Raw genomic sequence first — 72089 nt, forward strand, 5'->3', positions numbered from 1 at the left:
CACGGGTATCAATCCCCGATTTCTAGCATTGTAAGTCCGCAGACATATTGTGAAACGAAAACCTATGTATTATATAAGGCTTAGTGACTTAGGTAAAGCCTAGCTACTATTACTAGTGCTGAAAGATTATCTTGTTGTTGTTCAGAGTTCTTCAGAGGTAAAATATTATCTTGTGGTTGTTGTACAGAGACCATCAGAGATGAAAGAAACGTGGGTTGTCAGAGAAAAAAATAAATACTGGTGCTTCAACACTGCATCACAGACTGAAAAAATACTTTTGAAAAGTGTTATAAAGAAAACCTGTGAGTCGTGTTCCCCGCTGGTACAACGGTAAGTGTGAGGATTTACAACGCTAATATCAGCGATTCGATTCCATTCGGAGGAGGAGATATCTCGATGTGGCTTCGCTACAAGAAGACCCATCCACCCGCCCTCTACATTTTAACAGAAAAAGTAATAAAATAAATTGATAAAAATGTCTTTTCTTGGCACAGGCTTGTTTTTTAAAAGTACGGTGCTTTTAATTGACATGAGTGCTACATACATTTTTTCATTCTATTGTTACAGCGAACAACGTTTCTTGCGTTACAATGCTTTCTAGATGTCACTGAAGACATTTTGTTCATTGTCTGTTTAGAGAATCAACAACGTTTAATAAACAGATTTGGTTAAGTTGCACACGGTAGGGACGTACCCACTCCTCGCAGCGATCAAATTCTACTCTCAAAAAATACGAAAATGTGTCCATATGTTTGTCGTTATAACGGACATGAACCATTTTTTGTAAAACAATGAGATATAATATTCTGCATAGGTCCACCAAATTTCATCAACATCTAATTATTTTTGACTGAGTTATAGAGTAAAAATAGTGTAAAAAATAGGTCCCTGTATTAACATACATAGGAATTTTTTGTGACCTTGTTCTTCGACCTTAATTCCCCAAAACTAACCACTTCTAAGGTGGTACATAGTTCAGATGTACACCAATCTTCGTCCAAATCCATTTAACCGTTTTAAAGAAATCTTGGTAGAAAACACACAGACACACAGAGATGAACACGCCCTCTGTCCACCTACGAGTTACTCTTGAATGTTTACAGATTGAAGATTATTTCAAACGAAATCATAATTGAAATATATATCATGCCTAACAGGAAACGTCAGCTTACAATTAAAGCAGAAGCTGTTTCATTTAACCTTCCAGAAAATTGAGATATTGACAGACTCCATAAAGTTAAATAAGGTGAATACATACCTGTCGTTTATTGACTTGTAAAAGTATTTCTCATTACATTTCGGCCCGGCATGGCCAAGCGTGTTAAGGCGTTCGACTCGTAATCCGAGGGTTGCGGGTTCGAAACCCGGTCGCACCAAACATGCTTGCCCTTTTAGCCGTGGGGCGTTATAATGTGACGGTCAATCCCACTATTCGTTAGGAAAAGAGTAGCCCAAGAGTTGGCGGTGGGTGGTGATGACTAAATGCCTTCCCTCTAGTCTTACACGAAATTAAAAAAAAAACAATCTCATTAGGTTTCCTATACGGAAATCTGGCAGATACTCTTAAATATGTGACGTCAAATAATTTTATTTTTCAAACGTTTATATTTTAACAAATATTGCCATGCATCATGAGGTTTATCGAGCACACAAAATGAAAACGAGGCAGAATTGAGCTAAAATAAAAAAAACCTGAAGAGAAAGGAATGGTAGATTAAGCGGACAATATCTTCCAGCTAAGCCTAAGGCGTTAGGGACGAGATATGAATTTCAAAGCTATTTTCCATGTTTATCCTGGTGAGATGAAGAATAATGTACAACAAATACAGAAACAAAAAAAAAATTCTTTATAACGTATTAATTTAAGGTTAATGTTTAAACAGCTCACAGAGAAAACGAATAATTATTTCAACATTTCTTTGCATTCGCAAAAATGCTTAAAAATAAGTTCGTATAAAAACTAGACACAACCTTGTCCTCAAAACTATTTATAAATAAGCAATCTATAAATTTATTTCGAAATAAACTTTATTTCCACTAATTTATACTGGTGTTCTTATGTTTTTGTAAAATTTGAAATTGAAATCCTGACAGATATTCGTTTGAATAACAAATCGGTTCATAATTTCATGGAAAAAATTAAGTTCACCCTTAAAATATAACTCTCCTTGATTCGGTTTGTTGTGTGTCCAGCCAGCGAGGATAGTAAATACAAGGGTAGAATAGAGATAATTGAAAAAACGACAAGGAAAAATATGAAGAAAAAGCCTATCGAAAAAAATAGACAAAAGTAAAAATTATACAAACAGGTCAGAAAGGTCAGAAAATACGTCTTATATTTAAGAATGGCATAATTTCCGAGATATACTCTTTACGCTCCTGTTGTCACATGCATGCATAAACCTTGTTATGAAGTAATAATTAGTAGATATGCTATAGTTGCGAGGCTTAGCTGTTAAGATTTTCTTTGTCTTTTTTTTAAAAATTTTATTACCCAGATTTGTGTCCAACAATTTGAAGGTCCATTGTCCATGTTGAATAAGTGATTCTAAAAACGTTTTAATTAAAAACCAAGCTGAATTACTATACACATGAAACAACACACCCATAAGTGGAATTCAAATACACATACTATTTAGATGTGACAGACTAGGGGAAGGGCAACTAGTCAGCATCACCCACCGCCAACCCTTGTGCTGCTCTTTTACTAATGAAAATTGGAGGTTGGCTGGCACATGTAAATCCGCCAGGGCTGAAAGTGCGAGCATTTCCATTGAATGGCTTCGAATTCGCGACCCGCAGATTGCGAGTTTAGCGCTCTATCCGTTCATGTTCTTCCACAGTGCATCAATGTTTACATAGCAGCTGTCATCTAGAGGTAGAACAAATGAATTGCCTTAGACCCAGAACGGGTTAACCATAAGGTTTTAGAATAACAACCAACAGCCTGGAAGGGCAGAGAGCTTAGAACAGTTGTTGGGAGAGTGGTGATCCAGTTTTCTCTAGGAAGGGTATCTGAATAGAACAAGAAAAGTAGAAAAGGGAACGGATTACTTTGTTCAAACCTAACGATATAACTAAAAGTAAACTGAACGTGAATATTGAATTTCCAAAACAACGTAGGATAGTTCCAGCTAATCAAAATATATATTACAGATGTTTTTGTTTTTATTCTTTCCAGTATCTCCTTTAGGAATACGTTTAATTCCGTATAAAAGCGTTTCTTTCATTTTTGTCATCCATTTTCCTTCTTTAATAAATATGGTTTCTTGCGAGCCCCATTTCTTGTTTCAACTCGGACCCACATTAAATTACTACATGTTTGGACAAGCTTGCAAGTAATGCAATTTCCTGAATGTTTGATCAAGCTTACAAGTAATGCCATCTCTCAATGTTTGATTAAAGCTTACAAGTAATGCCAACCCATGATTGTTTGGTCAAGCTTACAAGTAATGCCATCCTTGAATGTTTGGCCAACTTACAAGTAATGCCATCCCTGAATGTTTGAAAAAAGCTTACAAGTAACACCATCCCTGAATGTTTGGTCAAGCTTACAAGTAATGCCATGCACGAGAATCAAAGATAGCGATCTAAAACTTTGTTCGACTGCTTCTCAGAATGTTTAATGTAAAAGACTTTAACCTTTTCTTCACTGCACCTATCCTACTAATAATGTGAAATTATATTTCGTCATTTAACCATGTAATTACCATATCATATGGTCTTTCTCCATTAATGGCAAAATAGTTAAGCCATAGTTTCTTAACATCGGGTGACTGAGTTTGGCATTTATTTATGTCAAAACTTTCCACATCTTAAACTGGAAAACTTTCCAATCAATATTTGGCCATTATTATCATTCAGTTCTCGACTTTCTTGTTTTAAATATTTTTCTTCCATATTTATTTGAACTTTGTTATATAGTCAACATTTTAAGTGAAATCTTACTCAAAAATAGTTTTTCTAGTTACTCTTGCTAACCACAATAAACCTGCTGCTTTCAGTGCCTTTTTATTCAACAACACGACTTGTAAAATGGACAAGGATGCGATAGTACAATTAGTGACTGATATGCTATTTGTTTTATCAAATTGCACCAATAGCAACTGTTATACGATGAACTAGATTAATTTGGAGAAGTGTAATTATGACCAGCTTTATATGAGCCATTTATAAATCAGAATTTGAGTAAGAACTAAGAAAGCGATGATACTGAGTTATTTTAACACCATAATGTAATAAACACTGAACACCATAATATAATAAACACTGAATATAATTCAGTCATCTAAGCTTCCATAAAACTACCAATACATCAAATATGAATAGAACCCACTTGTACATATAGCCAATACACGTTGTATATTCATGAACAAGGCCGAAACTTGATCTGTACTTTATTTTAATTAAAGTTTTAATACCCGTACCAGCCTTCAAATGAATACACTTTTACTTCATGTGGGTTTCTCATCTTCAAATAATACGCATTATACTATGTCACCATACGTTACTAGCATTAAGATATTTCTTTATCTTATGCGTAAATTCATTCTACTTAATCAAACATATTACTAGAAATATATACATATACGTTGTTTTGATTGACTAAACTGAGTCAATATGTACATAACTAATACACTTGAGTCATATACGTTGTTTTGATTAACTAAACTGAGTCAATATGTACATAACTAATACACTTGAGTCATATACGTTGTTTTGATTAACTAAACTGAGTCAATATGTACATAACTATATACGTTGTTTTGATTAACTAAACTGAGTCAATATGTACATAACTAATACACTTGAGTCATATACGTTGTTTTGATTAACTAAACTGAGTCAATATGTACATAACTAATACACTTGAGTCATATACGTTGTTTTGATTAACTAAACTGAGTCAATATGTACATAACTATATACGTTGTTTTGATTAACTAAACTGAGTCAATATGTACATAACTATATACGTTGTTTTGATTAACTAAACTGAGTCAATATGTACATAACTAATACACTTGAGTCATATACGTTGTTTTGATTAACTAAACTGAGTCAATATGCACATAACTAATACACTTGCGTTTGTCTGTCCAGAAATTTTCTTGATCCAACGCCACAAATCTTATTTAGCTAGAATAGCCTTTGTCCGAGCCGTTAGGATATCATATTGGTTTTTCAATTGAGAATCATTTTATCTCTTTTTACTTAGTCTGTTACGTAGTACAGTTTATCCTGGCTGAGTGTCAGATTTATTGTGTTACAACTTGGAATAGTCTGAGTTAAACTGGAATTTGGTTTGTTTTGTTTTTTGTTTTTTTGGAATTTCGCACAAAGCTACTCGAGGGCTATCTGTGCTAGCCGTCCCTAATTTAGCAGTGTAAGACTAGAGGGAAGGCAGCTAGTCATCACCTCTAGTCATCACCACCCACCGCCAACTCTTGGGCTACTCTTTTACCAACGAAAAGTGGGATTGACCGTCACATTATACGCCTCCACGGCTGGGAGGGCGAGCATGTTTAGCGCGACGCGGGCGCGAACCCGCGACCCTCGGATTACGAATCGCACGCCTTACGCGCGATTGTAACACGCAGTTGTCTTTCTTGACACAAATATGTTTTATTATACAAACAACAATACAATTTGTAATAATGGTTATTACAAATACAGTATGTGAAAAAGTCAGGACACCCTATGAAACCTTTGCATTTTGTAACATTTTTGGATATGTAGATACTTAATCTCAATTTTAACAATACTGAGAGATTATAGGAACATAACAAAACAATTAAAACTGATCAAGATCTTCTGCAAATGTAATTTACACAGGCTTTCATAGAGCGTCCTAACTTTTTCACATGACTTTAGTTATGACAGCTGAGTTTGTTCTCATTATAACTGTGTCCGCCATGACCAAGTGGTTAGGGCACTCTACTCTCAATCTGAGGGTCGCGAACTCGAATCCCCTACATCACTAAACATGCTCGTCCTTTCAGCAGTGGGAACGTTATAATCTAACGGTCAATCCCACTATTCATTGTCAAAAGAGTAGCTCAAGGGTTGGCGGTGGGTGGTTATGGCTAGCTGCCTTCCTTCTAGTCTCACACTGCTAAAATGGGGACGACTAATGCAGATAGCCCTCGTGTGGCTTTGCGTGAAATTACAAAAAACAAACAAATTTCAAATTAACTTTACTTTGTAATAATTTAGTTTAGTTTGTTTTATAAACTGCTATGAACATCTTTTAGCTACTTTTGCTTTATCATGAGTTTTAGTTTTGTTCTTCTGAGTTTCAACTCGAAAGACCATGACATATACTGAAAGCTCGTAACTGTTTCATATTTTGTGCACTATTATAAACACCATTGTTTGATGGTGTACTTCACGTATAGTTTTATTCAATAAAGGTACGTCTACGTGGGTTTGTTCGGTGGAGTGCGTGAAACTTATAGAATAAGTAAAATGTAAGCGAATGGTATGAAAAGTACCTCAAATGTTTTCGCGTTGCGACTAATACATATTATATATGCGCTTTTATCGTTTTATTCGTAATTTTAGTGTTGGGAACATCTTTCTCACTCAAAAATCGCACGTGACCTTACATAAGAAACCTGAACGCGACAGTAAAGTCAGTTTATACCTAATAATTTATTAATAAATATATTCGTAATATACGGGTTGCGAGTTCGAGTCCTGTCACCAAGTAATACAATCTACGAGTGTTTGGTCAAAGCTTACAAGTAATGCCATCCTGAGTGTTTGGTCAAAGCTTACAAGTAATGTTGGAAGGACGGATGTGACAGGTATTCGAATCCGTGACGTTCAGATTGTCATACTGATGTATAAATCTGATAAATTAATTCCCAAATACAACAATTAAAAATAGCTAATTAAAAAGGTCTATCCATCTATGGCTTAAAATATGCTAAAGGTACAGTTAATTAAATAAGTAAAAAGTTAATTTTCTTCAGTATGGTTGTCTTGGTAATAAACTGAGTTTCTGTTTTGAAGACCAAATACCAGCTAATAGAAATCGATCCATTCTTTTGCGTTATAATTATAGAAAGGATTAAAATTATTATTGAATACATATGACCATATTTTAAATTCCTATATCTAATTAAAGTCTCGATAGTTTTGAATTGGTATAATTAGATATATTTAAAATAATAAGTACATCAACAGCTATGCGGCCTTCATTGGGGATATAATTGTGACAGTTTTGGCATTTCTTTGTAATTATAACTGTGTAATGTAACGTGTGATAAGTTCATCCATCAGATGTTGTTCAAATATATTATTTAGATGTTACACCAGTTATTTTTGTACACCAAATTGCATCTACAGATTAATAGGTCTTCCGTAGTTTAATAAGTTAGTTTAGCTTTCACAACGTATTCAGCTGAACAACCCAGATCATGTGAAAGTTTGATTGTGAAGATATTATTAATTTGTTTGTTGAATTTCGCGCAAAGCTCCACGAGAGCTACAGGCGCTGGTCATCTTTAGTCTTGACGTGATACACCATAACACCGCCAAGTTTTGAGCTACTCTTTTAGCAACGAATAGTTGGTCTGCCTCTTTCACTGATAAATTAGAGACGTCTAGCACAAGTGTCCATTGTGTAGCTTTGCGCGAAATTCAAAACAAAGAAACAAGTAAATACATCAATAAATACCGAAAGCAACTGAAAATAGTGTACATTTTCGTGATTGAATCTCTCAATCGCATGTTTGTTAGCCATAAACACGTAATGACACCTCTGCCATCTAGGAATAAACGTATCAACTAAAAATCGTATAGGCAACTAACCTTGTCAATCTATGTGAAGTGATATTTTACAGGCAAAAATGTAGGTGTAATGGTTGGTTGATTGGGTGTTTTATGGCGAAAAGCTACCGGGCTATCTGCGCCTAGGTGTAGTGAATATTATTTTATCTTAAAATAATTTACAAAAAATACTGTGGAAAATTTTCAACTTGTTATTATTAATTTTTCCTGCTAGTCCCCTTTGAAAATAATTGTATTTAAGAATATTGTCTTTAAGATTCAAGCTTCATACTTTTGATTGGTGAATTAAAAACTATGTAGCCTTTCATCAAAATACTAAGTATTACTCACGACAATCCATGTGATGATCTGTAAAATAATTTTAAATTAATAATATCTATATCTATAATTCGTTTTGATGAAAAGTAGGCATTTTCGTACTTAGCGACCAATTCCATCTGCTACGCAATATAGAATGCAAAATACGATATTCACCCTTCTGCTCTACATAAATGTTAAATAAACCTATGAAAATATTACATGGGAAATTATATTTTACGAAAACTATCAGTGTATAAATCGAACTATAATCAGTTCGATTACAGTTTTTTATTTAGATATTATTATCTAAATTTATTATTAGATAAACAAAGTTTTTATTTAAAACTAAATAAAATAAAAACTAAGTTTTTATTTAAAAAGATATACCTTCCCATGCCGGGAATCGAACCCGGGCCTCCTGGGTGAGAGCCAGGTATCCTAACCACTAGACCACATGGGATATAATACAAATTGTACTGACAATGATATAATTTTAATATAATTTTGTGTTAATAGATTTGTGATTCAATTTGTTTATAAACTTTAGCTTGGATAATACTTACAAATACAAAATATATTATCGTACTAGTATTTGTATCTAAGGCTTCTCACAATTTACTACTTCGAAAATAGCGTTAAGCCTGAAGGATTTCTGTCGAAAGTTTTTCTCTCCAATAGTGTTTTGTAAAAGTTTATATTTGGGAGATAATTTCAAATTTTTTTTTATTCCTTTCTTTGTTTATTATACTTCATAACATTTTCGGTATTTTTTGTTTTGTAAATATAGTATTTAATTATAGATTCTCATATCAAAATAATGAATATTACATACATGTATGTATAAAGAAATACACATTAAGAGCTGCAAAATACCTCATCGCACTATATCAGACAATTTATTTTAGTGATCGTGAGTTTTTCTTCTTACAATGAAAATCAGTTTTTGTTTATTTATAGCTATGCACAAAGTTATACAAAGGGCTATAAGTACCTTGCACAGCATGATTGTCGAAACCCGGTTTCTAGCGCTGTGGGGCAGTAGACATATCGCTAGACTCCCGAGGTAGAGGAAATGGCAATCACATAATTAGTTGAACGTGTTTATTTTTATTTTCAGAATTGACGTCAAACATGATAAATAATTTAAAACAGCGTCAAACTGACAACAACTATTTAACTATTAGAGTGTCGACAACTGTTAACTTCCTTAGGTCAAATGAAATGACTCTTAGAGTTAGCAAAATTTCATTGGTACATAATTTTAATGTTAGTTTAATCTTTGAGCACTAGATAGCAGTACAATCGCAAATTCAATGAAAAATGAAACTATCGCCACAACATATCGAATGTTTGTTATCGTTTACAATTTATTCAGCCACTCGTTTTGTTATTCAAATAAAATATAAAAAGGTTCTTAAAGCATTTCATTTGTAACACAAGTAAATTAATCACAATATTTAGTTGCATCTAAAAATGAAAATCAGTTGTCAGGTATATTTTGAGGAAATAAGCAAGCAGCAGACAGATATGATAAGATGCTGTAATATACTGTCATCAAACTCCCTGTACTTTGTCTTATTTTCTCTAGTTATGTTTGCATTGGTTTTGTTTGTTTTTAAATTTCGCGCAAAGCTACACGAGGGCTATCTGCGCTAGTCGTCCCTAATTTAGCAGTGTAAAACTGAAGGGAAGTCAGCTAGTCATCACCACAACCGCTAATTCTTGAACTACTCTTTTCCTATGAATATTGGGATTGACCGTCAGATTATAATGCCCCATGGCTGTTTGGTGTGACAGGTATTCGAACCCGCGTCCCTCGGATTACGAGTCGTTTGCATCTCTTTTGTAGTTCGAATAAAACGTTAGACGAAGAAAAATATTTTAAAAGTGTACAGTTCATTTTCTTCAACCGAACTATCACTTTGTATAAAATCCGTTCTTAGTGGCACAACGGGTATTTCTGCGGATTTACAACGCTAAAAATCTGGTTTCGATACCCGTGGTGAGCAGAATACAGGTAGCTCATTAAGTATTTGGTGTCTAACTGTAAACAAACAAGTAATAACTTGTTACTTTCACTCAACATACTCGTAGTTTTATTTTCCAAGCATGCTGATAATAATTCTGGTTGATATGACACACTTTTCCATGTGCATTTGAAACGAAGAGCCGTTTCTAGATACATACATTCTTCCCAAAATCCTTATTTTGATTATACGTATTTACTTACCAAACTTCTACCCTTTTCTTTAAAATGAATTTAGTTCACATGTAAATTTAGATTAATTAGCGCAAAAATTATTTGAGAAAAAAAAAAGCAAAAACAAAACTGACAAGCCATGAAAGTTGCACTATAAAACATTTTAAACTAGTAACATTAAACATGTCTCAGAAGATAAAAAATTATTGAAGACAGAACCTTTTATCCATGGGACTTCTCTCCTCTCCTAACTTTGATCTCCGTCTTCTCTTTAGTTTAATTTCCTTTTTCTCCTCAGTTTGACCTCCATCTTCTCCTCAGTTTGACTTCCATCCTCTCCTCAGTTAGACCTCCATCTTCTCCTCAGTTCGACCTCCATCTTCTTCTCAGTTTAATTTCCCTTCTCTCCTCAGTTTGACCTCCATCTTCTCCTCAGTTTACTTTCCCTTCTCTCTTCAGTTCGACCTCCATCTTCACCTCAGTTTGACTTCCATCCTCTCCTCAGTTCGACCTCCATCTTCTCCTCAGTTTAATTTCCTTTCTCTCCTCAGTTCGACCTCCGTCTTCTCCTCAGTTTGATTTCCATCCTCTCCTCAGTTAGACCTCCATCTTCTCCTCAGTTTTATCTCCTTCCTCTCCTGAGTTTGATCCCCTTCCTTTCTCATTGGATCTCTTTCTCTTTGGTTAAACCAACTCTCCCATTTACTAATCCCTGATAAAGTCAACATAAATAGGATAATTAAGTCGTGTTGATTGTGAGAAGTTATATTTTCAATGTGCATCTAACCAAGAGATGAAGACATTATCTTACTTTATACGAAATGTAGATCAAATTTTTGTTCAATGTTTTCTGAAAAAAATTAGAAGTGGAAAGAAGTTAGAAGCAGTTGCTATTTTCACCCTCACTGCAATGTTGGTGTTTGATGTTTTGTTGTTTTAATCTCTGACGTAAGATTTTTTTCCCTTGACCCCAGTTTCAGTGGGTCAAGACTATCTCATGATTATTATTCATTTTCTTTCTTAAATGATTAAAAAAAACGTTTAAATTATGGCATGTAGAAGCCATTAATGAAGATTAGGTAATGGTAGCTTATAACGTTAGATTAAATTATTCATGGCTAATACTGTATTTATCAAACCGATTAGAGTAAAAACTGCCACTAGGGGTGGTTAACTTGACTGAATATTGCTCAACAAAAAAGAAAAACTACTGAAAGTAAAAACTACTTTAACGGTATGTTAAAAGTAATTTACGTATTTCAGTTAACACTAATTTTTAATTAACTCTTTGTATATGTAATCCGTTCGAAACAATGAATAAGAAAAAATTTACGATTTGAATAACACCGGCTTGAACAATAAAATCTAGAAATAGAAACGCTTTACTTATGCATAAATATGCTGAGCATCACATACATATTAATAAATGCTATATTGTTTTAAAAGTGATTATCTGTAGTGATTGTAAGCCTATATTTTACGGCTTCTCAAGAACAACAAGCGCATTGATTCATTAGGATTGTTTCCATATATCTAGGAATGATTCGATAATAGTCTGATATGAGAGAAACGAGTTTAATATGCTATCTGCGTACTTAGTATTAAGGAATTGTCCTAGTTTAAAAAAAAATAGAATCTGAAACCAAAATTAACGACAAGAAAACCTTGACGGTATTTCGGTCATAAAAAGACAACATAAATAGATGAAGTCTTAAGCCTCAATTAGTAATAACTTGTGATATTTAGGATATCGTTGCTAAATGAGATGAGGTCACATATTTTAAGTATTACAAAACCACGTGAACATTTAATCGCACGATCAAACGTTTTCCTTCTTTCTAATACAATATATTAATTACTGGGTCCGGCATGGCCAGGTGGATTGAGACGTTCGACTCCTAATCTGAAGGTCGAGGGTTGGAGTCCCCGTCGCACCAAACATGCTCGCCCTTTCAGCCGTTGGGGCGTTATAATGTAATGTGCAATCCCACTATTCGTTGGTAAAAGAGTAGCCCAAGAGTTGGCGGTGAGTGGTGATGACTAGCTGCCTTCCCTCTCGTCTTACACTGCTAAATTAGGGACGGCTAGCGCAGATAGCCTTCGAGTAGCTTTGCGCGAAATTCAGAAATAAACAAACAAACAATTAATTACTGTTTCGCATTTACCTCGTGATTTTTATAGTACAATGCAATAATATAATATGACACTTATAGGATGACCCCTTAGCTTAATGCTGTTTTTATTCTTTGTAATACCATTTGAATGACTCTGATAGTCAATGTATATATATGAAGATTTATAATTTTCATGCTTTTATATATGTATATCAAGATTCAATCTTAATGAAGGAGCTATTAACACCACGAATCGGTAATGAAAATTTATATAAGAGCCGAATGTTTGTCTGCCACGCCCTCCTGAACGGTTATGGTAGACAAAATATTATATATCAAAATGCTTCTTTTGCATTTTGAATTAAATATTAATGTGTATGCAAATTGCAAAATTGCATATCGCCTGTATTTGTATGTGGTTTGGTTTTAATTTCGTGCAAAACTACACGAGAGCTATCTTTGCTAGCCGTCCCTAATTTAGCAGTGTAAGACCAGAGGGAAGGCAGCTAGTCATCACCACCCACCACCAACTCTTGGGCTACTCTTTTACCAATGAATAGTGGGATTGACCATAACATTATAACGCCCCCACGGCTGGGAGGGCGAGCATGTTTGGCGCGACGGGGATGCGAACCCGCGACCCTCAGATTACGAGGTCGCACGCCTTAACACGCTTGGCCATGCCGGGCCGCCTATGTATAAGACCTTTAAAAATGTCTTTTTAACTTGACCGAAATACAGTGGAGTAATTGTAAAAAAAACCACAAAAAACACACCCGTAAAATAATTTAAAAATTATGTGTGGGGCTTGAAAAAAATAAGTAAATTTGTAATAATTCCATGTAAATTAAGCGAAATAAGCCAAGTAATTGACACAAAACCCCAATATTATGCCTTTTTTGTGAAATCTGACCCTCCCATTCTTAAAAAAAATATCGAAATGGATTTTGTGAACATTTTTTTATTATGCGTCAATTTGTTGAGTGGATGAAAAGTTATATTTGTGTCAGGTTTTATATTGATTACTCTAAATATGAACACACAGGAGCCCAAAATATACATTTTTGGGTTTTATAACATTTGACCCCATAAAATCCTTTAAAAACCTAAATTAGATAAAAGTAAAATAAAAAAAAAGAAGTGTCTGAGCATATTCAACTATTCTATAATTCCACCAAGTTTCAAGTCAATCCGCAGAGAAATGCAGTAATGACGGTTGGTTAAAAATATTTATTTATTAATTAGACAGAAGACGAAACAATAAAAAAAAAACACGTTTCTCTAGAGAAACATAATCTATCATGCGATTCAACTGTTTTCACATATCTGCTAAATAATTTCGAGGAATAAATTATATTCATATAAGGTTTTATCATCATTACTGTAAATATGACCACACAGGAGCCCAAAATATACATTTTTGAGTTATTTGACATTTGACTTCATAAAATCCTTTGAAAGCCTAAATTAGAAGAAAAAAAAAGTGTCTGGGCGTATTAAATTACTGTATAACTCCACCAGGTTTCAAGTCAGTCAGCAGAGAAATGGAAAAAATGGTGGTTAATTAAAAAATTATTTATTTAGCAGAAGACGAAGCAATTAAAAAAAACTTGTTTCTCTAGAGGAACATAATCTATCATGCGATTAAACTCTTTTCATATGTCTGCTAAATAATTTCGAAGAATAAATTAGTAACATAGACGATATATATTCTTAAACTTATGTATAAACTTAGGTTCACTACGGTGAGAAAAATACAACTAAACACATCGTGCATGTAATGTGTAGAAGTTACAGAGCAGATGCAAACAATGGAAAAATTGAGAATGGTTACATTGGAAATTGTACCCCAGAGATGTTGAGGATGTCCGGTTTATTCAGATTAGTTCGAAGTTGCAAGTGCAAAACTAGGGCTTGCAACTTAATAACGTGTTCACAGTCTGAAAGTAATTATGAGTATGGTTGTAATCCAACTATACCTTTGAAAATTCTCAATTTGATGACGGTCTTAAATCTCACTCGTCCATAATGGTTATTAAACCCTACCGTCGGCCAGAAACAATATATAAATATTCTAATAATAAAATGAAACTATACGACCCGTTATATGGTTAGATAAATATATTATCCCCTTCTAACCTTTATACACAGAATCGAAAGTCAATAACATGCTTGTAAAATAGAAAAGTAGAGTTAGGCTGTCCTATCTGTACAGTTCAATAATTCCACCCAATCTCTCCATCGCCACCAGTGAATACAGGCGTGGCTGATGGACCAGCATACTTACCTGGTTGATTCGGATCTTCACATATCGCTAACAGTTCGTAATTTCCAGCTGCTCACATTAATCATCTCTTGGACTTCTCTAACAGAATTGTGGAATATAACAGTCAATCTCGATACGCACCCATGGCATCAAAGTTTCAAGTAACGAGATGAATACCGCAAACTCTCAGATTCACAGTCCAACTTACTAGCCTCCAGACCACTTCTGGTAAATCTATTCAATGAACGCTTTGTCTTTCGAGGGTCGATTACTTTTAGCAGCGTTATTAAACCAACATTACCAATATACGTATCTAAGAAACCTTGTTCTTGAAATTATATTATAATTTTTGTTAGTAATTCAACATTCGTTCTGAGTCTTCCCTTAAATTTACACCTACAAATTAGTTACATAACACACAATTAACACTGAACTTGTTACGCTCTAGTGGACCTGGATTTTATTTGAGTTTTGTAGTGATGTCTCCCAAGCTCCAATATTTAATAAAATACGTTAATTTAGCTTTAGTTGTTGTTGTTTTTTTTCTCTCTTAATAGTTTAGTCCTTTCTTAATAGACAGAATGTGGCATAATGGTCAATGTATTGGGATGTGATTTGTTGTGCCCATAGCTTAAGCCATTGATATTACTGAATACGTCCTACACTTTCAGCTGAAGGCATGCTATAACCTGCCCAGCAATCCATTTATTCCGTGGGTACTGTTGACTGACCATCTTTCTTCTGGCCAGTAGTTCAAAATTAGGCAAAACCTGAACTTCAGAAATCAGACTTGACCGTTTAGCTTATGTGTTGAATAACAGGTTCACAATGTCTACAGTTTGTCCTCAGGTTCACAGGTTCACAGAAATCACTGACCTGACCGTTTAGCTCATGTGTTGAATAATAGGTTTACAGTGTCAACAGTTTGTCCACAGGTTTACATTGTTTTCAGTTTGTCCATCTTTTCTTTCTTGCATGAGAGAGCTTTATCTTTTTAGCTACTGTTTATTTACTGGCAGTTGGCCCGACATGACCAGGTGGATTAAGGCGTTCGACTCGTAAGCTGAGATTCGAATCCCCATTGCACTAAACATGCTCGCCCTTTCAGCCGTGGGGGCGTTACAATGTTTAGATCAATCCCACTATTCGTTGGTAAAAGAGCAGCCCAAGAGTTGGCGGTGGGTGATGATCACCAGATACCTTTCCTCTAATTTCTTTGGAGAAGAATTAAAAGTTTGTACAATTTAACTGCTTGGAAATGAACAATATCTGTAGTATTTTGACTAGTTGCTATCATTGTTTACTAAAGTCACATCTGTAAACATCTTTGTTCTTCAGTGTTAAAAATATTGGTTCACATTTGTGGCTGATGTTTAATAAAATACTTTAGATAGCAAGATCGTGTTTATATATCTATATACTAAAATCATTAAACAATTAGGGTTAAATGAAACAGTCGAGTCCCAAGTTTAATTTAACTTTTAAACAGCGGTGGCGGTTAAGATGATGTAGAAACAGAGTAACATAAATCTTATTTTTTATTTATAAACATGCTTGTTGAATCTTTCTAAATTATGGATAAAGAGACTGGGAGGTTGTATTGATTGTTATAATTCTATATGTGAGTATGGATTATATTATTTCTTTAGTTTTATACTGTTTTCATGTTAAGTTTGATTAGGTGTATCATGTGACTTAGGTTACCATGGTGAGTAATATGAAAGATATAATGTAATTTAGGTAAGATTGTAATGGTGGGTGATATTAATGGTTTATAGCATAAATTAGGTAAGACTACATGTAACAGTATATGATATTAAAGGCTTATAACATAATTTAGGTAAGACTATAATACTGAGTTATATTAGAGGTTTATAACATAATTTAAGTAAGATTGTAATACTGAGTTACATTAAAGTTTATAATATAATTTGGGTAAGATTATAATACTGAGTTACATTAGAAGTTTATAACATAATTTGGGTAAGACTACGTATGACATAGCTGATATTAAAGGTTGATAACATGGCTATATACATATGATTTGAATAAGTTTGTAGTTAATTGTACCATATGTCTGTGTGTGTGCGTGTATATATATACCCAAATTTATAATTACATATATTTGAAAATTACGTTACTTAACTTTGGTTATGATTAAAACTACTTAAAACTTTATTTACTCTATAGAATTATTATTTCAAAATAATCTCACATTAATGGTTTTTACAAAGAATACTTGAAATAAAATTAATTATTCTTACAGAGTTATTAAAAATCATATTTTAGATATTATTAAATAGCAAATATTAGGTTCGTTGTTGTTAGGCACAAAGCTACACAATAGATTATGAATCGTCTGCCGACTACCAGATTTTTAGCGTCGTAAGCCTGAAGACCTACAGTTGAGCAACTTAGACGAATTAATATTCTAAAACAGAAAGCAAAATATTTTAAAATGTTATTCTTAAATAAATAAAGTTCAAAGTATTTTGTTACACTCGTCAAATGTTTTACTATGTCATCTAAGATTGGAGTAGGCTTGACTTGATGTTAGTTTCCAAGATACAGCAACGATAGTTCAAAGTTCGAGCCGCTATTTACCCCATGAAAACTATGAGGACTTCATCAGTTCTGCTATTAAATTAAGCGCTAATGACTAATCAGGAATACCTGAAGTTTTGAATGAACTGTTTACACACAAAAATTTGGATTTAAAATGTCAAATACAAAGCACTTTCTAAGCCTAAGGTCATAAGTGCACGTTGTTTAGACCTCAGGTCTATACACAAATTAAATGCAATATAATGGAAAACAGATCTTATGATCTAAGCCTCGTTGTTGGATGTTTGCTTTGTGGCCGCATTTAACTTATTTGTCTCTCTTTTAATTACAGTTAATTATAGTTCATCTAAGGTTTGGATACACTGTTTGAACTTTACGCTGTCCTTTCGGTTGGTCCACACTAAGAATGGTGGATCACTCGTAACCATAGGTTGACCTGTACTAAAGGATGTTGGGTCACTAGCAACCACGGGTTGGTCTGCGCATTTTTTAGGTTAAAACAGACAAGTAAGGCTCTTTAGTGGCGGCGGGTGTTGCTAGATATTGTCTCTTCAGTCTCTACTTTAAAATTATGGACAACTGTCCATGAGCCTCAGTTTCTTTGACCTCGTTGTTTGGCGCTGTTCAGTTTCAAAATATCGATTTCATTTGATTTCGTTGTTTCAAATCGATGTCTTGTATAACTTAACTGCACTCAAGCAAAGTAAGGTGCTGACAGTTTATGATTACTTGACACTCAGTACAATGCCTACAAAAGACAAATGTTAAATCACACCCAGTATTATGACTTAAGTCAGAACGCCTAGGGCCGAAATAATACACGTAAAACATGGTATAATTGAAACTTTGGTTTGTCAAGGTTACTACATGCGAAACATTGCAACAAGACTCCAAGTTTAAACTGTTCACAAGACTCTGAAAGTGGTACATCAAGCAGAAACTGTGGCTTGAATAGTCCCCTAATGGCAAGAGCTTACAGCGTTAGAAACCAGGTTTCGATACCCACGGTGGAAAGAACACAGAAGCTCATTATGTTGCCTCATGCTTAACTTCAAACAACATCGTGTTACTCGCAGAAGTAGCCGATATAGAAAGCTGATATTCTGCAAAAGGGGTTAAAGATATGTAAAGGGGTTAAAGATATGTCTGTGCAACCTTTCTGTAAATACACGTTTTAGTGCTTTCCAGAGAAGATCACACACCTAGCACGAAGAAACCGTAACGGAAATGTAGCTGCTCGAAGAACTCTGTTGAAAATAGGTTTGTTTGTTTGGTTGGTTTGAATTTCACGCAAAGCTACACGAGGGCTATCTGTGCTAGCCGTTCCTAATTTAGCAGTGTAAGACAAGAGGAATGGCAGTTAGTCATCACCACCCACCGCCAACTCTTGGGCTACTCTTTTACCAACGAATAATGGGATTGACCGTAACATTATAATGCCTTCACTGCTGATAGGGCGAACATATTTGGCGAGACGGGGATTCAAACCCGCGACCCTCGGATTATGAGTCGAGTGCCTTAATCACCTGGTTATGCCGTGTCTTGAAAATAGGTATTCAAACCAAAAGGTTGAAGTAAACACAGATGGTAGAAGGAGGAAAGATGAAATTCTAATTTTACAACAGTCAACGATAGAGAAGAGATCGGTTTCCATACACAGCATCTACAGGAGTTATCATGGAGAGAAGAGATTGGTTTCCATACACAGCGTCTACAGGAGTTATCATGGAGAGATCGGTACTAGATTAGGACTGCATCTCATTCTATAGTGTCAGTGATCCACATCAACTTGATTGCACCCTGACAGTACAGACAAGTTCTCATCCATTTTAACCCTGACAGTACAGACAAGTTCTCATCCATCTTAACCCTGACAGTACAGACAAGTTCTCATCCATCTTAATCCTTACAGTACAGACAAGTTGTCATCCATCTTATGTTTCTCTGAGGAATACTACTCATCAGTTGAGAAGTCATCTTTCAGCAAGAGAGTGATCCAGACATATAGAAAGTGTGATTAAACAATATCTTGATGGTAGAAAAGAGTCACTGTGTCATTCACAACCATGATTTGGTGTCTACTATGGTCAATTTATCACTCACAACCATGGCTTGGTCTGTACTTAGAACATTATATCACTCACAACCATGTCTTGGTCTGTACTTAGAACATTATATCACTCACAACCATGGCTTGGTCTGTACTAAGAACATTATATCACTCACAACCATGGTTTGATTTGTGTATAGACGATATATCACTCACAACCGTAGCTTGGCTTGCATTAGGTCATGATATGTACATTTTTGAGATTGAATAGGTTTATGCAAAAACTAGTGAGGTGAAAAGGTGGTTGAGCAAGTAGTTTAAAATTACTAATGACATCTTGAAGACAAGGTGGATTCATATATAAAACACTACTGGATTGCACAACGTATTTCGTTTTTTATTTTGTGGTTTCTGAGCAATGTTTTGTACGTTAACAATTATTCACTGTCTATTCGCAGTTATTCCTTATTTGTAAACTTTGCATGAATATGATTGCGTGAGCTGTATATAGTTTCTGATATTTCTTTGAAACTAAATATTGACTTCTTCCTATATATGAGTAGTAAAAACACAATATAAAACTCGTGACAAAAATTGACACCAACGTGTCATAGTTTTAGCCTTAATATCGGGAGTACGTTTCAGGTTTGTATTTTTATAATGAGTGAACACAATAGTGTAACCATCAATGTGTTTCTATTCTGAAAGTTTAGTGTATTCTGTCTGCCGATCTTACTGTATTCATATAATAGATGCAGATGTATTTTAAGCTTGTTTTAAGCTCCACTTAAACCTATAAGTACGACAAAAAATAAGAGATATAATATCCAGATTAAATGTTTATATCAATAGTGATAATTATCACCAATAACTTTCAAAATATCCTTTAACACGTTTATATCTCCCTGTTTAATGTTCGATGTAAAACTATTATTACAATAAGGAAATTATCTGACGTTTAACAGTAAACATGATTTCCTCTTATCTGAATAAATTATACATTCTTAACTTGGTACAACACATTCACTGCCACTCAGGTTGGACCTCGTGATATGTACATCACAAAGTCGTTTTAATATACTCGTTATGAATCCCAATGTTTTCAGTTGGATTTGGTTTGTTTTGAATCTCGCGCAAAGCTACCTGCTAGCCGTCCCTAATTTTGTAGTGTAAGACTAGGTGAAAGGCAGCTAGTCATCACCACTCACAGCCACCTCTTGGGCTATTCTTTTACCAACGAATAGTAATATAACACCCGGTTGAAAAGTTTCGTGGGAAGGGTATTCGAACCCGCGATTCTCGGATTACGAGTCCAGTACCTTAACCACCTGGCCTTAAGTGCAAATAACGCTAAACTACGATGATACTGTGCGTAATGCATCATGAAAATTTGATGGGATGTTTACATTCGGTTCATATCAATGTTTTATTGTTATTGGCTACAGCTGATCTTTCTATCTCATTTGGACCACCCAATGTGAGAGAATTATTATTTGTCTTACTACAACCTGTGTTCGCCAGAGATTTCGTTTGGAGGTGGATAGATATAATTTACAAACTAATCTCACTCTTTGCACCTGTACATGCGAGACTCGACCATTTTCAGTGAAGATTACCTTTATGATACACAGTAGTTCCCTTGACTACAACAAGTTTTCCACTTCCTTCGGACAAGCAGTGAGGCGAGACCTGTAATAATGCGACTTCTGGGTAGACATTCGGCTCCATTAAGACTCACGCCATCCACTCTGATACCCCTGAGCGCCAAGAAACACGCGACACACTTGTAACTTGTCTTCCCATCAACGTCCATTATAAAGCTCCCGTGTAACGACAATAGTTACTATCTGAAGCGCATTGTTCTTTCGCCTCGTGTCGCCTTTTTCTCGTGACCTCGAGAATACATACTTCAGTGATTTTGCTATTTTGAATTTTTAATCATGGCCTGTCTGTAATAAGCCGATTAGATACGTTGTGAATCGAGATAATAATATTCCAAAGTGGGGGAATTTGCCTCTCTGAGTGAATATTAATCTGATTAGACGTGTGACATATTGAAGCAATAATAATCTAAACTGTAGTGTCACCTCTCAACGGATTTCACTAATACCAATTTAATAAATGTGATCCAACTATTTTTTTCCTTCTGATGTCAAGAGTGATTACCTTTACCAAGTAATTAATTTTAGCACTGTCTTTGTCAGTCGATAAAGTGTTGTGATTTAAGCCTTCGTAATGAATATGAAGGCATAACACTGATATCACTAAACAAGTGAGGTATACGCTTGAAAATCTGGGTTCGTTTTCTTAAGGTAAGTAAAACTAGCAGTGTACATTTAAATATGATCCGATCTGTTAATTATGATAAACAACATAATAGTTCAGAGTTTCGTGTTTTGCACAGTAGTTATCTAGTTATAAAAAAAATGTATAACATAATTCAGAAAGCAAATACTTTCTCTAGTTATCTTGACTACATGGAACATACAATGGTGTGGATTGGTTTATGACAGAGTTTACCAACAACAATGTTATAATAATGACCACTTTCTTTCTACTCCTCCCACGGCCTGGCGTGGCCAGGTGAGTTAAGGCTTTCGACTTGTAATCCGAGGGTCGCGGGTTCGAATCCCCGTCACACCAAACATGCTCGCCCTTTCAGCCGTGAGGGCGTTATAATGTTATGGACAATCCCACTATTCGTTGGTAATAAGAGTAGCCAAGAGTTGGCGGTGGGTGGTGATGATCCTCCAGTCTTACACTTCTAAATCATGGACGGCTAGCGCAGATAGCCCTTGTGTAACTTTGCGGGAAATTCAAAACAAGCAAACAAATCCGCTTTCCCCCTCTAATACATAGACGAATACCAAATATACATGAAAATAAACACGGAAGGAATTGTCTTAGAAAATTATTATTCGTCAGTATGTTTTAATTATTTTAAACTAATTTTTTTTATTAGGCTTGTAGTCAAGTAAGGCAAAAAATTGATTACTTTTGTATTGTAAACAATAACAATGAAACTTTTTTGTTGTGTATTAGGCAATATATATTAAACAAAGCTCAACACAAGTTTTACTATAAAAGTGTCACCATTAATCATTGGTTTAACAGGTCAACCTTGACTTTTAAACGGCAGTTGTGTTTATATTTATTGAGTTGTTTAAGATTAAATAAAAACTAGGGTTAGACAATTTCATTTTCTGTAGACTCTGCACTTCTGACAACTCTTGTATTTGTTTTATATGGAAACCTTTAAATTTACCACTCCCATTACATTTCTCTGTGTTTTGTTATGGCAAAGCCACATCGGGCTATCTGCGGAGCCCACCGAGGGGAATCGAACGCCTGATTTTAGCGTTGTAAATTCGGAGACATACCGCTGTACTAGCGGGGGGCCATTACATTTCTAATCACTACCTACGTCAAGCCATTTTTGCTATGATTTATTTTGCATGCATATATACGTACTTTGGTTATTAAGACATATCTGCTTTTCCAGGAACGAAACGAAAGTAAGAAAACAAAATGTTCGTTTGTTTGTTTTTGGTACTTCGTAAACAATAATGTGAGGGCTCTCTGCGCTACCCATCCTTAATTTAGCTGTGTAAGACTATAAAAAAGGCAGTCAGTCATCACCATCGATCGCCAACTCTTAGGCTGCTCTTTCACCAACGAAGAGTGGGATTCACCGTCACATCATAACGCTCCTATTGCTGAAAGGGCGAGCGTGTTTCATGGGACGGGGATTCGAACCCGCGACCCTCAGATTGCGAGTATTCTGAGCACTTATAAAAACAAAATCTGTCTTGTTTTGCTTGCTCATCACAATACTTAGATAGGTTAATACTTAGATAGGTTAATTTGCAGGTTAATCGATGAGTCCCTACAGCTTCCCAATAAAATATGTAAGAATGAAATGGCGCTAACGCCATTTTGCTTGTCATTAATAATATGGCGTCTTAAGATTTTCACTGGACCCCATTTGTTTACACGCATACATATATAGACGTTGCCCCGTATGGTCAGGTGGGTTAAAGCAGGCGACTCGTAATCTGAGGGTCGCGGTTCGTATCCCGGTCGCACCAAACATGCTCGCCCTTTCAGCCGTGGGGGCGTTATAAAGTGACGGTCAATCCCACTATTTATTGGTAATAAGAGTAGCCCAAGAGTCGGCAATGGGTGGTGATGACTAGCTGTCTTCCCTGTAGTCTTACACTGCTAAATTCGGGACGGCTAGCGCAGATAGCCCTCGAGTAGCTTTGCGCGAAATTAAAAAAAAACAACAAAACAAGCAAACATATATAGACGTTTATATAAAAGTCGTATTTTTATGATTTGCCACACAGCTACCATAGAAACAGTGCTATTTTAAGCATAAAGCACACAAAGTGTTTGATCATTTAATATTGTGCTTAAAAGTTCATATAATTTAAAATACTTATAATTTGATCATAAGTATCCGTATTAAAATACAAAGTCAATACGACTGTATATTATGAGTTTTTAGTCCAAGTGGACAAAAAATTCTAATGTCTAGAATTTACCAAAAAAAAACAATTTATTTAAATAAAATAATATACATAAACGATACGGTTGTAGAAAATACTCAAAGTCTTGAAATTGTAGCGCGTAATAATTCAAAGTCGAGTGTTTGGTCCACCTTTAATTGAAATAATTCATAGTAGAGTTGTCTGGTTCTCTCTTTATTCAAATAATTTACAGTAGGTTGCTTGATCCCTTCTTTATTCAACAATTCAAAGTAGTATTATTTGGTTCCCTCTTTATTCAAATAATTCAAAGTAAGTTTGTCTGGTCCCCTCTTTATTCAAATAATTCAAAGTAGGGTTGTCTGGTTACCTCTTAATTCAAATAATTCAAAGTAGGGTTGTCTGATTAACTCTTTATTCAAATAATTTACAGTAGGTTTGTCTGGTTCACTCTTTATTCATATGATTTATAGTAGGGTTGCCTGATCCCCTGTTTGTTTAAATAATTCAAAGTAGGGTTGTCTGGTCCACTCTTTATTCAAATAATTCAAAGTTGGGTTGTCTGGTTGACTCAGTATTCATAGTCAATGATGTCTCTCGTGTCAAATCTCGACTTTGACTCAAACGTGATAAACAATAGCAACGGTGAGTGTTGCAAATTTTAATCTGACCTTACTGGATTTCCGAGCAAATATGGAGGTTAGGGCACTCGATTCCCAGCCAGTGGGTTGCAGGTTCGAACCCCTTCATCGAACACGCCCGCTTTTTCAGCATTATGTGATGGACAATACCTGTATTCTTTTATAAAAAGTAGCCCAGCAATTGGTGTTTTGTCTATCTGCCTTTCATCCAGCTTGTTACTTCAATTCTTTTAGTACCAACCAGCGCAAAATAGCCCTCGAGTGACTTTGCAAAGAATTCAAGAAAAAACAACAACAATCGAATAAATATGCTACTGGGAAAATAATGCCGACAGCAAGATTCTCAGACTACAGTCTTTGACTATTTAAATATCTGAATCCAAAACAAAGAGAAAAGAAAAACAAAGTTTTCGAGTACTCATGAAGAACAATCTGTCCTTTAATAAGATTAAACAATTTGATATAAATCTAAATTACACAAACACGATTCAACGTTTGAGATTTCCATCAACAGATTGTAAATGTTCTAAAGTTTTTCTGATACTTGCGTGTTTAGATGAAAATCATCGATCAAAATTATTTCTAGGAATATTACTAAGTTAGAAGATGGTGTTGTTTTTTTTCAGACAGTATCCGAGATCGCATCATGTCTGCTAGACTTTAACTAGAAAGTATGAGTGAGGAACAAGATACACATGATTTCGAGTATTGGTAAGTTTTACATTTTTTAAAGTTAATATCGAATGTTTATAAATTCTACATTTTTTCAAAAGTTTATTTCGACTTTTTTTGTAAATTCATCATCTCCTTCTTAATTGGAGGGCCCGGCATGACCAGGTGGGTTAAGGCGTGCGACTTGTAATCTGAGGGTCGCGGGTTCGAATCCCCGTCGCACCAAACATGCTCGACCTTTCAGCCGTGGGGACGTTATAATGTTACGGTCAATCGCACTATTCGTTGGTAAAAGAGTAGTCCAACAGTTGGCGATGGGCGGTGATCACTAGCTGCCTTCCTTCTAGTCTTACACTGCTAATTTAGGGACGGCTAGCGCAGATAGCCCTCGAGTAGCTTTGCGCGAAATTCAAAAACAAGAAACAAAACAACCTCTTCATTGGAGATGATTATTATTTAAAAGGAGTGCGTGTGTGTTTTTTCTTTTATCAAAGCCACATCGGGCTACCTGCTTGCCCACCGAGGGGAATCGAACCCGTAATTTTAGAGTTGTAAAACCGTAGACTTACCACTATACTAGCGGGAGGCGTTATTTAAAAGAAAAAAAATTTCATAATAAAATTATGACAAATTTATTCTCTCGTTGTCAAAGCTCTGACACAAGAAAATCGAAAACATTTTAATTAATCTGATAATTGTTTATTTATTAAGAATCTGTCTTTGTTTCAACTGAAAAATATTTGTATCTCGTTACAAGAGTTTAAAATATTATTTTAAATTGTTTTTACTATTTTTAAAATCGTGTAGTGTATTCATGTTAGGTAACCTTTGTGAGATGGGGCTGTTCTTATAATAGGTACCATGAAAAGTTCAGTCTTATACCAAATTTTAAAAATGTGGCTTACTTTTACTGAATAATTTATAAACTTATAGATTTAAATTGCATATGGAAGTTCATTACTGCGTTAACAAATACTTCAGAAATTTCAAAATGCATCATATTTTATCTCAATAAGGTTCTTATTTAAAAAAAAACATGCTATTTTAGATCGCCGTACGATAGTCCATTACTTCAAAAATTTCAAACATACAACCTATTTTAACGCAAGAAATTAAAAAAAGAGTCGAAACCCGTCGCTACATTTAAACTTTTAGACAACGAGAATCTAACGTCTGACTCTGACGTTTGAGAAAGGAATATTTGGTTTACTAAATAGGAAATGTACACTTGAATATGGATAAATTTTTATTCAAGTAAATCGTTAAGTGCAATGACCTAAAAGAGAAATAAATACAAAAAAAGAGGTAAACTTAAATACAGTTATTACCTGGTTACAGACAGATTCCTCCAGACATGATGATTAAGGTGGCATTCAAATAAATAATGATAATAAATATCAAATCTGTTTCAGAGAACACAGAATAACTATACTAATAAATAATAGGGCCCGGCATGGCCAAGCGTGTTAAGGGCGTTCGACTCGTAATCCGCGGGTCGCGGGTTCGAATCCCGGCCGCGCCAAACATGCTCGCCCTTTCAGTCGTGGGGGCGTTATAATGTGACGACCAATCCCACTATTCATTGGTAAAAGAGTAGCCCAAGAGTTGGCGGTGGGTTGTGATGACTAGCTGCCTTCCCTCTAGTCTTACACTGCTAAATTAGGGACGGTTAGCGCAGATAGCCCTCGAGTAGCTTTGTGTGAAATTCAAAAAAGCAAAGCTGCACGAGGGCTATCTGAGCTTTCTGTCCCTAATTTGGGAGTGCAAAATTAGTTATCACTACCCACCTCTAATTCTTGAGCTACTGTTTTACCACCTAATAGTAAGATCGGCTGTAACTTGGAACGGCCGAACAGCTGAAAGGGCGAGCATGTTTGGTGTGACGAGTATTCGAACCCGCGACCGTCAGAGTACGAGTCGATCGTCCCAACCACGTGGCTATGCCGGGGGCTAGTAAAGAATAGTGAGGTGATCGTCATATTACAACGCCTCAACAGCTAAAATAGGTGACCATGTTTGGTGTAACGAGGACCCTCAGAGTACGAGTCGAGAGACCTAACCATCTGACGATGTCAGGACCAGTAAAGAAAAATATCTGTAACACTGATATTTAGCTGGACGATTATTATAACAAATGGAACTATTTTTTATTGGAAGCTTTTTAAAGCCCAAATTACTCCAATTATCACAATAATTTCCTGCGCATTAATTAAGGCATCACTCTTTTTTCACTGTTAACTGTTATTGAATTTCGCGCAAAGCTACACGAGGGCTATCTGCGCTAGCCGTCCGTAATTTAACATTGTAAGACTAGAAGGAAGGCAGCTAGTCATCATCACCCACCGCCAACTCTTGGGCTACTCTTTTACCAACGAATAATGGGATTGATCGTAACTTTATAACGCCCACACGGCTGAAAGGGCGAGCATGTTTGGTGTGACGGGGATTTGAACCTGTGACCCTCGGATTACGAGTCAAGTGCCTTTACCACCTGGCGATGCCGAGCCATAAAAACGCACATGTGCCTCCCAGGGCAAGACATCAGAAACCCGTCCTTTACGTGTTGTCAGTACAATGAAACAAAGGCTAATTATTTAATTGTGAAGTTTTATAGGTAATATATGGTTAAGTTCCTGTAACGTTGTCCTTTCATTGCACTACTCATAACTACAATATTATTTTATGTATGTTTGAAAATCTCGTGTAGATGTACACAGAAAGACTATCCGCACATAAACATCACTAATTTTGAAGTGATATACTGGAGAGAAAACTAGCCTATGGCACCCACTGCCGACTCTCGAGCTATAATCTGACAGAATAGGGGTAACTAGCTAACATGACAGTAATTTAGGGTTTTAAGTCTCACAAAAAATGACCGTTTTTGCAAAAGGCAGGCAAACATTCGCTCCTAACGTTTAGCTTTAACTGCTTCTTTGTGTGTTTGAAAATGTCACGTAGATATAAACAGAAAGACTATCCGCACATAAACATCACTAATTTTGAAGTGATATACTGGAGAGAAAACTAGCCTGTGGCACCCACTGCCGACTCCCGAGTTCTTTCTTCTGATAGAACAGTGGTAACTAGCTAATTAAAATGTAATAATTTAGGTTTTTAAGTCTCACGAGTCCCGAAGGGGCTTGAGAGACAACCGGGGACGCTCAGAAACTGTCGGTTTTCTTCAACTCCAATTAAGTGTAATTAGGATATTAAAAAGAGCGAGGTTTCTTAAGAGCAGCGTGGAAGATATGATACGCATTGAAAAGTAATTTAATGTCTGGAAAATTATATTTTAAATTCATTTTCAGTCATGGATAGGTGTCACTGTCTGTCACTGTTATATAGCGCATCCTACCTCCCCAGGCCCCAAAGTGTAGTGTGTCATTTAACAACGACGGGCAGAGAGCTATAATCCCTCAGATTCATGGTTTGAGCCAGCTAACCGCTAGGTCATGAAATGGTCCTGGAAAAAGAGTGAAAAAAAAAACCCAACTGAGTTTAATGTCTTAGTGAATACAATTTTATACATTGGAAGCCATTGTTTTGATAGAAGCTATTTCAGCGAATGTACCACATTTTATAATTTACGTTATCCATAGCATACACCTTACGTATAGATGTGTATTATGGAATGAAGCTTAATTATACGTTTACTACATAGAATGATTTTTACCAAAACTAATGTTTCATACAGCTCATCTTTTCAACACGTGTACTTCATAGGATGCATCTTAACTATACGTAAACTTTGAGATTAACTCTGTAACATATCATCTAAGCGCCATATCAGTATTAACACTGGACACTGTAATAAATGTATTTATTTAGGGCTTTAAGTTCTCGATATGACAATTTTGCTGAAGCCAGAACCAAGACAGAAGACACAATAATACTGGGATTATTTTGATTTTATTACACGTTTTTAGTGATTCTGATTAACAAACATCTGATATCAATAAAATATCCATAAAACAAAATTTGAAATTCACTTTGTGCAGTTAAGGTGCCCCTTGTTCGAAACAACGCATAGTCTATTGTCTGTAGGCTACAAGTAGGCCCAAGACCCACGTTACAAACAGTTCTTTGTTTTACTTTTAGATAAATAAAACTTAGTAATAAAAATCTAACTTTCGTTCTGTTCACAAGCACAAATAATATCATTTCTTTACATTTGAATTTAAGGAACGTAGTTGGACAAGAAGGAAAAAAGCTAACATAAACGTTATCTATTAAAGCCCCTGGATAAACTCTTTCAACTGAATGTCGTAGTTCATTAATAATTACGCCTTATTCCTTTCTCTTCCTAACACTTTGTATAATTCTGTTCTTCACATAATAAATACTGCTGTTTTTGATGCGACAGAGTATATAGGTTATAGTCTAAGTAATTTTGGGGATCAGTCGTTTTATGAATTAGTCCGTTTTTACTTTAACCAAAATATACGAAAAAGGTGTTGTTTTTCCCGTTTTTTTAACAGCAGAATTCAATTTTCAATTTAGTTTTTATAAGATGTTAATATTAATTGAGGGCGCGTAGCTACGCACCGCAACTACAGTCTGTCAACCGCGGGAAATGAGTCTCCGTGCTAAAGCATTTAAAGTCCGTAAACTAATCGCTAATCCATCCGGGATACTCAAGAACGTTATTACTAGTTTCTCAGATAAACGTGTCATAGAGGAATATTGGATATATTGTTAATATACAGCCCCAACTGTTCATAACAGAAAATCGTAGATTAAAACTGATCTGGGTGTAGTCAAGTGGTGGTGTCGCCTAGAGTGTGATTTTGAGGGATTTTGGTTCTCGTCCATTGCCGGTAAAACGGTTTCCGTACTTTACGATTGAGGTTGGCGGCCAAATCTCACTAGTTTGCCGTGAGCGCCTTTGAGTAACCGACTTTACTCTAACTCGAAATTATTTTCAGTTTTGTACACATTTCCCATGTGTGGCATCAAGTGAAAATAAAAATGGAAGCTCATTCATGTCTTGTCACACTAAACATTTTCCCTTCCACTAGTCCACCTCCCCTCAGCTGCACAGCGGTATGTGTATTTGTGTACTTAACTACAAACAAAACGGCCCTGCATGGCCAGGCGGGTTAAGGCGTTCGACTCGTAATCCGAGGATTGCAGGCTCGAATCCTCGTCACACCAAACATGCTCGTCCTTTCAGCCTTGGGGCGTTATGATGTGACGGTCAATTCCACTATTCGATGGTAAAAGAGTAGCTCAAGAGTTAGAAGTGGATGGTGATGACTAGCTGCCTTCTCTTTAGTCTTATACTGCTAAATTAGGAACGACTAGCGCAGATAGCCCTCGTGTAGCTTTGCGCGAAATTCACAAACAAACCAAATATTTTCCAATACGATCTATTAGTGTTATTTCATTTATCAAATTGATTTCAGTCTTACTTTACAGAAGAACAACCTATTTTATTATAAATGAACTTATAAAATCACCCATGTCTTACTTTTTTATAAACTCTCACGTTTCGTAGGTAATATGAAAAATAATATGAGAGAAAAGTGGACCAACTCAAACTTAAGTAAAAAACAACAGCTAATCGAATACCAATCACTTAAACAATTGAATTAAAAATATTTCGAAAGAGTTTGCCTCGTTAACGGAATTTTTCTTTCTATAACTCGACATTGAGTAAAACTGTTGTGAAATTGTTCCGAAAAATCTGAGTATTTGTTACTAACTTCAATACTGCAATTTTTATCATCGAAATAGAAAAAATATTTTAATGTGGATGAGAAGTTATAAAAATCAGCTTACGAACATAAAGGTCTTACTATAACTATTTAGATTACGAACATAAAGGTCTTACTATAACTATTTAGATTACGAACATAAAGGTCTTACTATAACTATTTAGATTACGAACATAAAGGTCTTACTATAACTATTTAGATTACGAACATAAAGGTCTTACTATAACTATTTAGATTACGAACATAAAGGTCTTACTATAACTATTTAGATTACGAACATAAAGGTCTTACTATAACTATTTAGAGACAAAGGGATACAAATATGTGAGAACAACATGGCGTTAAAGTGAAGTCTGAATATGTTATGGAGATGAAATATGTGAGTACAGTAAAGAATTAACTTCTAACTCCAATATGTTGTGCAAGGTTAATATAATGGGGTATTACACTTAACACTAGTGTCGTTATTTATGGGTTTTTACTCAAGAGCGTTGGTTTGGTTTGTTTTTGAATTTCGCGCAAAGCTACACGAGGACTATCTGCGCTAGGCATCCCTAATTTAGCAGTGTAAGATTGGAGGGTGCTGAGCCCACCGAGGGCAATCGAACCCCTGATTGTAAATCCGGAGATTTACCGCTGTACTAGCGGGAAACAAGACTGGAGGGAAAGCAGCTACTCATCACAACCTGGTGCCAACGTTTGGACTACTCTTTTTACTAACGAATAGTGCGACTGACCGTCGTATTATAACGCCCCCACGGCTGAAAGGGCGAGCATGTTTGGTGTGACAGGGATTCGAACCCGCGACCCTCTGCGTTGGAGATTTATTATAACATGAAACTTTATTTACATATATAGTGGGTGGCCCAAATGTTCTTTGGTTAATTCGCAGTGTTCATGGCTGTGATAGTGTGGTATGTGAGACAGGATGAGTGAATAAAACGAACTGAATAGATGTTGTTACCAAGGTGCGATATTCTTATTTTTTTGTTCAGTAGTGTATTTGTTTGTTTGACGTTAAGCGTTGCAAGTCCGCAGACATATCGCTGTGCCACAGTAGTCAGTTGAGGAATAACATTAAAGACAGTCGATCACAACATGTCCTGAGTCAGGCTGCTTCATTTATGATGGTTGAATATCTTCCAATAAACACGGGTCTTGATATAGCACCGTAACCGTTGATGTATACTGGGCTGAGATCTATCCTCTCTTTCATGTTCACACTCTCGTAACCAGCGTCTAAATGCTTTAATCCGACTTCAGAATTTCTTTTTTATTTCAATATTTTTTTCAGATTACAGCTTTATTTTCGCCCAATACCGTCACTATTTATCAGTTTATTTTTCAGTTCATTCTTTCGTCTTCCAAACACGTCTGGGTAACTTTCGTTTTCCAACTTTCATATTATAAAGTGACCAGCCTATGAACCATATGACAACCCTATATACACACACATATATTGAGATAGAGAAGGGAGGTAAATATATACACGCATTGACGTATTATTTCATGGAAATATTAGATGGTTCCAATACAGATATATAGCTCCTCAGTGGCAAGTGGTATATCTGTGGACTTATAAACCTTGTTTCGATACCCGTGAGAGGCAGAGCACAGATAGCTCTTTTTATATCTTCGTGCATAATAATAAAACAAATAAACAAACGTATATATTATTGTGAAGATACATAGGTAAATGAAAAACAATGCTTGTATGTCAAAACAATATATGTATATCATAATTACACAAACATATCAATATATTACATGGATATTAAAATAATATACGTTTATCATAATAACACAGGCATATCCAAACAACACATGTATATAATAATAACACAGACATATCAAAACAATACTTGTATATATATATCAAAAAATACTTGCATATCAAAACTATATGTATAACATAATAACAGAGACATATCAAAACAATACTTGTATATTCAAAAATATATATATATCTCATAATTACACAGACATATCAAACTATACTTGTATATTCAAACAATATATATATATTATAATATCACAGACATAATAATACAGATACATCAAACAATATTTGTATCTCAGAGCAATATGTATATGTATATCATAATAACACAGATATATCAACACAATATATATATCATAATAACACAGACATATCGAAACAACATTTGCGCATCAGATAATTTGTTTGTTCGTTTGTTTGTTTAGAATTAAGCACAGAGCAACACAATGGGCTATTTGTGCTCCACCAACCAGAGGTATCGAAACCCGGTTTATAACTATGCCATTAGGGGCATATCAGAACACTATACGTATATCAAAACAGTACACGCATATCAAAACAGTTCGTGCATGTGAAAACTACAATTGTTTTATCATATCTAAGATAATTTCATTAAATTGTGTTAAAATGTCATGAGTGTTGCGATAGAAAAGCAAGGCATTTTCATTGATAACAGTGTCTACAAAGAAATACTTAAATAAAATCTGACCCGGCATGTCCAGATCATTAAAGCACTCGACTCGTAATCTGAAGGTCGCTAGTTCGAATCACCGTTACACCAAACATGCTTGCCCCCTTTGTGCAGTGGGGGAGTTACAATGTTTGGTCAATCCCACTATTCGTTGGTGAAAGAGTAGCCCAATATTTGTAGTGGGTGGTGATGACTAGCGGCCTTCTCTCTAGTCTTACACCGCTAAATTAGGGACGGCTAACGCTTTGCGCGAAATTCTAAAACAAACAAACAAACCAAATAGTCTATTAATTCAGAATTGAAAATGGCTGCACACACATAGCCCTCGTACAGATTTGTTGAAAAATCTAAGGTAAATAAATAAAATGTTAAATAACATATTTTGCAAAGTTCTTTTCTTTAACATTCTGCACTAGAAACTAGCGAACAAAGAAAAAAACCATACAAAAATATTACATTTGATTTATTTATAATGCATCTTAATGGTCGCTTTAAAGTTTATAAAAGGACAAAAACGCAATCATGTATTGTATTAATTATTTCACCGGCAATTAAAACATCACTTAATAAGAACCTAAGTGCCATAAGAACCTAAGTGTCATAAGAACCTAAGTGCCATAAGAACCTAAGTGTCATGTCTTTTGTTAATTATTTTAATTTATTTTGCCCTAACTTTACAACTAAATTTCCTGTTTGTACTTTTATATTCTATTTTAAATGTCGTAGATTTCTTTACGTCAGCCGTATATGGCGAGGTGGTTAGGGCGCTCTTTTGAGGATCCTAGGTTCGGATCGCAGTCCCAACTTTTCCACTTTGGGAGCATTAGAAAGTAACGATAAATCCCACTAATTGTTAGTAAAGAATAGCCCAAGAGTTGGCGGTGAGTGGTGATAATTAGCTGCCTTCTCTCCAGTCTTTTAGTTCCAAATTAGGGACAGCTAGTAGAGCTAACCCTCGTGTATCTTTGCGCGAAGTTCAAAGCAAAACAAATTCCTTACACTGGTCTGAACTCCTATATATAATCTGTTACAATTATTATCAGATTCGCTTAATAAGCTTTATGTATGCGATTCATGTTTGCGAATTACATTTTCTTAATACGTTATTTATTGTCCCCTTTATTAACACACTATTTACAATAAGAATGTTCCCCTGTGGGACAACGGTAACTTTAAGGACTTACAATTTTAAAATTCACGGTTCGATTTTCCGGTAGGCACAGCAGGCAACTTAATAGGGCTTTATTTTCCAACAAGCAAACCCAATTTTGCCTTAAGGTGGCAAAGCGGTATATCTCCGAAGCTATAACGCTAAAAACCGAGTTTCGATATCCGTGGTGGGCACAACATAAAGGTGCCATTATGTAGCTTTGTGCTCAACTAGAAACAAAATGAAAAGCCATTTAGCACCCTTCAAAACGTCAAATTATTGGTAAGACTAGGGCTTAATATTTTTCATTGTATTCGAATTGACGTTTCTGTTGTTTTTTTTCTTTTTTCTATTTCGCGCAAACATACAAACCTGCGTTAGCCCCCTCTCTAATTTTCAAGTGATAGACGAAAGGGACGACATTTACCGTCAACTTATAAGACCAAATGGTGACCCTTGGCCAACAATTTATAATGTTTTCAAGTCTACAGAAGGACGGGACATAATTTCTGTTTTGCGACGTTTGTTTACGGTAACGAAACGCGTACCAAGGACCTCAGATACACAGTCGACCACGCTAACCATAGGCTTAGGACAATTCAGGGACCCACAAACTTAATTACGAATAATTCATTAAAGGATACCTTATATCTATCCTCAAAAGTTTTGGTTTTTCTTTTTATTGAATTTTGCCCAAAGCTACTCGAGAGATATCTGCGCTAGTTGTCCCTAATTTAGCAGTGTAAGACTAGAGCGAAGGCAGCTAGTCATCACCACCCACCGCCAACTCTTAGGCTACTCTTTTACCAACGAATAGTGGGATTGGCCGTCACATTATAACGCCTCCACGGCTGAAAGGGCGACCATGTTTGGTGCCATGGAGATTCGAACCCGCAACCCTCAGATTATGAGTCGAACGCCTTAACCTACTTGGCCATGTTGGGTTTATCCTCAGAAGAGCTCACATGTGGCTCAGAGGTAATTCTAAGGACCTAGTACCCAGTGACATAGTGGTATATCTGGGGACTTACGTCACTAAAATTCGAATTTCGATACCTGTGCTTAACTTGTAAACAAACATAAATAATCAAACTTAGAGCCTATATCGCTAGAAATCGGGTTTATATATCCGTGGTGGTTAGAACACAAACACTCTATTCTGTAATTTTGCGCTTAAACAGAATAGCGAACTTCCCTAATTCCCTTTCTTAATTAGTATGTAGGATAAGTTGAAGTAAAGTATCTTCTTACTCTTGTATATGTTTAGTTTTAGTAAAGGTTTAAGTAATTTGAACACATACTTATATAGAGGTTTTTCTTTCTCTCTTTCTGTAAGCATAGGGCCTGCCATGGCAAGGTGGTTTAAGGCGTTCAACTCGTAATCTGAGGGTCGCGGGTTCGAATCCCCGTCGCACCAAACATGCTCGTCCTTTCAGCCGTGGGGGCGTTATAATGTGACTGTCAATCCCACTATCCTTGGTAAAAGAGTAGCCCAACAGTTGGCGGTGGGTGGTGATGATTAACTGCCTTCCCTCTATTCTTACACTGCTAAATTAGGGACGGCTAGCACAGATAGCCGTCGCGTAGCTTTGCGCAAAATTCCAACAAAATCTTTGTTTTTCACCGTTCGTCCCTCAGTGAAACAACAGTAAGTCTAACGACTTCCCTTACTTAAGTCCAAGGCTCGATTCCCCAAGGTAGACGCTGAAGATAGCTCAGTGTAGCTTTACTCTAAAACTAACAGTCAAAATCCTTCAGTAGAAACAAAACAACTGTTGTTTCTCACTGGATTATTAACACTCAAGTAGCAAACAAAATGAGTTATTGGAACAACTGTGATGACTCACAGAGACAATTAAAATATCGATTTATTTTAACCACAGACAGACTGCAGATATCAAGCAGTGTTGATATGCTAAAGTCACTCTTGAGTAAAAAATGTATGTCAAATGACACCAAATCTAAAAGTAGCGAACGTTCCATTCAATGAAAATAACAACCAGATAACTGCATGCACTTACAGTCTCCGCTATTGCTTACCTGAAAATTACTTGTAGGTTACTATTAACGAACGTTTGTGTGTGTAACTCTTCGAGCTTCATCCACGAGTAGTTTAGTGGTAAGTTCCAAACGCTAAAAACTGAGTTTCGGTACCGGCGGTTGCACACTTGAGACGGTCAGTTTGCGTTTAACAACAAGCAAAGAAATGTGAAGCTTTTTTTGGAACTAAATTATTAAAGCCTCACGTATTGACAGTTGTGTGGAACAACGACATGGAATTTATCATTTTCGACTCAAATAAAATTTGTTATTTGAACAAAAAAGCAAAGAAATCAGGTTTTTGCGAAGCGGTAACAACTGTCTTATCACTCAGCGACTTATCAGCTATTTAAGATTACATCGATTTTATATTCATCTCATTAATATGACCAGTCTGACGTTGTTTGCATACTGGGCAGGATGGCATGTTATTGTCATTACGAACCTAATGTTCTTCTGTCCTTACCTTGATAAACCATGTTTTCTCTCTTTTGTCAAATAAACATATGGCTATCGTAGAACGAACATATGGGTACTCGGAAAGTACTAAATAACCACAAGAGGCTGACAGCTCGTATATTCTTATGTCTACACATATACAGCTATAATTCTCACGAACAAAAAAACGGATAAAAATGGCGGGTAATAAGCAGGGACAGGGGTCGAAAAGTGTACATGAAATTATAAAGGGGGAAAGGCCCCCAGTTTGAACTCAACGTTCTTCGTAGTTTTCAGCGAAACTTTTACTTTTATCGCGATTGTCGTGAACCTCATACAAGTTTTTCTGTTAAAAGTTTTGAAACCGGTTTTGTGAGGTTAATGCCACTCTTAAGGTAAGCTTATTTCTGGAGAAAGAACAAAGCTTTTAAGATGAAACACTGGAATTAACATAAGTGAGTAAAAAAATGTATGCAGCTGAAAATAAACTTAACATAACTAACATCAAAATTTAGAGCTCCCCCTGTAGATTGATACCGACGTGACAAAAATTAAATACTTTGAGTAAAAATCAGTTCAAATTCTGGCCTTTTTTTTTTCTTGTAGCTGGTTTGTATATTTCATCGTGGTAACCTCAAATGTATTGTTATGGAAACGTATACACACCCTCGAGGCATATATATGTATTCTTTGCTCATTTAATTTTCAGTACTATAGAACAACAAGTCGTTTGTTCAGTTTGTTTCTGATTAATCACAAAGCTACACAATGGACTATTTGTGCTCTGGCCAGCACAGGTATCGAAACCTGATTTCTAATGGGTTGTAAGTCCGTAGACATTCAGCTTTGCCACTGAAGGAGGCTTTGTTCAGATGAAACAAGTTTGTTTAGTTTGTTTGTCTGTTTGTTTCTGATTACTCGCAAAGCTACACAATGGACTATTTGTGCTCTGGCCAGCACGGGTATCGAAATCTGATTTCTAGTGAGTTGTAAGTCCGTAGACATTTAGCTGTGCCACTGGGGGAGGCTTTGTTCAGATGAAAAAATTCTTTGTTTTATAATATTTTACGTATACTTTCACACTGTTTCACATAGTTTACCATAAACCTATTTGTATTTTGAGCCACGTTAACTTAGAACCAATCAGTCAACGACGAAGTTACAAACGCAGAGTTAACTGTGGTATGTGTACTTTTCCATTTATTTAAAAGATAAAACAAGTCGAGAAGGGTATTTACTTTCTTAGAAACATAATACTTACTGTTGAAGCTGTTAAAACATATAAAACGTATAGAGACCGATAAACTTATCAAAGTATTTTCATTGTGCGGGTTAGGAGTGGTCAAGTGGGTACCTTTTCAGTTATTGATAGAAAGGTCCAAGGCTCGAGACGCGATTCCCGCTTTACACTTTAATTCCGTTATTTGATATGAGTGGAGGTATATCTAAGACAAGAAGTTTTGAACACCTAGCCACATATTTAAGGTCGAAGATCACAGTTCTAGTTTCACATGGTGTACGTTGTTATTGTGTGGAATTAAAAGTATTCTGATAGTTCAAAAACGACTATATATAATTTTTTTTTCAAAAGTGACTACCGTTAGATATGGGATATAAATGTATGAATGGAAAAAAAATGTTAAAATAACGTTTGCGACAGTCGGAATTTAAATGTGTATACGTAAACAATTATCTTAGACAGAAGGATAATTAATTATTGAAACAAGCTATAACTAAGAACGTTCAGATAATATATATAAACATAATATTACTGTATGTTGTACAACCATGTAACTACTTATCTATATAAATATAATATTACTGTATATTGTGCTACCATGTAACTACTTATCTGTATAAACATAATATTACTGTATGTTGTACGACCATGTAACTACTTATCTATATAAATATAATAGTAGTGTCTGTTGCATGTCCATGTAACTATGTGTCTGTATAAATATAATAGAACTGTTTGTTTTATGACCATATAACTATTAACTATATAAATATAATAGTACTGTTTGTTGTTGTATGACCATGTAACTACTTATTTATATAAATATAATAGTACTGTTATTTGTATGTTCATGTAACTACTTATCTATATAAATATAATAGTACTGTTTTTGTATGTACATGTAACTGCTTATTTATATGAATATCATATTACTGTATGTTGTACGACCATGTAACTACTTACCTATATAATAGTACTGTTTTTGTATGTACATGTAACTGCTTATTTATATGAATATAATATTACTGTATGTTGTACGACCATGTAACTACTTACCTATATAATAGTACTGTTTTTGTATGTTCATGTAACTACTTATTATATACATATAATAGTACTGTTTGTTGTATGTACATGTTGCTACTTATTCATATAAATATAATACCATTGTCTGTTGTATGTGCATGTAATTCTTATCTATATAAATATAAAGCACAAAACTACACAACTGGTTATCAGTGCTTTTATTAATGCTGGTGTCAAAACTAAACCCGATCTTTTAGCGTTAAAACAACTCGGATTCACAGGTGAGCCGCCAGGGGGAGGCATCTATATATTTAAATATATTTAACAATAAACAAATGAGAACAAATAAAGCAGGATTTTGTGTTTTGCCTTTGTCTACATCTGGTAGATAGTGCAGGTAGTGTGAAAATCGTGTATTTTCTATAACAGTTACTCAACCATCGGTCTGTCACAACCTTGACTCGTGGGATTTCATTTTAAAATATGAAAACTTACAGAATATTCACATATAAATCCACTTTAGTGGTCCGTGATAGTTTAGGGAGACAGTAATTCCACGAATCCCCGATATAAAAACATTTTAGAAACACTGCTCTAAAACACGGAAGTAGGTCTCGGGAATATTTCTATAACCAACCAAGAATAATTGAAATAAAAATATAAGTAGACATTATATTCTACGAATTCCATGCAAGTACAGCATAGTAGGTATTCACGACGTAGTAAACAATGTCAAGAGAATCTGCTCCTAGCGCTAAAGATAAGAGCTATTGTAAATAAAGAAAGATTAATCTGAAGCCACGTGTGGAAGAAAAGACCAATTTGACTGTGTTAACCCTAACAGAAATAACCCCACTAGAATAAATAGACATTAGGAATAAATTGTTAGTCAATCCAGGATATGTATTTGGTATTTTTAATTCATAAATTAGTTCACTATGGGAACGTTTATATTGACCAAGCCTAATTCTATTGTTCAGTATTATTGTGAAGGGGTCAACGTTCTCTTACTTGCTTGGTAAACTGATTCTATCAAAATGTGTTGTGTTTTCTCATAGCAACGCCACGTCGAGCTGTGTCCACTGATGGGAATCGAACCCTGATTTTAGCTTTGTAAATCCGTGGACTTACCGCTGTATCAGCGGGGTACTTCTGTCAAAAGTCCATATTAAAGCTGGTCCTATTATTGAATGTTAATGTGTAGGGGTCAACGTTTGTACTGACTTCTTCAGTGAACCGATTCTGTCAAAAGTCCGTACTAAAGCTGGTCCTATTATTGAATGTTAATGTGTAGGGGTCAACGTTTCTACTGACTGCTTCAGTGAACCGATTCTGTCAAAAGTCCGTACTAAAGCTGGTCCTATTGTTGAATGTCAGTGTGAAGAGTCGAACGGAAAATGTAAACATGAATTTAAATTATTTGTGTAGTTTACCTTTAACATTGCGTTTTGTTTGTTTTATTGCAAACTCGTTTTGAGTTATCTGTTGTTCGCACAACGAGGATCTGAACCTCGGATATTAACAACGAGGATCTGAACCTCGGATATTAACAATGAGGAACTGAACCTCGGATATTAACAACCAGGAACTGAACCTCGGATATTAAGAACGAGGAACTGAACCTCGGATATTAACAACGAGGATCTGAACCTCGGATATTAACAACGAGGATCTGAACCTCGGATATTAACAACGAGGAACTGAACCTCGGATATTAACAACGAGGATCTGAACCTCGGATATTAACAACGAGGAACTGAACCTCGGATATTAACAACGAGGATCTGAACCTCGGATATTGACAACGAGGATCTGAACCTCGGATATTAAGAACGAGGAACTGAACCTCGGATATTAACAACCAGGAACTGAACCTCGGATATTAAGAACGAGGAACTGAACCTCGGATATTAACAACCAGGAATTGAACCTCGGATATTAACAACGAGGATCTGAACCTCGGATATTAACAACGAGGATCTGAACCTCGGATATTAACAACGAGGAACTGAACCTCGGATATTAACAACGAGGATCTGAACCTCGGATATTAACAACGAGGAACTGAACCTCGGATATTAACTTCGGGACTAATACTTGGTTGAAGAAAAATAAATTCCTTTCAGAAACGAAATGTGCTGAATATAAAACAATTTCAGTCTGTTTTCCTTAGATAACTTAGAGTAATACTACTAAAGTTGTTAATATCTACCCCAATTTCCCCTGTAGGTCAGCAGTAAGCTTTAGGACTTATAATGCTATAATTTGACGTTTGATACCTGTGGCGGACTGAGTACAAATAATTTATTGCGCTTAACAGTGAACAAAAACATATTTCCCCGAGAGCTTAAAATAAATTTCATGGGCTTGTCAATAAACATCAAAGCCAATGAATTTCATATCAACATGGACATAGTTCGTTGTCGTTACTCACTGTATTTCAAGTCTTCAGATTTAGAACGCTAAAGTTAAGGGCTCGATTCCTCTCGGTAGACATAACAGATAGCCCGATGCGGATTTGCAATAAGAGAAAAACACATACTATATTGTGTTATAAATATAATTAATGGTTGTTAAAGTTCCTTTCTCTAACTCTAGCTCATATTATAGAGTGACTTCACTCACGTTATTCATCTCAGATATATGTTGACCACTGGTCATTAAGCTTTCTGTGATAAAATTAAAGCTGATTTTATTCTTAATTATTTCAAAAACCATAAATATTAAACACAAGAAAGAAGTTTGATCATGGAAACTTAATAACACAGTCAGTTAGTAATAACAAGTCAGTATATTTCATTGAAATGTTCTATCCAGTTAGTAATAACAAGTCAGTATATTTCATTGAAATGTTCTATCCAGCTAGTAATAACAAGTCAGTATATTTCATTGAAATGTTCTATCCAGCTAGTAATAACAAAGTCATAATTTTTTCATTGAAATGTTCTATCCAGCTAGTAATAACAAGTCAGTATATTTCATTGAAATGTTCTATCCAGTTAGTAATAACACAATCAGTATATTTCATTTAAATGTTCTATCCAGCTAGTAATAACAAGTCAGTTTTTTTCATTGAAATGTTCTATCCAGCTAGTAATAACAAGTCAGTTTTTTTCATTGAAATGTTCTATCCAGCTAGTAATAACAAGTCAGTATATTTCATTGAAATGTTCTATCCAGTTAGTAATAACACAGTCAGTATTTTTTCATTGAAATGTTCTATCCAGTTAGTAATAACAAAGTCATAATTTTTCATTGAACTGTTCTATCCAGCTAGTAATAACAAGTCAGCATATTTCATTTAAATGTTCTATCCAGTTAGTAATAACACAGTCAGTATTTTTCATTGAAATGTTCTATCCAGTTAGTAATAACAAGTCAGTATGTTTCATCTAAATGTTCTATCCAGTTAGTAATAACAAGTCAGTATAATTCATTGAAATGTTCTGGCTAATTAGTTACAACATGTAGAGTATGACCGTGTAAGTTGTATAATGTGGATAAACTTGGCTTGTTAGACTTTCAAATTTAGTCACTAGAGCCGATCAACATCTGGATGTAATCTGGACTGTGCTTTTGTGAGTAATCAATCTTCTCTCACAGTTGTTCTTTACCATGAACATCAATTATACTATACCTTGAACATAGCTATGTTTATCATCCTTTTCCTTCTGCTAGTAAGTCATAACGTACAGAATATATAAATAATATAACTGAAAACTTAACCCTTTAATTAATAGCGCTGTCTTGTTTTCAGTTAGTAGTTTTGGAATAATTCATTGCTATTAAGCGATTTTTGTAGTTTAAAAAATATATTTCATCAGTACAACTAAAGACATACTTGTGGACTTGATATATATATATATATTTGTGAGGTTACAAATCAGAAGTACAACATTTTCAACAATCAGTCATAAATGTGAGGATATGAAACTAGTGCTTTGAATAACCATATTTAATGTGTCAGTATACTTTGGCAATCCTGAAGTTAGAAGACGTTTGATGTATCCGTGATATATAAAAGCGCCAAATCAACCAGAATTAATAACTATTAATGGGTCAGACTTCGGACTGAAAAGTCCAACGTTCGAGCAGCCTCGTCCTGCTAAGCACGTTTTGCACTTTCGCCTATGGAGGAGTTATAACTGTAATAACAGTTCCAAATTAAAGATTGCTATACTTAAAATATAGAGGATTTTGACCCGATAGTCTTGATCGCGTGTCGCATAAGACACCGCACATGTTGAGAAAATTTATGTCCAATGTTCAATGCGTAATATATATATGTATATGTATATGAATGCTTTTAATAAATGTGGGATGAGTAAAAATATGTTAAACAATTATATTTAAAACCACAAAAGTATTGTGATGGTGACACGAGTAAAAAACACAAAATTCGATCTTTTCTTGGGACAATGAAAGGTAAAATCGTTATTACTGGTTCTATTCGGCTGATTCCATCTGACTACTTTCAGTAATACAGGAGTAGTGTTTAATTTCTACACTACATACTTATTAATTTATAGAAGACACTTTAATGTTAGAAATAAACTAGTATATATAGTGTTAACTAAGCCTATACACAATAATACTTTTACCTTTCATTGAGGCAAAAAATGTGGAATTTTGTGGGTTTTTTCACTTTTGATATGAAAGTACAAGGTGCTTGAAAAGAAATTATTCTAAGCTGATTTTTAGATTGGATATGTATGTATCATATCGAAGAAAGTTTGTTTGTTTGTCTTCGTATTTCACGCAAAGTAAGATGAGAGCTATCTGCGCTAGCTCTCCCTAATTTAACAGTGTAAGACGAGAGAAAAGGCAGCTAGTCATCACCATCCATCGCCAACTCTTGGACTACTCTTTTACCAACGAATAGTGGGATTGGGCGTCACTTTATAACGCCCCCACGGCTGAAAGGGGAGAATATTTGGTGTGAGGGGAATTCGAACCCGCAACCCTCAGATTACGAGTCGAGCGCCTTAACCACTTGGCTATGCCGGGCAGTACCGAAGAAGGATTCTAGCCTGTTTACCACATGTGACCTGATTATAACTGCTGTATTAAACGAACAAATCTGTCAAGTATTAGAAAGATAGTAATGACTTAGTTTTCACATTTAACATGAAAGCAAATACTGACATACATTTGGCCTTTTCTAAAATAATAATTAATTAAAACATCTGGATAAATGTAGTTTGTAGACAGACTCAACGTATATGAAAGTAAGGATTAACATGCTGTTGAGAATTTTTATTAAATTTTTTCCAATTGTCCTACACATGTGTTAAATGTTATATATTTTATTGTGATATAGAATAAACTACGTGAGAAGAATCACACATAAGTATATATAGCGGCTTACAAAGTTGAGTTTTTGTAATTCAGCACAAAGCTTCACCATGGGATATCTGTGCTCTTCTAAACACAGGTATTGAAACCTGGTTTCAGGTGTTGGAAGTCTGCAAAAATACTGCTGTGCCACTAGTAACAGCTTATAACAATAGATAAATCAACGAAAATGAAAAAATTCTGAAATCCTGATATTTGTTTGTTTTTAAAACAAAGTCACATTAGGCTATCTGCTGTGACCACCATGGGGAATGGAAACCCGGATTTTAGTTTTTTAACTCCGTAAATTTGTCGTTTTCCCATTGGAAAGCCTGCAAGTAGTACACTTCCAGTGAATAAATTTTGTCATTATTGTTATTTGATAAAGGTAAATGAAGTTAGAGAAACCTACCTGAAAATTTTCGGATGTAGTGGAGAGACAATATTGCCTTGTTTTGCACAGTTTCTCGTCTGCTAGAGAGACGTTTTTTTACATATTTCTTACCACTGTCAGAACGAAAGTGTTACTCTATGAAATGTTTAATACATGCTCCAAAGCGACAACGTTTTAAGGGGAAAATAAGATAATTATGGGATCTTAAATTTTATAAACAGATATTTCCTGTCTTTGAAAAAGTGAACATAAAACCAGCCCCTGTAGCTCAGCAAACATAGTTCATTTTGTAACTCTTGGCTTAACAACAAAACAATCAGAAGTGTTTGTGGGAAGTATTACAGAAGCTTTGGATTCTGATCTTCATCCAATTGCTGTTTTTCTTGACTTAGCCAAAGCTTTTGATTCTGTTAATCATAAAATATTGTTAAATAAATTATCGTATTATGGTTTTAGAGGCATTGTTTTTGATTGGTTTTTTTCTTACTTTCACAATAGAAAGCAATCGGTTTGTATCCATAATAATTATAGTGATTGGCTTACAATTAATGTTGGAGTACCACAAGGTTCTGTTCTGGGCCCTTTATTATTTCTCATTTATATAAATGATATTCTTTACCAACAGTTTTTTGGAGATATCCAAGCCTATGCCGATGATATTGCTGTTGTCTATAGTAAGCCAAATCTAATTAATGAAGCCATTATTTCTAGTGATCTTAATAAAATTAAAAATTGGCTTTTCTGTAATGACTTATCCTTAAATATATCTAAATCTTTTCTTCTTCAGTTTAACCTTTATGGTGTGATTCCAGCTTTTCCTTCTATTTTTTATCATTCTAGTGATTGTTATACTTACCCTAATTGTAAGTGTCCCAAATTGACTCAAGTTTCCTCTGTTAAATATTTAGGAATTATTTTAGATCGAAAATTAAATTGGCAATTTCATATTAATTCTTTAGTTAATAAATTAAAATATAGTTCTATGCTAATTTTTGAACTTAGTCATTGTGCTCCTTATCATATTTTGTTAAGTGTATATTATGCTCTCTTTCAATCTTTCTTACAATATTGTATTTCAATTTGGGGTGGCACATATAAGACTTTTTTAATTCCTATTCACAAGTTGCAAAAGTGTTTTCTCTCTTATTTTACTCATAGGCTTGATACCGATTTCAGTAAATTTAACTCCCTCTTTCATATGATAAACTTTATTTATATTTTTTAGCTTTATCTACATTGCATGTTTCTTTTAATAGGCCTTTTAAAGTCACTTCATATTTTACACGACTTCAATCTTTTTTTCCAATTAATGTACCCACACCACGTAAAACAGTTACACTTCATCAATATCTTTATTTGGCACCTCGTATTCATAATTTTATTCCTTATAGTATAAGATCTTCTATTAATCGTGTTAATCAAAAGAAATACTTAAAACAATGGATCTTAAATACTGATGATAATATTCTGGGAACTTTATATTGATTTTGTAAGTTTTGATTTTACTTTATTATGTGTTTAACCATCACAGGACGAGTTAACTCTTTGTTGATGGTTTTATATTGATATTTGATTTTTTGTGTCTAATTTATTGCTTAATAAATTTATTATTATTATTATTATATTATTATATGTATTATTTGTAATCACAGACTAGTCTTATCTGTTACTTTCTGTATACTGCATAGCACCTTCATTGACTTGAATTACTGTACGAAATATTCTTTTAACTACATATTAACGGATGTTTGGTACAGTTTGGTCACTGTTATTTCAAACGACTGGTCAATAATGGACAAATGCAAGAAAGTGGTCTAATTTATTGAACTAATCCATAATCATCTGTTCTGTCCAAGAGAGCATTACATCAGAATAAGACAGATAATATTACATCAGATTAAGACAGATAATATTACATCAGAATAAGACAGGTAATATTACATCACAATAAGACAGATAATATTACATCACAATAAGACAGATAAAATTACATCACAATAAGACAGATAATATTACATCAGAATAAGACAGGTAATATTACATCACAATAAGACAGGTAATATTACATCACAATAAGACAGATAATATTACATCATAATAAGACAGATAATATTACATCAGAATAAGACAGGTAATATTACATCAGAATAAGTCACATAATATTACATCACAATAAGACAGGTAATATTACATCAGAATAAGTCAGGTAATATTACATCAGAATAAGACAAGTAATATTATATCAGAATAAGACAGATAATATTACATCAGAATAAGACAGATAATATTACATCAGAATAAAACAGGTAATATTACATCAGAGTAAGACAGGTAATATTACATCAGAATAAGACAGGTAATATTACATCAGAATAAGACAGATAATATTACATCAGAATAAAACAGGTAATATTACATCAGAATAAGACAAGTAATATTATATCAGAATAAGACAGATAATATTACATCAGAATAAGGCAGATAATATTACATCAGAATAAAATGGGGTAATATTACATCAGAATAAGACAGGTAATATTACATCAGAATAAGACAGATAATATTACATCAGAATAAAACAGGTAATATTACATCAGAATAAGACAGGTAATATTACATCAGAATAAGACAGATAATATTTTTACACAGTTGTTTCTTTACTGGTCATATACGACGGTTTTATCAGTAAGATAAACGTAACAACATTTAAACCCTTTTCCTGCCATAGTTTTTGAGGTCAGCTTGGAACTAGTATGTAACTCGGTCGAAACGCTGTTTTGTCAAACCAGAATCATCACATAAATGAAGTTAATTTTAAGTTTGTTGACATCATTATCTCGAAGTAATATCGCTGAAACGAGTTCAATCCAGCTGTCTCAAGACCACGCTATAATATTGTTTTCACTTCTATGTTATGGATATAGTAACATACAAAATCAAGGTACTTTCCAAATTGCGGCCAAACTCAGAATTTTCTACCTGAAGTGGATGACAATCACTGAAGGTCATTACTCCAAATAAAAGTGTTTTGATTGTTATCCCAGGTACAACGATCAAAGGCTATTAAAATAATGATTTATGGACGACAATAGTAGATGTGCTGACATAAAGTTCTGGACTTGATACTAGATGGATGTCTGAGGAATACGTAATTTACATAAAAATAGTTTAAGCGTATTTCCATTATTATTAATTTATATATATATATATTTTTTATTTGGAGAAACTTATCGTTGTATTGTTGTTGGCTTAATTTACGGTATTGAAGATTCGTTTGTTCTATATACAGTGATTGTTGACCTCATTGAAGTGAATAAGTTTGATGTACACATATTTTCAGCTTGATGTTTGTTGGTAGGTATTAATCACAAGGCTACACAATGGGCTATCTGTGCTCTGCCCGACACGGGTATCGAAACCCGGATTATAGCTTTGTAAGTCCGCAGACATAACGGTGTGCCACTGGGGGTGCAGCAAATCCAGTTAGAGGTTTTAAAAATATATTATGTTCGTAACATATCTCTCTTATTTGTTTTAGGTCAAAGACACATTGGACTACATGCTGTCTTCATCGTGGTGGATAGAACACTGAACCGCTGGTCCGAAATTCTCTTCTGAATGTAATCAATGGATGTTAGTAGGTGCACGTGTGTATATATATATATATAGGTATACAGACAAAAGGTATACATGTATGTGTTATCTACCTGTGTGTTTACATATTGTTTAATCTGACTGTATGTCTGTAATTACACTCAGTCTTTGGTGTGAGCTGTTTAGTAAGTTGGAACATATAATGTCTAGAGGCAGTGAATTGTTTATACATCATGTGTTGCACGTAATCTCTTACAAATGTTTAAATCAGAGGGTTAATTGATAACCTTAAATAAAGTCGTTGACAGTCTCGTCAATTGCACTTGTATTCTTTTAAGAATCTAACAAATTAATAACAAACGTGTTGTTTTTACTCTCATTGGATTTTCTGAAACAACGCATGAATCAAGTAAACTTTCAAATTGTTAGCACATTTTGTATTAAGTTGTCTTTTTAACAAATGTCATTTTCGTTCACACCGAAAGATGTTAACGCCGTAATATTCGATATCATAGGATTAAAAAAAAACTGGTTTCGAGTTCTTCTTTCATTAGGTTTAAACTTAAAGATACAGTTTCATGAAAATATGACAAAAGACACCGAAAGCTATAACTGAGATATACGATCAAGCCAGAAAGTTGTAGACAGCTCATTGATTCGCTAAACATCTTCCTGAAAATAATCCTGACTCACACGTTTTACTCGTCGATTAAAAAACAAAGAAGAGCTATTTAAAATCCTGCAGTAAAATAACGACTGTAAATAGACGTATTTTGAATTTCTTTTTTAACTTCTGTTTATTCAAAGTTACAGTAAATGCTTGTAATCTCGTATCTCTCGTTCTTAGTTTATGAAGTAAAAAAACAAGTTATATCCTTTTTAACTGAGTGGGTTTGAAAAAATTTTTCCTGATAACTGTAAGAAATTTTTCCAAGAGATGTTTGGGAGGAGGGTGATTTATGTTTGTAATGATAAGTAACTCTTCAGACGTTTCACTGGGCAAAATCTCTTATGTATAAGTTACAACTGTTAATAAGTGAGAGATCGACATCTAAATAGAAGATGTCTTTTTTAGATTTTGTTCAGGTTGTAACTTATATGTTGTATTTGATTCTAAACGTGCATTATTTTTCTCTCTTACTTTCTCGCCCCTCCCCCAGAGGCTCAGCGGTATGTCTGCGGACTTACAACGCTAAAAACGGGGTTTCGATACTCGTGGTGGGCAAAGCACAGATAGCCCACTGTGTAGCCTCGTGCTTAATTCAAAACAACAACATCTTACTTTCTATAGTTTTAAATCTCACTTGTTCGAACTTTTATTTCTTGTGTCATCTGCACTCCCGTTCTTCCCGAAACACGTACACTGACTTGTACTTCTCATTCACACGGTAAGTTTTTACAAGTTCAAAGAATACTTCTCATTCACACGGTAAGTTTTTACAAGTTCAAAGAATGCTTCTCATTCACACGGTAAGTTTTTACAAGTTCAAAGAATGCTTCTCATTCACACGGTAAGTTTTTACAAGTTCAAAGAATACTTCTCATTCACACGGTAAGTTTTTACAAGTTCAAATAATACTTCTCATTCACACGGTAAGTTTTTACAAGTTCAAAGAATGCTTCTCATTCACACGGTAAGTTTTTACAAGTTCAAAGAAGTCCTGTTGTAGATAATAACAATATGTACAGTTTCTTGTAAGATATTTTATGAGGAAGTAACTCGTAAAGAAAATCTTCATTGGTAACAGTGCATAGAGGCATTTGTGAGTGCAAGTTTATCGTACTGTTCTATTAGCCATAAAAGAGATATTTATATAAGATAATGAAAGTTAAAAACTATATATATTCTAGGAGAATACTAAAGACTAAAAACGACTTTTTTGGAGTTCTTGCTGTATTTTATTTACTTACTTCACAGGCGGTCCTACACCTATAAGGTCATGATTACGTATCATTGTCCAAAGTTTGTTTTTTCATGCCGTAATAAGCTCCTGGGAAAGACGAAGTTAATCTCAGATCACACTCCTTCATAATGTTTCACAGATCCTCCAGTCGACATGGACATTAACTTCTAAGATCACTTTAATTAGGATAAGGTACAAACGTCCATAAGAGTTAAATAGAATGGACTTTGTCAAATTGAATTACTTTGATTGTAGCTTGAAGGTGTAACTGGAAACTTGTAAGTCCTTGACAGTATTAGTTATTATCTTTTTAGGGATAGTACAAAACATGCAGAAAAAGTTTTGGGTCAAAGGGTTCTTTTTCGTACCTAAACGTTCACAGTGCAGATGAAGGTGTTGCTTTGATTTGACTTGCGATGTGCTTTTGGAAGTCTTTGCTGCTCTAAACTTGTTATTGCGATCACATCTACTTTTATGGAATATTAAATAATCCTGTTTTAGAAATGCTGTTCTTTCGACCCTAAATCGTTTAACAACCTTCGCTTCAAGAATATTCTTTCACAGTAAGACTCTATGATACATTTCTTCTGCCATATGATACTTTGGTGGCAATGTGGGATCATATGGTCGAGAACTGATTGTAAATTGAACGTATCGATGATAAACATGTTGTCTGCGACGTCATATCTTATCTCTCCCGTGACACTCCGCAACGTAAGCTTATTTTTACTTTAGCGAGTTTTAAGACCGTCGAAACTGCTGTATAGTTCATAATTACTTACAAATTACAAGTTTTTTTTTTGTCTCTGTATTTATTCACTTTTATGTTGGTGTTGGTCTTGTATTGAATTAAGCACAAGGCTACACAATGGAGCTGTCTGTGATCTGCCCACCACGGATATCGAAACCCGGTTTTTAGCGTTGTAAGTTCGCAGACATACCGCTGAGCCACTGGGGTGCCTATGTTCGTGTATTTGATCCATTATAGAACTCGTAAGAAATAAATTAACGTTCAAACGGTATCAAAGACAACTTGCTTTGTGATACTTATATTATAATACATATTAAACGTAAGAATGAACTGGTAACAAATTTTGACAGGGGTCTGATTTTATATCTTATAGCAATGACAACTTTATAGTGAGTAAGTTATGTTTAATTTTGTGCTTTTTCAAGGGATAATGGATAAAGTAGGGGTGATGGCATGCTAAGAGAGAATGTGTCACGTGTGTCACACTTGGGAAAATTCAGGGTTTTTGAAAGTATTACCTTTTATAATTAAGAACTTAAAACTTATATACTACTAAAATATGAATTATTAGCTAAGATATCATGCTATTTTCATTATTATAACCTAAACAAAACGTAGTTTAATACACTTTTGAATGTAAGACACTAAATCTTTATGTCATGCGCAGTACAAAATGTCAGGTTAATAGCGTCAAGTTTATTTTTATTTCTCTGTTCATTACAATTAATACAATTATTTTGAAACAAAAAATATCCTAAAGGACATAGCATGACTAAATGCTGTATTTTTTATGTGTAACGCGAAAGTCAGCACGTTTTTAATAGCTCGTATGGCTGGTATTCAATATCCACATAAGTAGCTGTAATTGAAAATATTTCTCTTTGTGAAAACATATTAAAGTAAAAATATGTGATATGAAAAGAAACGACACTTGAGAATAGGTTGTTTTTTTTCATTCAAGATATTATTTTATGATGAGAAATGGTACAATATTTTCCAGCATTTGTATACAATGGATAATAAGATACGTACACCATAGTCTACCATTTCTTGAATATCAAAGTGTCGTATTGTGCTAAGAACGTTTCAAAATTTACGTCGCCTAAGCTATTAAAATATACTAGCAGGGACCTGCAAAACATTTGTGATCAAATTGGTATATTTATTATAAATTATAAATAAATGATTTATAGAATAATACAACGTCATTTTAATCACACACACTAAAATCTAAAAGTCCTCTTGTCTTAGGCCTAACATTATTCAAGTCTTTATTAAGTACGGCCCGTGTTCGACAAAGAGATAAATTAACACTCTAAGGCGTTCGACTCGTAATCTGAGGATCGCGGGTTCGAATCCCAGGTCGCACCAAACATGCCCGCCCTTTCAGCCGTGGGGGTGTTATAATGTGACTTTAAATCCCACTATTCGTTGGCAAAAGATTGGCCCAAGAGTTGGCGATGGGTGGTGATGACTAGCTGCCTTCCCTTTAGTCTTACACTGCTAAATTAGGAACGGATAGCGCAGATAGCCCTCGAGTAGCTTTACGCGAAGTTCAAAAAACAAACAATTAACACTAACTTGTGTTCGTTTCTTTGATTTAATTCAGTTAAGACTGAACTTTACCGTGCTTCATACCATCAGTAAATAATCTTATAATATTATTCCACGACCTGATGTTAGACCTTTCTGAAAATGTTTATAAATCTTTAACATCTTGTTTAAATTCGCATTTTGTTCCCGTCTGTTGAAAGAAATGCGCATTTAGATTGTGAGGTAAACGTGCACTTTCAGGATAGACAAAAACAGTGTTATTATTATAATAGATACTTTATACAATAGCTCACGTATAAATGAAAAATAAACAGTATATTTAGTAACTGAGTCTTTTATGTATATTTTCATGTAATACATACAGATATAAATATAAGCGAACGCCTTACTTCCTGTACTAAATAAACAGCAAACATATAAATCCTTGTGTTCTATGTGTTTAGAATTAAAAATAAAAAAGATGAAGAGATAGGGTGAAAAGATGCAATGAAGTTCTTGACACAATATAAATTGGCCTAGTGTTTGTGGCCCTCGATTCCCAATCTGAAGGTTGGAGGTCCGAATCCCTGTCACGGAACATTATCCTCATTTCAGCTATGGGAGAATTATGATGTCACGATCAATTCCACTTTGCGTTAGTAAAAAGTAGCCCAACTGTTGGCGATGTTAACTAGCTGTTCTACCATTCAAAACTTAAGGATAGCTACCCCCTGGCGGGCCCGGCATGGCCAAGCGCGTTAAGGCGTGCGACTCGTAATCTGAGGGTCGCGGGTTCGCATCCCTGTCGCGCTAAACATGCTCGCCCTTTCAGCCGTAGGGACGTTATAATGTGACGGTCAATCCCACTATTCGTTGGTAAAAGAGCAGCCCAAGAGTTGGCGGTGGGTAGTGATGACTAGCTACCTTCCCTAAATTAGGGACGACTAGCACAGATAACCTTCAAGTAGCTTTGTGCGAAATTCAAAAACAAAAAAACAGACAAGAAAGTTAACTTAAGGAAAAATGAGCCAAGAAAGATTTAATAAGACCAAATTTATTTGCTTACCATGTAGATCAGTGGTTTCCAACCAGGGGTGCGAGATAACATTTGTTTTGGCCACCTTCACCTTTATTCTTAAATAAATAATTACTGTGAGGGGTGCGAGAACATATTAAAATTTTTTAGGGGTGCGGGGCATTAAAAAGGTTGGGAACCACTGCTGTAGAGTGTCCTCGAGCCAAGGTCTGGGTCACTTCACTTTCGCTGCTTTAGTCCAGTTCTCCCGTTCTTCCTCTCACTCACAAATACACCACTCCATTTTTTGAAATGTTAAAAATAAAGTAAAAATTCCACGGATATTTTAAAACATTTCTCATGTAAGGGGACGAAGAGGAACTACAAAGTTCCTGAACACCCCAGTTGGAGAGAGAACTCTTCTGATTTCTCTCTCTCTAAACTAAACCCCTGCCACGTTAGTTTGTTAGTTTGTTGTTGTAGGTCGTACCGCATTCATCAAACGAGCATGTCTTTCTTCAAGTCAAATCACGTTCAAGTTATGTGCTGCGTTCAACAAAAAGAATCGAACCCCTGATTTTAGTGTTGTAAATCCATTGACTTACTATTGTCCCACCGGGGTTGTCTTACCAAACGGCATTTTTTTTTGTCTGCTTCTAGGATCTTTGTGTTTTTGTTACTGTAAACATGAGTGAGGTAGAAATTTTAAAGTAAAAAAATACCAAACATGTTATGTGTTCGCTTAATATTTTCGTTCAGTTACTCGCTTTTAATATCTTCATCAGTAATATCTCTGAACATGCATGCTTTCGATATTTTGATTGAAAAAAAATCATTTTGATCACTGGCATATTCTCCACCCCCATCCAGTCACCCTGACTTGCTGAGCGTTGCGTTTGCGTGTTAATAACGCAAAATGCTCATCCAGAAGTCAGCGGTAAGTTTAAGAAGTTACAATGCAAAAGTCCAAGATTCGAATCCCGAGAAGTACTGAGCATAGGTAGCTTTGTGCTTAAGAACGCCAACACCAAGATAAACAAGTTATTGTCAAGCGGCTATAAAGATTATCTAAACACATAATTTTGAATGCAAATGTTTCAAATATACACAATCTAAAGGTGTATTAGCGCCATCTAGCGATATCTCCTTTTATCCATCTAATTGGACAGATTCATGAAACTCTTGGTTGGTCGCAACATTTATTATATCTTTCTAAGATAATGCGTTCCTTATTCTTCAAGCTACCGTACTTTCCGCGTATTTAGATAAAAGTTTTATGTTTATTAGCATAATCATCGATTGAATATACACAAAAATATTAAATATTAGATAATAGAAAAAAATTAAACATACATATTAAGTACATATAATTTCAAGCCAGAATTATTTTTCTTTTACACTAAATTGTTAAATATATTAAATAATTTATTGAAATAATGCTGTAATATGTATCACTACAATCACAATAATTAAGGGATAGCAGATGTGAAAATTAATCGTAAGAGTTAAAATATAACCTTAGTTCGCTATTTTATTTCATGGACTCAGCTGAATCGGTTACTAGTGATTTAAAAATTGTGATAAAGCAATTTTTACAGCTGGTTCATCTTGGAACGCCCCCAACAGCAGAGTGGTCTTGCAACGCTTGAAATAGGGTTTCGATACTCGTGGTGGGAACAGCACAGATAGCCTATTGTGAAGTTTTGCGCTTCACCTCAAACAAACAAACTCTTCCAACATTTTGGGGTCAAAAGTGTTTTAAATTTTGTTTTACTATAACAGTTACATTTGTTTCAATTGTCACAAATACTAAAACTTTTGTCAATTTTTTTCATCATTTACTATATATGTATGTATTATTGTTAAGTAATTACGTCAAAATGATAATGAATGTTGCCATTAGGGAGTCCTAAAACCCATCAGTCACAGTGTATCAATATTTAAACCTCTTATATTACACGCCCTATACAAAAAAAACTGAAGTCTCCCACAATGTATTCTCATCTGGTTACCTCCCTCACTCTGCTTGATTTAATCGGGCGTTGTCAAAAACACTTCTAAGAAATAATGCATAAATTGAGAGAGTTTTACTGAAATGAAACGCCCTGCTTGAAATTTTTATGTATATAAAGAAAAATTTAATTATATTTTTTAACTTTTGAGAAAAGTTTATTTCGACGGAAAGAAACACAGACGTTCTACGTCTGTTCCCCACAAAGTCCTTATCATAATATTCGTCCGAAATGTTTATAGCATCAAATCTATCTTAATGCGTGTGGAGATTTCAAGAATGTATTAAGATATTAGACATTCGTAGTTTATTTCTCGTACATGTTAAAACGTGAAAATATATATTGGTTGTAACTTATACATTGAAATAAAATACTGTGTAACCTTACTTAAGTCACGTGCTTGCCTGTTTGAAATATTCTATTGTACTTCGCAAATTTATTGTGATAAAATTAAGAAATTCCAATGTTCTCATTGTAAGCACTATATACGTTTAACACAGTATTTTTTCCAAGTAAACTTTGTAGCAGAAATAATATAAGCTAGACACAAATATAAAAAAAAGTTAAACAAGAGCTATTTGTGCTTCGCCACCTACAGGTATCGTGGGATAAAAACAACAGCAACAAAAAATAAACATATTCTTCTATCTTTGGTGGTTTTGAACTTCGCGGAAAGCTGTTCGAGGGCTATCTGTGCTAGCTTTTTTGTTTGTTTGTTTGGAAATTTCGCACAAAGCTACTCGAGGGCTATCTGTGCTAGCCGTCCCTAATTTAGCAGTGTAAGACTAGAGGGAAGGCAGCTAGTCATCACCACCCACCGCCAACTCTTGGGCTACTCTTTACCAACGAATAGTGGGATTGACCGTCACATTATACACCCCCACGGCTGGGAGGGCGAGCATGTTTAGCGCGACGCGGGCGCGAACCCGCGACCCTCGGACTACGAGTCGCACGCCTTACGCGCTAGGCCATGCCGGGCCATCTGTGCAAGCGGTCCCTAACATAGTAGTATATGACTAGAGGGAAGACAGTTAATCAACACCACCCACTGTTAACTCTTTTACCAACGAATAGTGGGATTGGTTGACCCATTATAACGCCATCATGGCTGAAAGAGTGTGTTTAATAAAGGGAATTCAAACCAGCGACCCCCAAATTGCGAGTCGTACGCTGTAATCACCAAGCCATAGCAGGCCTCTTTAGTGGACACAGAGCAAACAGCCCATTAAACAGCCCATTGCGTTAAATCGAACAAAAAAATTTCTTCTTCCAATTTTACATCGTTATTGATGTAAACTCTAAACAGACAATAAACATTAAACAACTGTTGTTTAGTGGCGTAATAATCGACCAGTCTGAGATCTATAAACAGTCACCGTAACTACACAGTTTCTGATCAAAAGAAATTCTCAGAGTTTTGAAACAGTTTAACAACAACAACAAAATATTAACGAGACAACGAAGTAGATATAAATACATATATTCCGTTAACCACATTGAAATAAGTCGATGAGTGAATGTTTTTATTACTATTACCAAAATCTATAATAATTTAAGAGCAGAAACAAACAAACTGGTGTACACCCAAACTTGAAACGAAACTTATCCATGTCACATCTTATCTTTGGGAGGGAAGAAATTAAAAACAAAAAAGAGTAAATCATACTAAAGCAGCAAAATTCTCGTAACTATAGCAACAGGATAAACCTGCGGATGAATACATTAGTGAACATTTTTCTCCTTTGTTTTTTACTCTTCATAAATTAGTTCATGTTTTAATGTCAGTTATTAATTTTTTTTAATCAGAAAATTATTTATTCTTTGAAACTATGAAAAAGGAATGTTCACTGACATTCCCATCCGCCATTTGTAATTATCTATCTGTTTAAATTATTAATCACACGAAAGAAAATACTTTAAACCAAGCAGACTTCAAAGAAAACATTTCTGTATTGAAAGAGGTGAAGTGGTTAAAATCGTTCGGCTGATGAACTGATAATTCTCTCACATTTCAACTTTGCTGCTCATGTTTTTCAATAAACATCTCGATGTCGTTTTCTTGTGAAAATGGGGAATAAAGAGTCACATACTTGTGAAAATTATCCCGAGACGAATTGATCGTTTGAAAGAAAAATCCCAGGGCATCACAAGTTTATGTTTCTTTGGAGTTAAGCACAATGCTGCACAATCGGTTATCTGTGCTCTGCCCATCACAGGTATCAAAACCATATTTCTAGCGTTGTAAGTCTGCAGGCATACCTCTGTGTCACTGTTTACGAAATAAGAGTCTGAGCAAATACCTTGTTTATATTTTCAGGCCTTTTCTCCTCAGTTAAAAAACCTTTTTTTCCTAACATTATAATATATTTCCAAAGTTACTGACATGATCAAAGTCACATAGAAATTTGTTCAAAACAGTTTGTTCCAGGAGAAACTAAAACTTAATAAACAAATGCTTTCTTTACTTGATTATGCACCTCAGGTATATTAAAATTTTAACAGCGAAAATCTATCTTTTTTTTTAAATTTTCGTTTAAATTCCATAGTGGAATGAAGAGAAATAAACTTTTAAATAAACTAGTATAACAACCGTTTATTGTTACGCTATCTGAATAGAAAGGACATTGGTTAAATCTGGAGTTAGATTTCAAGCATTACACTCGCGTGACTCGTGACAATTTACTTAGCCAATGAGCTAAGAGCTCTGAAAGACAAACTTTCTGTGTTTCTTCCACCCAATCAAGCTGGAAGCCGCTCTTTACTAGAACTTAGGCCCTCGGGATGGAGGGAGACGGTCCAGGCATCATAACAGGTGTGCTGAAAGAAAGCAAGCAGACTTCGTGAACACATGTACGCATAATGTAGAGTCTTAAACTGGCGCTTAGCAAGACAGGGCTTAGGCCTAGTTCTTCGTTGAACACGGGTGGAGATTCTTTCAAACTCAGAGCAGGTAAAACTAGTGAAAGGAAGACGACCTTGGATGAGAAACATTGGGGCCACGAGGGGTAATTTTTACACGCCCAACCTTATCTTCATAACCGCTCACTAGAACACTCAGTGGTGCAGTAGATAGTGCTATTCCAGAAGTTATGGGCTTTTTACACCTGTCTCTTCGACTGCTGTTGGTGTACGAGATTCAAACAAGAGGATGATTTTACTATCGTTTCATAAACATCGATTGTTCCAAACATGCCCCCCACTTGTGCAGCGGTAAGTCTACGGATTTGCAACGCTAAAATCAGGGGTTCGATTCCCCTCGGTGGGCTCAGCAGATAGCCTAATGTGGCTTTGCTATAAGAAAGCACACAGTACCAAACGTATCCCTGAAGAGACTTTCTGACAACTAGAAGTAATAAACGAAGACGTGTTTTCTGCAGTAGTCTGAAATCAAACATAAAGCTAGATGTAACTGCAACGTTCACGTTACAGCGCATCTGTGTTTTACCAGACAGTTACACAAATGGAGTTATGAAACAACAACACGATTGGTGTGAGGCCTGAAGAGTTTGGTACAAATAAGGTGTCGTGATCCACATACGTGAAGTTGTTATAAACATTCTAATGAATAAATAAGAGAGAAAATTCAATGGAAACATGAAGAACGACTGTAAAAACATAATGAAAATTTTTTTTTACCTTGAACGTATTCACGGATCAGAAGAAAACTTGGGGCCTGTAGTCGTGAGGTGTTTTATTACATTTATTAAATAGTATTTCTTAACATTAGTTTCATGTACCATACCTCTCACTTCTCGAAAACACATTCGACAAGATTTGGTTCGGTTTGTTTTGAATTTCGCGCAAAGCTACACGACAGATATCTGCGCGAGCCGTCCCTAATTTAGTAGTGTAAGACTAGATGGAAGGCAGCTAGTCATCGCCACCCACCGCCAACTCTTGGGCTACTTTTTTACCAACGAATAGTGGGATTGACCGTAGGCTTATAATGTCCCCACGGCTCAAAGGGCGAGCATGTTTGGCGTAACGGGGATTCGACTTTCGACAAGGAAGCCGGAGCAATGAACCAATCAACGTTTAAAATTGTGTGACGCCGTACTGAATACTATGTTTTCTTTGGTTGTCTTGGATACCGACATGGTTTGCACCGCCGATAGTGAAAACTTCGACGCTAGTGGTAACGCCCTTGTAATTTCCTTTGGGTTAGCTGTCGTTGAGTTGAAAATGTTCTAGATCAAAAAAAGTTATTCGTTTTAAAAATGTACAGTGTTTTTTAATGTATTGATAACAGCGATACACATTTCTGTTTCAAATTACACAGTTTTTAAATGGAACATTATTCCAGGAAGAGTTGTATCCGGATTTTACACTAGATAAAAATAATGGATGTGTGTGATAAGAACTCACGTGATCAGTAAAACACATCTTGAGACTCCGCCCACAAACTTCACGAGCAACCGGTAACGATGAATTCGGTTTTGTCCATAAGTTCCGGTAGTCGTATTTTTGGTGTTTAGCAGACAAGTTATTTACGTCTGGCTTATAACACAAAGGTGTCCTGTTTACATCTCCAAAGGAACTTAACCATGCCACGTGCTTTTTATGACCACATTGGAGAAGGTAAAAGGATGATATTGGGGATAATTTCTATTTGTTTTTACTTTTTTAAACTATCTCCAGTTTTCAATGGCGGGTTAAGCCTGATTCCAAAATGTTAACATTCACCGCATGGCTCTTTAGGTGTAGCTGTTAAAACAGTCCAAGAAAACCACATGAAACTAAGCACGTACTGATGCCTAGCACTTGGAGACTTGTTAAAAGATAATGGATTATTTATTATTTATAACATATTCATAGAAGGTTTGATGAGCTAAGCACATAAACAGCACTTTTAACTGTTTGAGTAATATATTTTCAAAGTGTCTGAACGGAATCCTCTCAAGAGACACACTCTAACAAATTTAAAAAACAACTCTGTGTCTGTTGAGTGTTTTGTTGACGTCTTGAAAAAAGCTAGTCGTTCGAACGGCGAAGTCCAACACGGTAATTCTGATAAACATCCTTAAGGTAAGATCGCAATTTATCTTATATTTTTAGTGTTTTAAAATGTATTTAAACTAAGACTTTAATCGTGTATCATGGAAAGATAGTATATCACAATGCTGAAACATTAAGAAGATTAATACATATAGAATAATAATACATATAATATAATATTACATATAGAATGATGATACATATAATATAATAATACATATAGAATGATGATACATATAGAATAATAATACATATAGCATGATGATACACATAGAATAATAATACATATAGAATAATGATACATATAGAATAAGTGCAAATTAATCTTCATTTTCATTCGCAGTTTTATTTCTGTCTTTTGTGCGTGTTTTTTAGAGCAAAGCCAAACCAGACTATTTGCTGAGTGCACCAAGGGAAACCGAACCCGTGACTTTATCGTTGTAAATCCGTAGAGTTACCGCTGTACACCAGCGGAAAACTATTTCTGTCTTACGTGAAAATTATCTACATTCTCGTAGAACTACTTTCTTGTTTTTAAACACGAGTAAAGTGTAATTTTTAATATTCTAGCCCTTATGCTTTCAGTGTTTTGAGTTTTAACTGTCCTAATTTTAATATATTATATGTGGTAGCTTCTTATATTTATTCGTATCGTAATCGACCGAAGCTTTTTAAAATAATAATAATGCCTCGTTTCTTGTTTTCAAAGCGGTGAAATGGAAGAGAATGGACAATTAAGAATTTTGAAAAAAAAGTAAATAATCCTAAAGTAATTAGGCTTAATTTTGATACACTTAAACCTCGAAACTTATTTTTAAAAAATATCCAAATAATGTGTTCGATTACAGCCCCGAGATTTCGGTTTGGTTTGATTCAGTAGTTATGATTGAAAAAAAATATTTAAATATAAATTAAATGTGAGACATAGAAACCACCAAGAAGTGACGTAATATCTTATACAGTTCAGTTTATTCATCTCGATAACTTAGGTGTACGTGCCTAATTTTCGTCTAACCGAAATATTATTTTCCTGTCAGGCATTTTTAGCATTTCTGTGACTGGCAGAACAAAGGATACTAGGAATGTTTTCACCTTGAAGGGTTACCGATTAATCTTTGCCTAGAGATGACCTGTTTGAGGAAAAAAATTGCCCATATGCGAAACGCGAAGAAGACGTGGTAAAGATACTTATCAGATGTTCTTTGTTGGCAGTGACGGCTTGTTAAGACAAAACAATGGAACTGAAAACACAATAATATGGTTTTCCTTTATCAGCAACTTTTCCATTTTAGCTGAATCCAAGACAGACTGTTTGGTGGGCAAGCTTGAAGTTATTGATTAATTCTCGATTTATGACTACTACTTTCAATCGTAAATCCTTTTTCCAGGATAATGCGAACAATATTTCTGGAGTGAGCATCCAAGTAACTCATAGTTTGATGTTGTGGTGTTATTGTTCATTCTCCGAATAATTCTTTTATCTTCTATCTTTGACTTTTTTCTCAATATTTCAATCACTGTTAAAAAATTACAAACACTTGTTTGTGTCATCTACTCCTGTGGCATTTCATTTCCATTTGTTTGTATTACCTGTTCCTGTGGTGTATTAGTAATACTTGTTTGTGTCATCTGTTTCTGGAGTATATTACTTCCATTTGTTTGTATCACTTGTTTCTGTGGTATTATAGAAACATTTGTTTGTGTCATCGGTTCCTGCGGGCCTCCCCGATAGGGCAGAAGTATTTATATGGATTCACAACGCTAAAAACAGAGGTTCGATTCCTCTCGGTGTACACAGCAGATGGCTTTGTTATAAGAGAACACACTGTTCTTGTGATAGATTGCTAACACTTGTTTGCCACATCTCTTAACACAAGATTGTGAAAGAATGTTTTTGACAAAGATAATAACCTTGAAAATAAGTCTTACCAATAGTGAAAACTACTAATAATGAATAAATCTACGAGCTTATCCATTTGTAGCCTGACCTTATTGAAGTCTGGAAATACAAGTGTTTTAAAAGTATATGGAGCTATTACATTACAGTAATTTAACATAAGTTTGTTATTTACCAGTTAGTTCGCCTTCTAAACGATTATTGCAACACGAAAGCAAGTGTTTTTATAAAACCGTTATTTGCTACATGTCTTAGTGTATTGCTGCTAAGCCTACTTTGAAATATCTGGTACAGCTTTGCCCAAAAATTAGTTTCCACCATACTTAAGATTGTCCTGGATGGATAGTGCGTGATTTGCAAAAATATTTGGTCATTCTTAAGTTTGTGTACTATGTTTACCTAGCGCTCACATATTTTTATACAATCAGAAACTCGGTTTTTCGAAACACCCTATATTACTGTCTCTTCTAGTCGCGAATATATTTCAATATACTGTGCAGGTACATTAATAGGCTACTCACGTATATAATGAAATTGTCAGGGCCTTAAATATGCTAACTCAAAGACGTGAGTGTCTTTGTTGTTAAAATAGAGATGATAATATGTTAGAAATTAAAAATACAACGTGTCTTTATATGAACATCGATAAAGTTATATCTTTGTCTTTATTTGCTTGTTTTTCTGTAATGTTTTACCTACACTTATATCCTATATTCTACTTTCTTGGAGTGGGAGAACAGATATGCTGTTTTCTTATTTTCATACAAAGATTTTTTATTTTAGTGGTTTTGTATTTTACAGTAAAGAACTACTAACTTACACCTAGTTTTATCATGAATTCCTTAATTTCAGACTTACACCCAATGTTAATGGGAGGGACCAGGCTCTACCATGAGTTTCTTAGTTTGAGACATGGTTCCAGTGTCAATGTGAGGGAAGGACAAAGTTCTACCATGAGTTTCTTAGTTTGAGACATGGTTCCAGTGTCAATGTGAGGGAAGGACGAAGTTCTACCATGAGTTTCTTAGTTTGAGACATGGTTCCAGTGTCAATGTGAGGGAAGGACGAAGTTCTACCATGAGTTTCTTAGTTTGAGACATGGTTCCAGTGTCAGTGGGAGGGAAGGACAAAGTTCTATCATGAGTTTCTTAGTTTGAGACATGGTTCCAGTGTCAGTGGGAGGGAAGGACAAAGTTCTACCATGAGTTTCTTAGTTTGAGACATGGTTCCAGTGTCAATGTGAGGGAAGGACGAAGTTCTACCATGAGTTTCTTAGTTTGAGACATGGTTCCAGTGTCAATGTGAGGGAAGGACGAAGTTCTACCATGAGTTTCTTAGTTTGAGACATGGTTCCAGTGTCAATGTGAGGGAAGGACAAAGTTCTACCATGAGTTTCTTAGTTTGAGACATGGTTCCAGTGTCAATGTGAGGGAAGGACAAAGTTCTACCATGAGTTTCTTAGTTTGAGACATGGTTCCAGTGTCAATGTGAGGGAAGGACAAAGTTCTACCATGAGTTTCTTAGTTTGAGACATGGTTCCAGTGTCAATGTGAGGGAAGGACAAAGTTCTACCATGAGTTTCTTAGTTTGAGACATGGTTCCAGTGTCAATGTGAGGGAAGGACAAAGTTCTACCATGAGTTTCTTAGTTTGAGATTTAGAGCCAGTGTCAGTGGGAGGGAAAGATCAGGCTCTACCATGAGATCCTTAGTTTGAGACTCACACCCAATGTCAATGAGGGACCAAGTTCTATCATGAGTTTCTTACTTTTCTTTTTGGTTTTCCACTTAACCTCAGTGCTGTCTCAACAAAGATTTAATTTACACTAATGAATGACATTAAGTTGTCGTTGTTATTGTGCATCGTGTATATTTATTGTCTGAAGACCAGCATGCACGTGAAAATCTACAAAATTAACGTTTTCTTCATGAAATTGACGTCGTTTTAATCTTGACGAAAATAATAAAATAACTGTCGTCTTGGCAGTCGAATCTGTTACACTGGATTCTTTGATTAAATGAACATAAGATCTGCCTTCTATGAGAAATGAAACCAGTGATGTGTGATGCAGAAAACTCCAAACGAGATGACTACAGAAAGCAATGTTTTATATCATACTGTAATTTGCAGTTGGATATACTCTGTACTTTATATATGTCTTTTGATACTGATTTGGTTTGTTTTAATTTCGCGCAAACTACACGAGGGCTATCTGCGCTAGCCGTCCCTGAGTTAGCAGTGTAAGACTAGAGGGAAGTCAACTAGTCATCACTAACCACCGCCAACTCTTGAGCTACTATTTTACCAATGAATAGTGAGATTGACCGTCATATTATAACGTTCCTATAGCTGAAAGGGCGAGCATGTTTGGCGTGACGAAAATTCAAACCCGCGACCCTCGGATTACGAGTCGAGTGCCTTAATCACCTGGCCATGCCGGGCCTCTTTTGATACTGTCAAACATTGGAAATCAAAATATTGTATTTATTTTTATAGTTTTATTTTCAATGGTATAAGTTATTTATTTAACGATATGTTTATTGATACCCTTCAGTTTGAAGTATGCAAAAAGCGCCCTCTTAACGCGTTTCTTGTTTACAATCAAACGGGGAATTCATAAAATCTTATTTTTCTTAATATTAGTTTGTAACCTTCTTTCTTTTCACTTCGAAATTTTTTTGCCCATAAGAAAATTATTTTTCTCTTTTCGAATTGTTTTAGATTCAGAAAAAAATAAATAAATAAATAAATGGGTAATAGAAATTGAGGTTTCTAGAAATCCAAGGAATACATCTTTGTCCAAAGAAGTGATTTGGAATTTGGTAGAATGTAAGTATTCAATTTTAATTTTTATCATTCACGATTTAATCAATAATGTATGCTAGAATGAAATGTAATCCTTAAGAATGGTCCCCTGCTGGTACACCGGTAAATCTACGGATTTACAACGCTAAAATCAGCGGTTCGATTCCCCTTAGTGGACTCCGAAGACAGCTCGTTGTGGCTTTGCTATAAGAAAACGCAGACACACTCACCTAAAGAATGAATGGTACATAATATAATTTTCATCTCTTCAACTTGTCTAAAATTTTACTGTAGCAAGTACTTAAGCCTTGAATTTCAAACATTGTTTTCCATAAACCCTGTTGCGAAAGAGGGCGGGTTTACTTTATAAATAAGATACCTACTCAATTGGATGGAGAGCTTCAGATTGCATCTTCGACAAACAATGAGTGCACGCGCGCTCCTCGGGCTATGTGACGTGACCTCAGTCGGTTATTGTTGCTTGGATTACCTTATCTGATCCAAACAATCTACATGTGCAAACGTAACCAAGTTACAATAGAGGGATCAACCATTTATAATCTGATGTAAAAAAGAAAGCCCAGTAATATTGTTTTGTTTGTTTGTTTTGAAATTCGCACAAAGCTACTGAGGGCTATCTGTGCTAGCCGTCCCTAATTTAGCAGTGTAAGACTAGAGGGAAGGCAGCTAGTCATCACCACCCACCGCCAACTCTTGGGCTACTCTTTACCAACGAATAGTGAGATTGACCGTCACATTATAACGCCCCACGGCTGAAAGGGCGAGCATGTTTAGCGCGAAGGAGATGCGAACCCGAGACCCTCAGATTATGAGTCGCACCCCTTAACACGCCTTTAGTTAATTAACCAAACTTTCTAAACTGTTACTCCAACACCCTATAAGTAAAAAAAGTATTTTTTTTTACTTAATATTCGACTATTACTTTTGGTACCTGTTTGAAACAAAATCACACAGTAAACTTGCCGTGCGTAGCCTAAACTTCAATGTGAATCCCATGTGATTCTTGTCCTGTTACCCCTAAACACTCTTTAATACGCTTGGCCATGCCGGGCCACCCTGTAATATAAAAGAATAGATACCGTGAAGATGTGATGTAAATGTAAGTTAAATAAAATGATGAGATGAGCACTTGGCCCCTTTTTTATTGTAAATGGGAAGAACAGTGACATATTTATCAAAACTGGACCAAGTTTTCCCAAATTTTACTTGAAACCTGTACATGGTTTGCCCTTTTACATGATCTGACTCTTTTTATGACACCTTTAAATGACTAGTATCCTTATTATAGTTTAGCTCATTTAACATATGTAAAACAAACGGATTTGTTATCATTACTTTCTGTTTTTACAAGCAATAAAATTTCTATTATTGTGCACGTAGCTGTAAAGATAAAACAAAGATCCTTCATGGCCATGTGGTTAGAGCGCTCGACTCGTAATCGGAGGGTTGTCTTCCCTCTAGTCTCACACTGCTAAATTAGGGACAGCTAGCGCAAATAGCCTTCGTGTAGCTTTGCGCAAAATTCAAAATAATTCAAACTACTACTAAATTAAGGATAGTTAACACAGACAGCCTTCCTATAATTTTGCGCGAAATTAAAAAACAAACAAACAATCATAAAACAATACACTACATTTAGATATTTTGTTGTATATAAAACCAATCAGTTTGTCAAGTTATGAATTCAGCAAAGGAATCGGAAAACATTTTTTTCTATGTTTGAAAATGTTAAATTTTGTTTGTTTGTTTTGTAATTTCGCACAAAGCTACTCGAGGGCTATCGGCGCTAGACGTCCATAATTTAGCAGTGTAAGTCTAGAGGGAAGGCAGCTAGTCATCACCACCCACCGCCAACTCTTGGGCTACTCTTTTACCAACGAATAGTGGTATTGTGGCATTATAACGCCCCCACGGCTGAAAGGGCGAGCATGTTTGGCGAGATATTTTATTATATATATATTGTTTATTTAGTAAAGCTATTTTCTAAATTAAATAATCTTTAATTACATATAGCTTAAAACCTGAGCAATCTGAGTTTGATTCTGGAAAATAGTAGTAACACAAATTACAAAAACACAGTGGTTTTTAATGTCCTTTGAATGTTATTTTTTTCTAAATTAGGAAATTTATAATACAATTTAATGCCATATGTTGTTTCAAAATTAATTGAAAAATATTTCATCCGAAGAGGAATTCGAATGCCAGCTGTCAGGGGAAGAGATCTGACAGATATAGCGTCTCACAAGTCTTAAATTATCATGTCATCTTTCGGTTACTGCTTCTTCCCGCCTGTCCCTTAAGTCATTGGTTTTAACTTAATGGTCGTGTAGAGAAATTCACAATTGTAAGAACATATTTATAAAAATATACACCAGTGACCAAAACCTCGTATGTTCGGTTGTCAAACAGAAAATGTGTTAAACAAAAACGTATGATGGAAACATGTTATGTTTTAAACAGGGAAACATTTACAAAGTATTTTGTGCCATGGGAACAAAGACCAAATATCGGGTTGTTATACGAATTGAGGGAAGCTTGTAAAAGATCAAAACTGTTGAAATCGAACGACAAAGTCTGAAAATCATAAACTCTTCATAGCAACATGTATATGTTTTCATGATATATATTGAAATATATAAGATATCATGTATGACTTTTAGCTGCTTTCCTACTCATATGTACGTTTCCTGACTGATATTAAACACGGATATTGGCCAACATTATTGAGATAGATATTACCATGAACTTTCGAACGATTCAACCACTTTAACTATTCGTGCTTTCTACAGGTTAGTACCATCTCTTCTTTGGTTTAATTCGCTTCACAAAATATTAGTTTAACAATAACAATAACAAATTTAACAATATCCAAGCTATACAAATATATTCTTCAGCGAATTGAATTTCATATCTTCCTAAGCGAAACAATTAGTAAAGAAAACCACATGTTTTTGTTGGGGTTACATCGCGATGCACATCAATTTCGCTCTTTTAAGTTTTAGAAAATGACTCTTCATGGTAACACTACTAACCATAAACCTTGAAAAAACAACAATACGTATACCACAGAAATTTATAATGCTATAAATAATGAAATGATGCAAAGACAAGGTATGCTGGCTTACATTTTTCTTGGACTTTAGAAGATACAACTTAAGCTTCAGGCTTCACTGTTGAGTTAAAGGACAAAATTATTAGATACTTCCATGATAATTCATATATATATACACATTACGCAGATACTTCCATGATAATTCATATATATATACATACTACGCAGATACTTCCGTGATAATTCATATATATATACACATTACGCAGATACTTCCATGATAATTCATATATATATACACATTACGCAGATACTTCCATGATAATTCATATATATATACATACTACGCAGATACTTCCGTGATAATTCATATATATATACATACTACGCAGATACTTCCGTGATAATTCATATATATATACATACTACGCAGATACTTCCATGATAATTCATATATATATACACATTACGCAGATACTTCCATGATAATTCATATATATATACATACTACGCAGATACTTCCGTGATAATTCATATATATATACACATTACGCAGATACTTCCATGATAATTCATATATATATACACATTACGCAGATACTTCCATGATAATTCATATATATATACATACTACGCAGATACTTCCGTGATAATTCATATATATATACATACTACGCAGATACTTCCGTGATAATTCATATATATATACATACTACGCAGATACTTCCATGATAATTCATATATATACACATACTACGCAGATACTTCCATGATAATTCATATATATATACATACTACGCAGATACTTCCATGATAATTCATATATATATACACACTACGCAGATACTTCCATGATAATTCATATATATATACACACTACGCAGATACTTCCATGGTAATTCATATATATATATACACACTACGCAGATACTTCCATGATAATTCATATATATATATACACACTACGCAGATACTTTCATGATAATTCATATATATATATACACACTACGCAGAGCAGATACTTCCATGATAATTTATATATATATACACACTACGCAGATACTTCCATGATAATTCATATATATATACACACTACGCAGATACTTCCATGATAATTCATATATATATATACACACTACGTAGATACTTCCATGATAATTCATATATATATACACACTACGCAGAGCAGATACTTCCATGATAATTCATATATATATATACACACTACGTAGATACTTCCATGATAATTCATAAAATTATGAAAGCCCACTTCGATCACCATATTTTAAGAAAAACTTGATTGTTATATTCTAACAGACCGGTAAGTGTCCCCCACCTCGCACCTAAAAAACAAAAAAAATTAATGGAAGTTTTAGGACTTATGAAGTCCTTTCATGAATACGTGAGAGTGTTGGGAAACGTGGAGTCCTTTCTCGAATACGTGAGAATTCTGGAACATGTAAGTTCTTTTTATGAATGCATGGAGTTTGAGGACACATGAAGTCCGTTTTTGAATATACGTGGGAGTTTTGGGATACACGGCGACCTTTTATGGACAAGTAGAAATTTGGGGACACACGAAGTCCTTTCACGAATACGTGGGAGTTTTGGGACATATGGAATTCTTTTTTAATACGTTTGTGCCATTAAGCAGTGTCGAACTTAAAGCACATGGCTATGTTGAATTAGCACCATACACTCTTCATTATATCGTTGATTAAGCTCACTGTTCTTGTTATTACTAGAACTTGAAAGAGTTGTGGGATAATACTTAGTCAAGATGGACATTTTTTTTAAAATTCTTACCCCTAGGAAATTACGACATAGATGTTGACAAACGAGATAAATACAGTGTTCGTATCTGTGTCATTTTGCCTTGTTAGGAACGGAAATTACATGGAATAATATATTTTCATTGCCGTTGTTTCTTCAGTAAAGTGAGCATAGCGGTATAGGTCAAGGTTCAAAGTTTTCCTGGCCTCCTCCCATCCCAGTACTGGTAGATTTCATTCACTGTTTCCTCATTTGTATTCCGCTCATTTATACAGACTCCCCGCCGACTAACGGCACGTGCCTGTGGGTAACCTATCACATCCAAGCTACGACACTGCCCTGAAAAAAATAGGAAGGCCCATATGCAGCTGATACAAACATTTAATGGATAACACTCACGACACATAATTTAACCACCCGGCAAGTCATATAGCGAACCCAGTCTTCGGATTTCTCAGATTCAAGATATCCTACACTGGTTAGTGATGCTGGTTCGTAGCAGGTTATATTTGTTGTTATTGTTAATTGCAAGTTAAAGTAAAACTGTAATTACAAGCAAATACTAGAGCACGTCTGTACACCTAATACCAGCTTTCAAAACTTTTGTTCGTTGTCAATTGCAAAGCTACACAATGAGCTGTCTGTGCTGTTTTGAGACACAGCTTTAAAATTCTACTTTTCGAAACACCAAATCTGACTTGATTCTTTTACCAAGTATAATGTAATAAGAGAATTCATCAACTGCTAAATAAGAAGTTTATTAGATTGAAAATATTAATATTTAAAGAGACGAAAGTGCATATGAATCAACATATTTAGTGCTAGAGGCTTTTCTTCATCTAGTTACTTGATTAACATTTTCAGTACATTTGTCACCAACACTGTGAGTATACGTGTCATGTTGTCAGTGAAGTGCTCGTAATACAACATTTTCAGTACATTTGTCACCAACACTGTGAGTATACGTGTCATGTTGTCAGTGAAGTGCTGGTTATACAACATTTTCAGTACATTTGTCACCAACACTGTGAGTATACGTGTCATGTTGTCAGTGAAGTGCTCGTAATACAACATTTTCAGTACATTTGTCACCAACACAGTGAGTATACGTGTCATGTTGTCAGTGAAGTGCTCGTAATACAACATTTTCAGTACATTTGTCACCAACACTGTGAGCATACGTGTCATGTTGTCAGTGAAGTGCTCGTAATACAACATTTTCAGTACATTTGTCACCAACACTGTGAGTATACGTGTCATGTTGTCAGTGAAGTGCTCGTAATACAACATTTTCAGTACATTTGTCACCAACACTGTGAGTATACGTGTCATGTTGTCAGTGAAGTGCTCGTAATACAACATTTTCAGTACATTTGTCACCAACACTGTGAGTATATGTGTCATGTTGTTAGTGAAGTGCTCGTAATACAACATTTTCAGTACATTTGTTACCAACACTGTGAGTATACGTGTCATGTTGTCAGTGAAGAGCTCGTAATACAACATTTTCAGTACATTTGTCACCAACACTGTGAGTATACGTGTCATGTTGTCAGTGAAGTGCTCGTAATACATTTTCAGTACATTTGTCACCAACACTGTGAGTATACGTGTCATGTTGTCAGTGAAGTGCTGGTTATACAACATTTTCAGTACATTTGTCACCAACACTGTGAGTATACGTGTCATGTTGTCAGTGAAGTGCTCGTAATACAACATTTTCAGTACATTTGTTACCAACACTGTGAGTATACGTGTCATGTTGTCAGTGAAGTGCTGGTTATACAACATTTTCAGTACATTTGTTACCAACACTGTGAGTATACGTGT

At 35.0% G+C, this 72089-nt stretch overlaps 1 long non-coding RNA gene and 1 other non-coding gene across 2 annotated transcripts; one reads left to right on the forward strand and one right to left on the reverse strand.

The window, feature by feature from the left end:
* Nucleotides 1-8485: 8485 nt before the first annotated feature.
* TRNAE-CUC (transfer RNA glutamic acid (anticodon CUC)) lies at nt 8486-8557 on the reverse strand. Its single transcript has one exon. It is a non-coding gene; the product is annotated as a tRNA-Glu (tRNA).
* A 12497-nt stretch (nt 8558-21054) lies between these two features.
* Nucleotides 21055-48712, forward strand: LOC143258096 (uncharacterized). The gene is made up of 3 exons (XR_013032139.1): nt 21055-21604; nt 25050-25134; nt 48447-48712. It is a non-coding gene; the product is annotated as an uncharacterized LOC143258096 (long non-coding RNA).
* Nucleotides 48713-72089: the final 23377 nt, after the last annotated feature.

This window comes from Tachypleus tridentatus, chromosome 7 (assembly GCF_004210375.1).
Source record: "Tachypleus tridentatus isolate NWPU-2018 chromosome 7, ASM421037v1, whole genome shotgun sequence".
Taxonomy (NCBI): domain Eukaryota; kingdom Metazoa; phylum Arthropoda; class Merostomata; order Xiphosura; family Limulidae; genus Tachypleus; species Tachypleus tridentatus.